Below are 64,733 nucleotides of genomic sequence, written 5' to 3' on the forward strand. Positions count from 1 at the left end.
AAAAAAAATGGGACTGGCCCAAGGCCAAAAGATCAAAGGCCCAAAATAACTTGAGCATCTTTTTGCCTATTGGATTTAAACAAAAAGCCCAAGTGAACTAAGCAGCCCAATCACGGGAGCGGCCCAAGATCTATTCACCACTACTTTGCAGCTTTCTTGGGCCTCATAGTCTATAGAATCTCTTCTGGGCATTACTGCATTTCTTTACTCATTTTGTTCTGAGATTTGGATTAAAACATGTTTTGTGGAATATAGTTTGTTTTTAGTGAAAGAAAAACTCTTTATATATCTCACTTGTTTATTTAACTATTTAAACCCTTTTATCTACAATATAAAAACTATATTGAGTTAAAAGGTAAGCTAGATTTTGTAAGTGATGGCAAAATCATGATTAGTGGAAAACCCAAAAAGGAAGGAAAAATAAATCAATAATTAAGTTTAATTGAAGAAATGGACAAGAACACACTCACAAACACAAATAAAATTGAAAAAGTTCCCTTTGAAGTGACCTTATACTCAATAAAAGATTTATATATATATTCGACTGCACTTCGGAAGATGGTAAAAAAGTCATTTTGCCTTTTTCAGTCCTTGTGCATTTTCTTGGTATATTTGATACATTTTTTTTCATTCTATATGCTTAAATTAATTTATTGTTTTTTCTTTACTTTGTAATGTACATTTATTAGGTATATATACCATGAGAGATAAAATGGGACAACAAAAAAGAGAGAGAAGTTGTAGTGTTGACCGTGAGAGAATGAGTGGATAAAGAAATGGGCAGGTTTTTCAATCGTGAGAGAGAGATCAGTGCATGCTAATTTTATAAAGGGATACTAGTAAGGACAATTTCGTAAAATAAAAGAGCATGTTGATATACTTGGGAAATTTGTAGGGATTATTAGGAAATAGTGTTATGGACCCATATTTACTATTTGATGGAGTCAAAGTCGTAAGGTTTCAAAAAAATGAAGTTGACTAAAGGAAAACTAAGCCCAATCAAAAGAAATTATACCATTCCTTTATATATATGCATATATTTGGTTTTTCTACTTGGCCTTCTGTACATTTTATATCTAATCCTCCTGTGATTAGCTTGGCTTCTATTAATTGTTATGACCTTTTCTATACATTTTATGCTAACAACCTCGATTTTTCTGATGAATGACAGTATAAAGTTATCGGTAATCAGATCGAAACTTACAAGAAGAAGGTTAGTTAATTTGAAAATGCATAATTGTTCATTTCATTTGTTGGTTTACTCTCTCATTGCAGTTCTTGATAATTTTCCCTCTTTGTTTTTTTTGATAAGTGATAATCTTCCCTTCTTCTTACTTGGTTACAGGTAAGGAATGTGGAAGAAATACACAGAAACCTCCTCCATGAATTCGTAAGCATACTGCACTTTTTACTTTATTTTTCCTTTCATTGCATTCAATAGTATCGAAACTGTACATAGGAATCAGAAATAGAAGACCATATCAGTTCAAATTTTAAATGGAGTAGTTTTGATTGATATAGGAGACAAAAGGGGAGGATCCACACTATGGATTAGTTGATAATGGAGGGGATTACGATTCTGTTCTTGGATTCACAGGTGGAGCCGCTAGCATATTAGCTTTACGTCTGCAGCCAAACATGCAGCTTGGTGGTGTTCATGTTGGAGCAGGATCAGATCTCACCACATTTGCCCTGCTTGAATAGCACCTGAAGAGGTTAATTACTGTAGCCAAACATTCAACCCTTAATTATATGTGTTATTTAGAAGTATAACTGAACTAGTTATCTCACAAGTGTGCGCTAGTTTTTATCTATCCATCACAGTTTATCTTTTACTCTACTAGCTGTTTGTATTTTTTTTTTTTTTAACTACCTTCGTTTTCATATATTCAACCGAATTTCATGTTCAATACTTGTTTGATTGCCTCTATAATTTAATCTTCTGTGTTTAGACAGATTATTTTGTGTACTTGTTGTATGTCCAATTATTTTGTTTACTTGTTGACCATACAAAAAATAATTAAACATACCAAAGCATTTTTATGACACAACTTTGGCTGTGTTCGGTTGTATGGAATTGGAGTTTTGGAATTGCAATTAGTGGAAGTGAAGAAATTTTGAAAATGTGTTCGGCTGTATAGAATTGAAGCCTTGGAATTGGTTGAATTTTTGAAAATTTTGGTTCAATTTTCTAAGTTGTGTTTTCCAATTCTACTAATTTCAATTCCATGCAACCGATCATAGCATTAGTTTGATTTTGTGAGTTGTTTTTTTGCAATTTCAATTTCATGTAGCCGAACAAAATGTTTGTGAAGTTCTAAATTAACACGTATGCTTGGTTTTGCATCGATACAAAGAAATTCGAAGAAGACATTTTTCACCCAAACAAAGATTTTATCCCTGTTCAAGGTTCGTTCGTATTGTGGTTTTGTGAAGTCTGATCACGTGAAGGTTTTCAGAGATTCAAATTTGTTGATTGGGTTTTCTACGTTGGCTACTAACATTGAACCGGTTCAACTAGAATCGTAAATTTGGACTTTGTCTATCATCAAAGTTGAACTGTTTCAGGGCCACTTGAACCGGTTCAAGTTGGCCAGTAAATTGCACTACGTAAGATAACAAAGTTGAACTAGCTGAACCGATTCAACTCTTCTAATAAGTTACGTGAATTAAATTCCTTAATATTTTTATACTCTACAAAAAGCAAGTTTTTATAAGACAAGTTGTGTTTCATTATTTGAAATTTTCAAATGACGAATTTAAAAAACAGTTAAACAAACAGGTTTTTGTAGAGTTTTCAGTCAACCAAACAGGTCCGTTAAAGTTGGCTGCCCCAACTACTCACGGAGGGAACCCCACAACATTGTCTGGACTGGGGACATTTTCAATTCTAGAACATGCATCCTCCTATAGTTCTACGTTAGACTATCAACTTTGAATTAATTTGACAACCAATGCAAATACACAGTTTATTAACTTGTTTCTTTCAAACATAGCCAGGTAGTGGGCAACATTAATACTGTAGCCAAACAACTCATCCAAGGTACACTATTATTGAAGATGTTAGAGAAACCATTTTCATAGTAGGAGATTGTTCCTCCTTACCCTTCAGTCCCACAATATTCTTATTCCCACACGGAAGTAAAATCGTTCGATATTTTGTGCGGATTTTTAATAAATAGTGTCAATAAAGACTCTTTTGCCAGATTATTTGATAAGAGAGGTGAAAAGAGTGCAAAAGTTCCGATTCTCCATTTTTCTTGATGAGACTAATATCTCTTTCTTGAAGTGTTTAATTTAACTATTGTCGCATAGTTACTTGTAAGATCGACCCACAAGTTTATATATATATATATATATATATATATATATATATTGTATTAAATAATTGAAGTGAATTACTAAATCTATTTTTTTATTTTTATTACTCAATTATGCTACAAAAAAAAAAAAAAAAAACTCTTCCCTTAATTGTATTAATATAAATAAATAATTAAAAATATAATTCACTACAAATATTTAGGTTTAAATATCACTACTAGTATTATTATTATTATTATTATTCTCATACACACATATATATATATATATACTCTCGCTAAATGAGAGAATAATTTTCTAGTCCCTACCTCGGTCAGCTATCAATATTACACTCCCAGAATATTTTTACTCTCTTCTCTCTCTCTCACACACACAAACGGCATAAATTAGAGAATAATTCGTATGTATATATATATATATTTTATGTTCCCCATCACTTCTGTGGTCAGTCCATGGACCAACCTGTCAGTCTTACTTGAATACCATCTCTATTTCAACCTCCGATAGATCTCATATCATGTGGACCTGGTGAGGTATGGGGAATATATAAAAATATAGAAATAAATAAAAAAGAGTTCGTTGTGCATTATAGAGCACACTGGTGCTATGTTTAACTGCTTGTCTATTTACCGATAAGCGAAATATTTTTACTTGTTATTAATGTGGCACAAAGTAAAATGACACATGTTTTTTTAATTTAAATAAATAAAAAATAAAAGTTTTAAAAACGTATTTAGGTTAACCCAATAACAAATTAAATCCTAATTCTCTGTTCCTCTCCCCTCTCTCTCTCTCTCTCTCTCTCTCTCTCTCTCTCTCACGCTGTTACTATATCTATCTTTCACTTGAATCCTTTTCCCATACTGTGTTGTATATCTATCTTCTCATCTCTAAGCTCTACCCATCTTTTTCTATATTCTCTGCACTCAATGGACAGAAATGTAGTTTGGACCGTGTAAGTACAGGGGGATGAAGGGCAAACTCAACAGTACACTGTCTACAACCACAGAATCTATTTTCTATGTTTTTGAAACCTATATCTTCTTCTTATCTTACTCTCTCTCTCTAAAATCAAATAAAACCATTTGAAGATTAATGACCAGTGATTGCCCATATTAGCATTAATTCAGTGTTTTAGAAAGAGACAAAATTAAATGATTGATGAAGATATTTTCAAGAGATTTTGTATGATTTGTAATGCTATTTTTCGTGATTGACACTTCTGGATTTATAACCGTGGCAAAATTGCCTGGAAATGTGGAGGTGGTCGGAAATAATAAAAGTTGGGTCTTTGGAGGTGGTTCTTTGCTAGGGCTTGGGGAGGGGGGAGACCGGAGAGAATTACGGATTTAAATTTGGATCCGGTTTGTAAGTAAGAATTTTTTATTCATTGGTGAGTAAGTAAGTATTGTCCATGTTAAATCCATTAGAGTTGTTGATTAATCGACAAAAATGTTTTCTGATCATAAAAAAAATGTTACCCACTTGACAGACTTGCCTCTGCCAAAATTTCCTTGCAATTTCACTGTTCAAACTGCGGTTCTTTGTGTCTAGGCAGTGATAAGTGGGGCTTAGGGGTGCCCCTCATTTTTTTTCTTTTTTATTTATTTCAAACATATATACATATATATATATATAATTTTAAAATTGTATAATTTCTAGAAATTTTGTATAATGTATAATTTTAAAATTTTCTCACATCTAATCTCTTACTTCCAATTTGATCTCTATTTCTTTCTCAGATCACTTTTAATCCTCTCTTTTCCTATACTAGACCGCTCTCTTTCAATTATTCTCCCTTTAATGAAGAATTGAGGACTTTCTAGGTTTGTAGATGATACATGAAAATTATAAACATACATCCGTTAGACGAGAACATATTGTAAAGCACACAAAACTCTTATTTATTTAATTAAATATATATAATTTTCAATCAATTTTTTTATTTAGAAAACTCAATGAAAATGGTTCAAAGTCTCAATACAGTGACAAATTTCATTTATTATTTTTAATTATTACAATTGAGGACTTTCTAGGTTTGTAGAATCCTAACTAATTCAACTTTAGAAAATTTCTTTTAAAACTTTGTTAAGGTTCTATGGAATTGGAGTCTTGAAATTAGAATTTACGAAATTGAAGAAAAGCAATTCAGAAAATTGAACCAAATTTTTTTTTTATTTCACTAATTCCAATTCCAAATCTCTAATTCCATACAACCAAACACACCCTAAGGGTATTCATGGTAAGGAAGAATGAGGAAACGCTTTTAGCACTTATTTAAATTTGTTTTGTTTTGTATAATTCTATTACTAAAATATACCCATGCAAATTTTTCACGTGACAATCTTGTTTTATTATAAAAATCATAGAGGACGAAATTAAATGTAATAAACAAATTAATTTCTTATATTAATGATTTTGTTCAAAATATTTTTATCTTATTATATTCTTAAATCTTCAATCATTTTCACTACTCTACAAAGTAGAATGGTGACCGTTCAAATCTCCTTAAAAAAATGAGTGTACATCAAATTAAACACCGTAACAAATGCAACACCTATACATAGTAATCGCATTCTTAATATAATGTTATTACAAAAATATTAATTTAAATAAACTAAAACATAGCAGGATGCAAATGGGTCCACAGGAAAAAGGTCATTAATTAATTAGTCACATACCAGAGAGCATATTGTACTTTTGGCTTTAGGATCTGAGGAAATTATTTTGGCTCATGGCTTGGAATATTTAAGTGTAGGTATGGCTTGAGAGTATACAAAAATCATCCAGATGAATGGAATTCGAATCAAACCATGATCAATTTCATCACTTATCCTCCATATTGTGCTGCCGACAACTCATATTTTAGTCCATCTTATCTGCATATATATATATATATTATTTACTAGGATATATTTGTTGTGCAAATCTACTAAGATTCTTCAAAAAGTGTAGTTTGTCTTCTAGTGTTAGCTGGCTTATGACTCTGACCCCCTAAACCTCAACTTGACAATTTGAATCAAAATTTTTAATTTCCTCATATATTTGAATCTCATGAATCTAATTTTTTAATTAGTCCAATTGTTTGAAAGTTTACCTAATTATGCTTTTCTTGAATGGAAAAGAGCACACCACGTACCCTCTAGAAACTCATGCATTCACGTTGTCATTATTTTATAATTGAATTGTTTTGTGTTTTTTTTTTCTCCGTCCTTTTGAAGGAAACTTTATACATTAAATGCATGTCGGCTTTGAAATTATTTTGATGAAATGTATTTTATACAGTAATAAAACTATCCATTTTGGATCTGGCTGCTAATATTTTTGTTTTGTGTTGTGAATTAAGTCGCATAAAGCGGGAGTAAATTTGAGAGTGGATTATACAGTAAATTTGTGTTGCTAAACATGTTTTGTATTACTATTGAAAACACTACACAACCAAAAAGTGATTTCTGTTTTGGATGAAAACAAAAATGGTATCCAAATGAACCCTAAATGTTTTCACACTGTGGCAAGAAAAACTCTAGGTGACCTTTTATTAACTGGCAATTTTATTTCTCAATCTTGCAACATTTTTTATTAAGCATGTTTACATTTTTTTGCTCCCAAAAATTTTGTAACAAATTTTACGTTATTAAACATACTTTCAATCATTATTGAATATACTTCACAACAAAAATGTAATTTGTATTTCGGTTGAAAAAAGAAATGGTTTCCAAATAGTCCTTAAAGAACACTCACTACTTGTTTTTCTATAAAATTTTTTTATTCTCTCCCTATCTTTCCGTACTATTCGTGAAAATAATATTAGAATGTAACCCAACTAGGCCTTAAGTTTCCTATAGAAAGTGGATATAAGTACTACTAATGTTAAACTATTAATAGAATCTTTAACTAGTGACATGTGACTCACAGATTAAAAAGTACATAATTATATAATCGAATTTGGAATGTCTTTATTTAAGAAGGATTTTTTTTTTTTTTTGGTTATCTATTTTAATAACTTAATATTGATTTAGGTGGTATGTAATTATAATGGATAGGAAATCCTTAGATGCAGGTTAATAAATTTCAAAATTAAAAACTTAAAATTTGGAAAACTGAATTTTAAGTACTAAAGTTTTAATCGATAATTATAAATTGAGAAATTGTTTACAAAGAATAAAATAAAATAAGTCGCAATCAATGAGAGGCAGATTCAGTTTTTGTAGTTGTTGATCGTTATTTTAAGATGGCTCACTTCATAACTTGCAAGAAAACTTCTAATGTTACATATGTTGCAAATCTGTTCTTCAAAGAAGTTGTTCGTTTTCATGGAGTTCCTAAGTCCATCACTTCCGATACTTCATAGGAAACTCAAATAAGTTAAACTTAAAACTTTCATTTTCTTTCAAAGATTCAATCTCTCATTTTCTTTCAAAGATTTAATCTGTATACATTAAAAAGGTCTAATGACATAATAGGTACCTTGATTGAAGTATTTTAATTCAAAGATTCAATCTTTACTCATTAAAACACTATTCGGGACGTCAAAGGGATTGAATCTTTGAAAGAAAATGAGAGTTTTCAGTTAAACTTATTCTACCAAATTCCTATCTCATTTTTGGAGAACTTTATGGAAGTGTTTTGATACATCTTTGAATTTCAGCAGCACAAGTAATCCGCAATCGAATGGTCAAACAGAGGTGGTCAATCGGACTTTGGACAATCTGATTCGTTATATTTCTAGTGAGAAACCAAAACAGTGGGATCTTGCATTATCACATGCAGAATTGTTCATTATATTTAATGATAAGTGATTAAAATTTTATCTTATTTTTTGTGATAATTTTAAAATAATATTGAAAATGTGCTATCAAACGTGTTAATTTAATACACACTTAATTTATTAAAAATAAAATAAAATAAAATATTAAATTGAGTTTCCAAAATAATAATTAAAATTATATGAAGGTGTGGTGGTCAAATTTTGAGAAGCCTGTACACTCCAAAGAGGACATTGAAGATGGATAGTTGCAGGAAACCAGCAAAAGGTCACAGTGGGGCACAAAAGGGCGAGAAAACAACATGAAATGAATTGGTTGCCCTCTATTCTTAGAAGCACAACACAAACCTCTCTCTTTCTCTCTCTATATATACATGTATATAATACACACACACATCATTAAACAAATGCTCGAACTTATAAATTTAGCACTTTTAAAAGTATCCCATGCTCCCCAATTGCAGATAAGACCGCCTTCCAACAAAATAAAATATGCTTCTTTTGTCTTTTCAAGATTTTCATCTTTTATTACTTTTTGAAATTTTTTTTTTTTTTTTTTTTTTTGAGTTTTTCTTGAAAATTATTTTTAAAAAATTAAACTAAGTATACCCTAAATTTCTGACCAAGCTTTCTATGACATTTTCTTTTGCTATAGAAGAGTGCACCTGATATTGTTTGTCTCCACCTTTTCTTTAAACCAAAAGAATTAAATTCTAATGATATATATATATATATATATATATATGGGATTGAAATCAACTAAAATGATTGAATTAGACTTATAGTGACCAAATTCGACATACTTGAACCGCCTTTCTAATAAACTAATCCCTACTTATCACCAATAATTGCGATTAGAAGCTTGACAGCAAATAGGGTTTTGATAAGATGATTATTGCTGACTAACAACCAATAGGTTTATGTAACGTGACACATAGAAACTAATGATAAAATTGACTAAAGTTGGTTTTCCATCTTATTATAATATTAATTGCAATTACTTTAATCCTTGAAGTCTCCATTTGTGTCTCCTCTGAAGGCTCTAAACGGTCCACTTTATGGGTTTTACTTGTTAGAACAGTTAGCTCCATAACTATAAAGTAACAGCTAGCCTTATAAAAGAGCATAGTGTTAGATTCTCTTTGTTTAATTGTCCCCCTCTACTAAAATTTAGGGTTTCATTTCGCATGGTACAGCAGTTGCTTCATGATTACTGCCATATTTACTGACTAGTTCAATGCGTGAGTTTCTTACCGATGATTGAATGTTGGCGACCCAATAATGATTGGAATTCAATAATTCATTACCTTAACCAATAGGATATGAATTAGAAGTAATTCAATCCAATTAACATTATATATACATATATATATATTTATTACATTTTAGTATACTACATATAAATGTTATATATATTAATTCTATACCATTTGATTACATATTTATATTATGCACCATCTTATATATATAGGGTGAAGTGCATAAAACACCTCTATACTATGTTTACAGTTTATATTACACCTCTCACGTGCACAAAACACCCTCAAAGTATTGATTTGATGCAAATAAGTCCCTCTGACACATTTAAGTTAGAATTTGCCTAAATTACCCTTTATGAGACATTTTATAAATTATTTTAAAATACATTATTTTGTAAAATTACAGAAAGGACACAAAAATGAAAACCATTGCAAAGTGAGGACTGCTCCATTAGCCCACGTGACAGCAACCTGAGTTTTTTTTTTTTTTTTTTACTGGGGCCTCCTTCTCTCTCCCCTTTCTTGCTCTCTCTAACCGACGGTGAGCGAAGAAAGCTCTGATGACGACAAATACGACGGCCAGATAATACGATGGCCAGTGAATACTCTGGCAACAGCAATGAGACAGTGAAGAAGGGGACAACAGCGCTGAAGATGGTAGGATCTAAATAGGACACGCTGAATGGGGCGAGGAATGCTTGATTGTCTTATCACAACTTGGTATTTGAAAAGTTTGGTGGAGTGAAAAATGGATCTTTGAGGATGAAGATGCAAGAAATTCATTCCCCTCTTTCTCTCTCTAGAATTCTTACACCTCAACCAAAAAGATCCCCCTCCTTTCCATTCCTTATCCTATTTATAGATATTTACAAGATATTTACAAGATATTTACTAATTGCTGGATCTGGGCCTATTCCTCCATAAGTCCTGGTCACCTTTGATGGGCTTACTCGCGTTCGGCCCATATGGCAGTGTCTTTATATGGGCCGACACAGCTGTACGGACTGAATGTAGTGTTTGCAAGTCGGATCCGGCCCATGTCGTCCGGGGCCTCCTCAACTGCCCCCATAATTGCCCCTTATTTAATAAGGGGTAATTATTGATGGCGTCTCATCATGATGTTGACGGCTCGAGATAACCACGTGGGGGAACGGACGGTCAGATCCAGAATCAATGTTCCGGGGCTCGAGGAATTTCTCGCCTTCCCGACGCTTCGGCCCTCGGGCCCCCTCGCCTTTATAATGCTTTAGAATTCCACTTCACGTCCTTTTACCGTCTCCATCATCAGTCAAGTCTCTCTCTTTCTAGAACAGTGCTAAGCTTTTTCTGGTGAAATCCTTCAAGGGTCATTCTTCCAGCGATCTTGCAGTCCTCCGAGGTTAGTTTCGTTCTTTTTTACTTTCGGCAGGCTTCCATTTACCCCCTTTTAGATTCTTCAAGCACTTCCACCATGGTTGTAGATCTGGATGTTCTTCGTATGAGACTTAGACTTCCTGACAACATCGAAGTTAGGGTTTGCCCCCAGGATGTTAACATTATGACCGGCGCCGGCCTCCTGCCCGGCGAAGTCTTATTCACGAACCTTCAATTGAATGTTGTTAGGTTCCCTCTGCACCCTTTCTTTAGTTACGTCTTCAATAGATTGGGGATATCCCCTCTGCAGGTCAACCCCAACTTCTTTAGAATCATATCTGTTATGCTCTTGTTGATGCGTGACAGAAATCTGGACCTTGACCTCATAGACCTCCTTCTGTGCTATAAGGTCAGTAAGATCCGTACTAACGAACCCTTCTACCACCTCTACCCGTTCGAGAAGATGTCCATATGTACGGACACAATAAAATCTGAGAAGGGTTGGAGGGATAGCGTCGTGGGCATTAGTGGGGCTTGGTCTTCGCCGGCTGCAGAGGATTACCCAATCCCGAGCGCCTTTGGTGTCTGTTCTGTCTCCTCCTATAAGAAATTCAAATCTCATAAACATGACTGCCCCTGCGAAACATGATTTCCTCGTTTTTGCACTTTCTTATGCCGTTCCTTAGGAATACCTTGTGATGACTTGAGCTATAGTGTTTGCAGGGATAGGAGTAACTACTTGAAGAAATACGTTCTGAACGATATTCCTTCCTGCTCAGATCTCCTCACCTCAGACAACCTCTTAGCGCTCTCATCACTCGGCTACAACATGAGCAGACTTCAGATTCCTTCTTTTGGCAGGAAGAAAAATACTCCCCCAGCCACTCCTGCTGCTGGGGCGACCTCCTCTCCAGCGTCAGCTTCTTCCTCAGCCACCATCTCTGACACTGTCCCGAGCACAGTGGCTATTAACCCTGTTGCCAGCGCCCCTGCTGCCAACCAGAGAGCGTCCCCCCAAGCTACCATAGCTCCTGCTGCTGCGGGGGGCGGTCGGGACAAAGAACGAGGCAAAAGGCCTCATCCTGATAGTGAAATCGATCCTGAGGAGGAGCCTCTCATTAGAAAGACCCAGGTCTCCTGGCCGGGTACTCTCTTGCACCGAGCGATCAGAGCTCCTGCTCCTTCTGGGCCTGCTGCAGCTGGTGGCTCCGCTTCTGCTTCAGGCCCCCCTTCTATCCCCACCTTACCGCCATGGGCCCCTCGGTACACCCGAACGGATGGGACGTTCGTGAAACCGAACGAGACCATGCTGAAGGATGGCCAGACAGCTATGGCCTACTACAGGAGCATGTGGACTCCGAAGGACCTTGAGGCGGCAAAGGGCCTTTCCCAGAAGGATGTGTTCAACCGCTTTCCCCAATCTGCTATGGAGGTGACTTTTATTTTCCAACTCATGAATTATCTCATATTATTTGGTCTTGCCTTCGCCCGACCTGACTATTGGCTTAACCGTTTTTAATGTGCACCTATGCAGACACTGTTCGGAATGATGGCTATGCAGAAGCAGGTGGAGATGGGGAACGCCAGGGCCCGTAAGTTTTCTGACAGCCTGGAGGTGGCTAATAAAGAAAATGACCTCCTCGCCATGAAGAATACCGAGGTACTGGCTCGGCTTGACAAAACCGAACAAGAGAGAGATGTCCTGAAGAAGGAGAATGATTCCCTTCAGGATGAGAAGGACGCCCTCCAGCTTGAAAAGAGTGTCTGGCAGACTGAGCGTGAATCAATTAGAGAAGAAAAGGCAGAACTCCAGCGCCTTCTGGCTGACGAACAGTCTGCTCGGATGGCTTTCGAGAAAAGAGCTCTGGAGGAGCGTACCGCTCTGATCGATGCGATCAGCAGAGTGGGTGGTGGGATGCTGGCTCTTCACGCTCGGTTCTCAAGGGTCGGTGCTCTTAGGTATGCTCAAGGATTCCGGGAAGGTTTCGCCGACCGGGTTCCGGATGAGGGACAGACCAGCTCCACTCCGGATGAGGTAGACAAGGATCTGGGGATCGAACCTCTGGGGGTCTATGTCGACCCAGAACCCACCGAAGCGGAGCGCATATTCGATGAGTGCCAGGACATTGCTTCCTCAAGGATCATCACAGCTCCTCCTACCGCTCTGCCACTGACCGCTCCTCAATCGTCAACCGTGGTTCCTTCCATAGCCACTGCTGACGCCGAGCCCCAGCCGAACGATTCAGTCATTCACCTTGATTCCCCACCTCGTGAAGGTGAGACGACTGATGGGGCCGAGGAGGCGAGTCGGCACGACCAGGATGCTGTTGGTACTGAGGCGTCTAGCTAGGGCTCCTTTGGATTCTTCCATTCCATATCTTTTTGTAATGATGGACATCTCTCTTTTGTAAACTCAATGCTCAATATTAATGAAACGACAGAACTCTTTTTCCCCATGTGTTGTGCTCTATTCAACTTATTTACAATACATACATATCTTTTCTCTCTTTTTTTTTTTTTTATATTAGCTTTGCCGTGTGTTTGTTTATGGCAAGTGCCTGGCGCTCGGCTAGAATGCCACTTGTCACTTGGCTTTAAGTTTTTAGCAAGTGCCTGGCGTTCGGCTTATAGTGCCAGCTGCCACTTATCTTGCTTAAGTGCCTGGCGCTCGGCTAGAATGCCACTTGCCACTTGGCTTTAAGTTTTTAGCAAGTGCCTGGCGTTCGGCTTATAGTGCCAGCTGCCACTTATCTTGCTTAAGTGCCTGGCGCTCGGCTAGAATGCCACTTGCCACTTGGCTTTAAGTTTTTAGCAAGTGCCTGGCGTTCGGCTTATAGTGCCAGCTGCCACTTATCTTGCTTAAGTGCCTGGCGCTCGGCTAGAATGCCACTTGCCACTTGGCTTTAAGTTTTTATAGTAGACCGTTGGAAAAGAAAGTTCTTTTTTGTAAATTTCAGTAACTTGCTCATTCATACGTATTTGATTGACAACAAACAACATCCAATTAAAGCCGGAACTTAGCTTTTATTGGTAGTACCTCTTCAGAGACGTGGCGTTCCAGGGCTTGCGAACCAACCTTCCCGCCATGGTTTCCAACGTATATGCCCCCTTGCCAATGACTTCTGCAATTCTGTATGGGCCTTCCCAGGGTGGCATCATTTTTTTGACCATCCCCACCTTTCTTTTCAGAACCAGATCGCCAGGGGCAAAATCCCTGTGTTTTACTCTCTTGTTGTGACTATTCGCCAACACTTGCTGATACGATGCTAACCTTATAGCCGCTGCGTCCCTCCTTTCGTCTATCATATCGAGGTTCAGTCTTAACATCTTGTCGTTCTGATCTCGACTCCATGCTAAGCTTCTGATAGTGGGGACTAAATGCTCAACCGGTATAACTGCCTCGGTACCATACGCCATTGCGAACGGGCTCTCCCCAGTCGGCCGCCTTGGGGTGGTTCTGTAAGCCCATAGAACGTTCGGGAGTTCATCCAACCACTTCCCCTTATGATCTTCCAGCTTCTTCTTAATGCAGGCGAAAATGGTTCTATTTGTGATTTCTGCTTGTCCGTTGGCCTGAGGATGACTTACTGCAGCCAACTTCTGGTTGATTCCATACTCCTCCAGCAGCTTTCTTACTTGCCTGCTGTCGAGGTTTGTGCCATTGTCCATGACTATTGATCTGGGAACGCCGAAACGGCAGATAATATTGTTCCAAATAAATCGTCTCACATGAGTCTGAGTCACGCTAGGATATGGTTCTGCTTCCACCCATTTAGCGAAGTAATCCGTGGCCAGTAACACATACTTGTTCTGAGCTCTTGCAGTTGGCAGAGGACCGACCACATCCATCCCCCATTGCGCGAAAGGCCATGGCGAGGCCATTACGTGCAATTCCTCAGGTGGTTGGTGGATCAATGGTCCATATCGTTGGCATTTATCGCACCTTCGAGAGAACTCCTCCGCATCTCTTGACATGTTTGGCCAGAAATACCCTTGTGTCATTGCTTTATGCGCTAACGAACGCCCTCCAGAGTGATTGCCACACACACCCTCATGAATAGCTCGCAATACCTGCTGCAACTCCGCGGGGGTGACACACTTCAAGTATGGGCCAGAGTAGGACCTTCTGTACAGCTGGTTACGCACGATGGCGTACTTTGCAGCATTCTTTTTGAGTCTCCTAGCTTCATCCCTCTGCATAGGCAAAACGCCATCTCGAATATAGGTAATGATGGGGTCAATCCAACTCGGTTCATACGGTATGGCGTTGACTTGCCAAGGGTCAGAGTCCAAGGGTTCTTCGAAAATAGATGGCTGGGTCAGTATTCCTACTGGAATCACCCTCGCCAATGTTTCACCGGAACTCAAAGCACTACATGCTAACCGGTCCGCATCTGCATTCTGTTCCCTCGGTAACTGTATGAATTCAATTTTTGCAAAGTCCTTGGCTTTATGCAGAACGGCAGAACGATATGCCCCCATCGTGTCATCCTTGGTCGCGTACTCACCATTTACCTGCCGAACAATCAACTGCGAGTCACTATACACAGTCAAACTTTTGATCTGTAGCTCTCTGGCCAACTTTAATCCATTTAGCAACGCCTCGTATTCCGCTTCATTATTGGTGGCTCGGAACTCAAGTCTGAGTGCTTGACTCAAGGAAGTACCCTCTGGGGTTTGCAGTTTGATCCCAATTCCAGCCTCCATCTGGTTAGAGGAGCCATCCACAAAAAGTTTCCAAGAGCCGCATCTAAGGTCTTCTTCCGTATCCTCTGCATCACATTCTAGCAGGAAATCGGCCACCGCTTGCCCTTTAACAGCTGTTTTCGGCTCATATATTATGTCAAATGAACTCAACTCTATGGCCCATTTTGTCATTCTGCCCGAGAGCTCTGGCTTGTGCATAAGCGTTCTGATTGGAAAAGTTGTTAGAACAGCTATGGGGTGGGATTCGAAATAATGCCTCAACTTTCTTTTTGCATTTACAAGTGCAAGTACCACCCGCTCTGCCTTTGAGTATCTTTGTTCTGCCTCTGTCAGTGTTTTGCTTACATAAAATACCGGGTATTGCACCCCTTCCTTGCAACGAATCAGAACGGCACTTGTCGCGACACCAGATACTCCAAGATATAGAAATAACTTTTCTTCCGGATCTGGGGCTGACAGGACTGGTGGATTCTGCATATATTCCTTCAAATGAGTCAATGCTTGTCGTTGCTCATCCCCCCAAACCTGCCTTCCATGGCTCCGAATCGTGTCAAAGAACGGCTTGCAGTGATCTGACAATTTTGAAATAAATCGACTTAATGCAGCTATTCGTCCTGTGAGGGCTTGCACCTCTCTGATCGTCTTTGGCTCGGCATTCTTAATCAAAGCCTCTGCTTGAGCGGGGCTAACTTCAATGCCTCTGCGGTTGACCACGTGTCCCTGAAACTGTCCAGAACTCACACCGAACGAGCACTTGGTTGGATTGAGCCTCATCCCATATCGCTTCAGTACATCAAATACATCTTGCAGATGCTTCAGATGATCATCCTTCTTCCTACTCTTTACCACCATATCATCAATATAGGCTTCCACAATCTTTCCCATTTGACTCTTAAAAATCTTGCTAACAAGTCTTTGATAAGTTGCTCCCGCATTCTTTAGTCCGAAAGGCATAACTTTGTAGCAGTATGTTCCTCGCTCGGTGACAAAAGAAGTTTTTTCTTCATCTGCGGGGTCCATAGGGATCTGATTATAGCCTGAATAAGCGTCCAGAAAGGTTAAACGCTCATACCCGGTGGTGGCATCCACCATTTGATCAATCTTAGGCAGCGGGAAGCTGTCCTTCGGACAGGCTTTGTTCAAATTGGTGAAATCAATACATACTCGCCATTTCCCATTCTTCTTCTGCACGACAACGACGTTGGACAACCAATCAGGGTAGTGCACTTCTCTGATAAATCCCGCATCAAGCAGCCTATCGACTTCTTCCGCTATGATTTGATTACGTTCTGGAGCAAATCTTCGCTGCTTCTGTTTCACTGGTTTGAAATTGGGATTGACATTCAGTGAATGACAGGATACGGAGGGACTAATTCCAGGCATGTCTAGGTGACTCCATGCAAATACGTCAGCATTGTGGGACAAGAAATCCACTAGCTCTTGCTGCTCTTCTCTGGTCAGTCTTATACCTACTCTGGTAGTTCGTTCTGGCCTGGACTGATCGATCTGCACATCCAAAAGGGGCTCCTCGGTCAAGTCGACTGACTCCTCCACCCTATTCTGCTCGAGCGGAGGTTCCTGTAATTGCTATCTGGGGCTTGCCGAACGGACGGGCGCCTTTCCTTTCCCAGCATGCTTTAGTGTGACGGAATAACACTCTTTGGCTGCAACCTGATCCCCCCGAATGTCTATCACTTTATCTCCATCGGGTCCGAGGCACCTCATGACCTGATGCAGACACCTTGGACTCTGTGAATCCATCCTCTTCCCATCAGGAGATTATACGAGGGGTGAATTTCCACAACCACAAAAGTTTCCATAAGAACTCGTTCTGCAGCTTGAACTTCCACTTCCACCATCCCGACGGGCTCCACCCTCTTCCCATCGAATCCTAACAAGGGATTTCCAGTGGGCTTGAGCCTCTCTGGTTTAATCTCGAGCCTGTCAAATGTGTCCCTCGGCATGACATTCGCACTGCTCCCAGGATCGATCAGAACTCTGCGCACCAAGCAATCTGCCACTGTCAAACTGACGACCAACGGGTCGTCATGAGGCAGTTGAACACGCTGCAGGTCTGTCCAGTCGAACTTTATCTGCATCGACGGGCTCTGCTGGTGTAGAGTATTCACACTGCTGACCCTTTTCTTCATCTGCGCCTGCCGCAGGCGCGCCCGGAGCAGCTCATCTGACTCTTCACTAGGCTCGGGTCGACCATGGATAGCATTGATTATACGAACTGGTTGTGAATTGTGGGAGCTTTGTTTATGACTCCTTTTTACTTGTTCCATCGATCGATTCTGCTCCAGCGCCGAACCTTGAACATAACTCGCGAACTCCCCTCTAGCTATCAACATCTCCACTTGCCTCCTCAGGTTCCTGCATTCGTTAGTCTGATGACCGAAATCAGAATGAAAAGCACAATGTTTAGTTTGATCCCTCTGTTCGAGGGGTTGCCTAATTGGCAATGGTGGATGAAACTTATCTTTGTTCTCCTGATACAGCCTCGCCAGAGTGACCTTCAGTGGAGTAATCAGCTCTTCCTCCCTGGACCTTTTTTCTGCCTTCCAAGAGGTCTGACGTTGCGGCTGAGCCTGCTTCTGCCTGATCTTTGCCTTGGACTTTTCCTCGGTCGACACAAGCGATGTTGTCCGAGCATTAGCTGCCTCCTCTTCTTCTAGGCGCACAAAGCCATCGGCTCTTTCATTGAGTTCATCCATAGTAGTCGGCGTGTTCACTACCAGACTGGTGTGAAACGGAGTTCCGCGTGTCATGGCTAACTTGAAGGCTTGAACTGCTGTAGAAGGGTGGCATTCGATCACCATACTCTTAGTGAGATTAAACCTGGTAAGAAAGGCCTGGAGACGTTCATCCTTGTGCTGCCTCATCGTGAATAGGCTCGAGATGTCCTTCGGCGGGCGCTTGTTCCCATAGTACTGGCTTATGAACCGATCGCACAGGTTTCTGAAACTACCAATGGAGCTCCTAGGCAAGTTTTTGAACCAGCTGAGCGCCGGTCCGGCTAGGCTTGTAGGGAAACATTTGCACATTAAAGAGTCATTTTCCGTATTCAGGGCCATTTTCAACTGGATATGATACACATGATCGATCGGATCGGTCGTTCCGTCGAACAGAATAAAGACTGGCATAGCAAACTTCCTTGGATGCGGGGCATTCAAGATCTCGTCGGTGAATGGTGAATCAACCGTCCGAGCTGCGGATCAGAGAGCTTCATTCTCTCTCTGGAGTCCAGCGGTAGCTCTGTGAGTTACGGTTCTGCCCTCCGAACCGTGATGAGTGATAGTAACCATGGAGGGCCGGTAAGACGGATCGAACGACCGTTCCTCTATGAACTCTCTTTGCCAAGGCGACGCTACTCGACGGCGATCAACCTCCATCACTTCCTCTCGGTCGAACCTTTCCCAATGTGGATCAACGTGAGTCGATCCTTCGTGATCTTCAACTCGACGAACATTTGGCGGCAAATTGTCCATCATCCTTTCATCACGGTGGTGAGCTGACTGATCGTTCTCGTCCTGTTCGCCTTGATGAGCGATATTAGATTGAACACCTCCTTCTCCGACCGGAAGTGGACGCGAAACCGCAGGTATTTGCCGATGTTGCATTCCAGCTTTCAATTCTGCATTCTCTTTTTTGAGAGCTTCAATCAAGTTCATCAACTCCTCAAGCTTTGTTTGCTGGACAGCCTCCATCGGATTGGAGCTTTCACCTATCATTATTCCCGAACGGAGTAAAGGCATTAATCTCAAGTTCGCGAGTAGATCCGAGCTTCGTGAGTAGGAATTTTTAGATCTGGCTTCTAATTCTCGGAATTATGCTCACTGTTTACGAGATCTGAATTGTCTGAACTCTAAATCCGTCAGATCCTGCCACAATCGAACAACTCGTTGTTGCGTAGATCTGAAGTCACTCCTGCCAAAGCTTCAAGAATTGTAATTCCTCCAGAGTAGGTCACAATCGCTCAGATCTGGATCCAAATCCCAAAGATCGAGTCTCGATCAACCGAATTGGTTTGAATCCACTCGATATTCCTCATTGATCAACCAAACTTTCATGCATTTCCCACAGACGGCGCCAATTGAAGATGCAAGAAATTCATTCCCCTCTTTCTCTCTCTAGAATTCTTACACCTCAACCAAAAAGATCCCCCTCCTTTCCATTCCGTATCCTATTTATAGATATTTACAAGATATTTACAAGATATTTACTAATTGCTGGATCTGGGCCTATTCCTCCATAAGTCCTGGTCACCTTTGATGGGTTTACTCGCGTTCGGCCCATATGGCAGTGTCTTTATATGGGCCGACCCAGCTGTACGGACTGAATGTAGTGTTTGCAAGTCGGATCCGGCCCATGTCGTCCGGGGCCTCCTCAGAGGAAGATTTTGTTCCCTACGGCAATGTATTGGACTTGATCGGCGACGACATGGGAAAAATGTTAGATTGAAGCCATTGTAGCGAGGTGCTTATAGTGGGAATCGAATCGGGATTGCTCAAAGACAATCTGGGTCAGTTCGTTAGTGAGTTGAGAATTGGGTTCGATATTGAGTTTGTTTCGATTCGTACCTTTGAATTCTTATCGTTCAAAGTAATCGGACTCATGGATGGTGAGAAAACAGTCTTTATTTTTTCTCCGACAATCCAATCAACTGTCGGCGCCGGAATTTTGACTGATCTCCAGCGATTTTCACCATACGTGGTGGTGTACGAGGACAACGAAGGATTAATAGATGGTGGGATGTTATGGTTCCATGAGTGAGTCATAAATAAGCTTGAGTTATGTTGGGAGTCTCTTAATGGAGGAGGCGGCGGCGACGATCTGGTTAGAAGGATTGAGACGTTTCTATTATGTCCGAAGATTTTCTCGGCGTGGAGATGGCTGTGAGAAGTAATGCGATGCCGTGGAGGGACGTGTTTATCGGCCCGAGAATAAGGCCAGTGGTGTTGGGTCAATTTCCAGCAATTATGGTCGCCGGACCTTGATGTGCGAGAGGAAGGGCTCTCTGGTTCGCAAAACAGATCCCATCTCATGTGGTGAGCCCACTTTGATCTGGGTCTGACCCAGATTGAAACGGCTAACCCATCAAGATAAAAAAAATATACACAAAACTTTTTTAGGTATTTTTGGAAAATTAAAAGGGTAAAATGGGCATTACAACATAATTTTAGGTCAGATTTTTATTTAAGGGTGTTTTCGCACAATGTTAAAAGATTAAGGGTGTTATTTGCACAGTTTTTCAAATAGGGGGTAAAAGTGCTACCCAAAATATACATTAGAGGTGTTTTCTGCACTTTGCCCTATATAGATATTAACAAATTTTCACTCTATTTAATCTTATAATTAGACATGTCAATGAATATGATTTCAATCCGAATTCGAATCCGAGCCAATTAAGATATGAATTGGAATATTTAATCCAATAACTCATTAATGATCCGAATTAGATAATCCATTAACTAAACAAATCGGATATAAATTTGACCAATTCGATCCGTTAACAGTCCAATGCAACCATAAGGTGACCTCCATGATTGTATTACAAGAATAAAATAATTAAGATAAGGAAGAAGAAAAGAAAAACTATTTGATATTTGTTTACCAAATTCAAGATAATGAATGATAATTTTTTTTATTTTTAATTTAAAATTTTGAAAAGTAAATTTTGAAAAGGCTAAGGGGTTTATCAAAATTTTTTTTTTTTTAAGTACTTCTAGTTACCTTTTGAAGTGAAATCCATTTAGTGACCATTGCATATGCTACAAAGTGCAAAGTAGCCTAGGGACCTTCTCGATTCTATCACCTTCTGTATTTACTTATTTATTTATTTATTTGTCATTGACAAGAAATTCACATACCCACTTTACTTATTTTGGGACCCGAATTCTCACTATCCATCTTGAGAGATAGAGAAGATAGGGAGAGGAAATTTATACTATGAATTGACACAACTGTTGTCCATGAAGAGTCGATCTATAATAGCAGAAATTATCTCATATGATCCTGTAACCAAATTTAGAACATTTAATAAAAGCAATGGTAATTAGGGATGGCAATTTGCCTCGCGGAGATGGGTACCCACCCCATCCCACTCAGTTTATAGCTATTTTGAAGGACCGTTTAGTTTATTTGAGTGGGGATGATTTTTATTAATGAAAATCCGAACAGGTTCGGGGCGGAGGAGGGGGAGGTCACCCTGCCCCATTTAGATTGATAAATTATTAAATTATCATTATTTTATTAGTATATACAGTTAGCTCTAGAAATTTTAGATTACATTCATTCACTTTCTCAGCCATTCTAGAGAGCGACAAAGCCCTACGAACTAAGAACGCTCATATCTTTAAATTTTATGTTAAATTATTGATTGACCATTTTTTATGAATTTTTTCAATAGTTATATAATTGTATTTGAAGAAATTTTTTTAAAAAGGATGAGAAATTGTGAAACTAAATAGGATGGACGGGGCTAGGCGAGTACCTGCAGGGTAAAAAATTTAAACGGGTAGGAAATGGTGGAAAGTCCCTCATTTGAAAGGTTTTGGGCAGGGACGGGACAAAAAATCTTAAACAATTACAGAGGTGGAAAGGGTACACCCATCCAAAACTACGCAGTTGCCATGTAATCACCGTGACTTTAATAGTGATAATATTGATTGCATAATTTTAGTAAAAACCTAATTTGAAGATAATTATAGGGTATTAAAGGCAACACAAAGAAAAAAAGGAAAAAAAGTTAAAAGTCATGTTTGATTACCGTCGTTGTTTTGTATTTTGTTGTCAGGTTGGTGAAAAAAGGAGACGAGTGCATGTTATGTTTTGTACAATCCAGCGCACCAACCTGAAAAAAAAAAAAAAAAAAAAAAAAAAAAAAAACGTTCATATTATACCATATACAAAAGTAAAAAAGAAAATCGTTTTTATTTGTAAAAGTTGTCAAAGTTGGTGAAAAACTGAAACAAGTGAATGGTGACCAAAAACACTTTTGATAACATTTATTATGTTTTGTGCAATATCACCACTCAGCCAGCTTCGAAAATGATTCATGCCCAAGAACAAACCAAAGTTATTTTCACTTGTGAAAGTCAATTTAATGTAAATACCATATATGTACACATATAACTTTTTACAAACTTCCAAATATAGAGGCAAAATATCTATATCTAACTTATGCGGTTCAAAATTCGGATCTCCTCTTGCCCATAAAGAATTATGTGCACATCATGTGCATCAAAATTACGCCATCATTTTGACGCAAACATGGTGCACAGATCCTGTCTCCTCCATCAATAATTAATAATTAGAAATGAAAATAAACAATTGAATAAAATTTATATATTTATTTTCATATTTAGTTTTTTTTTTTTCTTTTTTAAATATTAATCATGTAATAATTTGTCCAATACATGCGAGTATTTTTGGCTGTGTTACAACCGTTGACTATATACTTTCCAATCACAAATCAGTTGTGTGATAAATGATAATAGAATACAATACATCTCTATTTCCCCTTGCTTCCAAGTTTCAATGCCCCCATCCATCACCTCTCTGTGTCTCTCTCTCTAACTTCTCTTTCTCTCTCACCTCTCTAACTTCCTTTTCTCTCCCCTCTTAAACCCATTTTGCTGTTTACATAACATACAATCATTCTAGATCAAACAACCGAACAGGCCAAATGAAGATCCAGTGCGACGTGTGTAACAGAGATGAAGCCTCTGTCTTCTGCTCCGCCGACGAAGCCGCCCTCTGCGACACCTGCGACCACCGCGTCCACCACGCCAACAAGCTCGCCGGCAAACACCATCGCTTCTCCCTCCTCCGCCCTTCCCCTAAACAATTCCCTCTCTGCGACATCTGCAAGGTATTATACATCTCTCTCTCTATATACATATATGTATTTTATGAATCCGAACAGAGGGCCACTCTGTTTCTTACAATATCTATTTTTGTTAATCATGGGTTCCGTGAATACACACAGGAGAAAAGGGCGTTCTTGTTCTGTCAACAAGACAGAGCTATTCTATGCAGAGACTGTGATATCCCAATCCACAAAGCCAACGAACACACCAAGAATCACAGCAGATTTCTTCTCACCGGCGTTAAGCTCTCCGCTGTGTCTTCACTCTATTCACCAGCGTCGCCATCATCATCTTCCTCGGCCAATGCCTCTGCAACAACCACCACCACCACAACCACCATGGGAGGATGTGATTTGGTTCCGAATCTCAAGTCCGATCACAGCTTTGTCAACCAACCCATTTCTCTCCCATCCACAATCCTCAATCCACCATCAACAGTTTCACCAATCACGGACAAGATTGGGGTTGGGTCAACAAGTAGCATATCCGAGTACTTAATAGAAACCCTACCCGGATGGCATGTTGAAGACTTTCTTGATTCCTCCCCTGCCCCATTTGGTTTCTGTAAGGTTTGCATTACTCCCTATCTTTTTAGTAGCACCGAATCAGCGTCTTGAAATCAGATATCCAATAAAATTTAGTTCAAACTTTTAATTTGTGTATATCTAATTTATTTTTTTTATGTTTTATGATTGCAGACTGTTGATGATGATGTGTTGAGGTTTTGGGATACTGATTTAGAGGGCAATCTGAGTTCTTCTCTCTCCACACAGAAAATTGGGATCTGGGTGCCTCAAGCCCCACCTTCGTTTCAAAATTCTTCGTCTCAATTCAACTCCTCTTCGAATTTCGAAATTGTTGAGCAAACTGGGTTCGAGTCCAAGGAATCAACCAACACGAAATCTAGCCGAAAATGGAGAGACGAAACTTGTTTCACTGTTCCACAGATCACCACATCCTCCAAAAGATCTAGAACAGTGTTTCAGTAGCTCCAAATGAGAGCCAATTTCATATTTCTTGTTTTTTATTTCCTTTTCGTTTTTTTCTTTTTTTTTTTTTTTTTTTGGTGCTGTGATCCAAATGGGTTGTGTTTCATGATTTTGTTTTCTCTCATGTAAGAGATCTTGTGTTTGTAAATATCTTATTTTCCAAACAAATGAATGTAGCCCCAAATTGAGAGAGAATATTGAGGCCCCCATATTGAATAGAGTACGAACATTAATCATAAGCCACCTTTTCAAATGAAAGTACATTAGAGGGAAATTAATGGAAAGGAAAGGAGAGGAAAATTTTTGGGTTGGTTGGTGATTTGAAGGGAAGTGACAGATGCAAAAGCACAATTCCTTTTTCCGGACCCCCTTAGCTCTGAAAATGGAATGAGTTGTTTGTTTTTCGCGGGACTGTGACACTACGGTTAGGAAGGAGATGATTGTGATGACATGATAAATGATTAGAGATGATAAAAGGAGGGAGACATGGACTGCTGATTTGGGTTGTCCTCATTTTGACCAATTCAGAAATTTCTCAGAAGACCAGAATTCAATCATTTTCATAATCTCTGAAGCAGAGTAATTTTAGATGTTTTAGAAATGTTTTAACGTGTTTATTGTGTGTATCAAATCTGGTCAAATCAAGTAGATTTTTATCATTTGAAATCATCAATTAATAAATCAAGTGGCTAAAAATGTTTAATGGTAGTGTGGATGTAATTCTTCAATACTGGTTGTTTTCTTCAATGCAGAAATTTTAAATTTATTTCCAAGTATAGAGTGAGTTGTGCAATGATTTACGATTTTCTTTTTTCTTTTTTTCTTTTTTTTCAGTCCATCATAATTTGTGATGTGTAGACATTTTTCAATCCAGATGGTTATAAATTAGGTGAGTCCATTAAAAATTTGGGGAAAAAAAAAAACCAATTTGTTTGGTTTACTGGCCTACATTTGTCTTCAGAAAGTGTAGCAATGTTGAGTTGTTGGATGTCATAAAAAACATAATATTCATATAAAAGTTTAACTCAGAATAATAACACTACAGTGACATTTTAAAATTATAAGGTACATTTGTTTGTGTGTGTGTTTTGAGAGTGACAGAAGATAGTGAAGCACACCATGTTGTACCCATAATTTGTACACAGGAGTCACGTTTTTTCAAATATATTTATGAAAAGAAATCAAGATATTTCATATGTATATATGTTTTTAAATTGGAGTTGTAGTGTGGTGTTTGGGAGCAAAGCAATGGGACCAAGAAGTGCTTTGGCAATCAATCTCACAAGTTAAGACAAAAGAACCAATAGCCCTCAGACAGTTGTTGTCCAGTCCAGAAAGCCCTACCCACTTGCTTTGTGTAATTGGGTGGGGTGGCCTTAACTAGGGTTTGGCAGCTTACACCTGCCATGTTCAAACCACCAAAAGTGCCATCAGAGCAAACCACCAGATACAAGAAGGAAAATGATAAACGCCGCGACTCGGTATTTTTTCCGACTGGTGTCTCATTTATTCATTAAACGTATTTTTAAAGTGTGAGATTTTATTTTTATTCATCACTAATTAAGAATTATTGTTGGACACAAGTGATTGGATTGCAGAAAAAAAAAATCGATCAGCAAGTGCAGCATTACTCATACAATAATTTCGTGACCATATTATGCAGGAGTGGAGCTAGAAATTCGTTTAAGGGAGATAGTAAGGAGATTTTTTTTTTTAAGCGAATAGTGCTACAAGACAATAAGCCAAAAATAGAACTGTAATAATGGTGAAATAATAACATTTAATAATTTAAAAAATAATTATTAAAAAAAATGGAAGCATAAAATGCCGACCTTAAGAGTTGTTTTAGCAACAAATTTAATTACCAAACTTTGAAGAGAAAAAAAAAATAGTTTGAATAAAGAAATGCAACTTTTTTTTTTAAGAGAATATAAAAAAGAAGAAGAAGAGGAAGAGGAGTAAGAATGAAAAGAAAGGAAAAATTAAAGATATTTTTAAAAAATAATAATTTTAGTGGGCAATTTTGTAAAATTTTATAAAATATAGGCCTATTTGCAATAAAATTTAATTGGCCCAAGGGTAAATAAATATTTTAGGGGGTATTTTTCACTTTTTTATAAATTATTGGCCTATGTATAATAAAAATTAATTGCCTTTTTCTAGAAAAAAAAATTATCTTAGGAGGGCATTTTGAAAACTTTTATAAATCATAAGCCAATTTGTAATTAAAATTAATGAGCCAGCAAGGGCCCAGAGGGCATGTGCCCCCCAGCCTATGCTAGCTCCGCCCCTGATATTATGTATACATGCGTTTGGATGCTCTAAGAGTTAATTCGATTGAATTTATACAAGTAGAAATTGACGTTTTGTAGGACATTTGATTGAATTTATGTGAATAGAGACAGGCATGAACCTTTTTAATCTTTTTCACGGAATATAAATGAAATGTTGGGTTACAATTTTGAAGTCAAATTAATAATATTAGACTGTAAAGGTCCGTGTGCAGGGATTGCAATTTGCCCCGCACCCGCGGTTATCCGCCCCGCCCATTTTGCTTACATGGGCGAGGATGGTTTCATGTAATAAAAATCCGCGCGGGTTTGGTGCGGGAGCGGGAAAAAATCTCCTCGCACTGCCCCGCCCCGTATAGATAGGCAAATTACTTCAATACCACTTTTTCAATAGTATATATATTTACCACTATATATTAAGTACATTATATAATAATATTAAAGAAACAAATAAATTTGATTAAAAAAAAAAATTGCAATGATGAAGAATTGAAGATGAGGAAAAAAAAAAAAAAAGAGCAAATTTATTTTAACAATAAATAAATTATGATCTTAAACGGGTCGAGGCGGGTACTCGCGAGATAAAAATGTTAAATAGTTACGAGGATGGAGTAGAAAGTTTTCCCTTTTTTACAATTTTGGACGAAAACAAAGGCAGAATTTTTAAACGATTACGAAAGCAGAGAATGACACATCCGCTTAAACCCGCCCCCGTTACCATCCCCATCCTATCCGTGTGAAAGATTTAATAGTTCACGGAGTGTTTAACCTATCAAAGAAAATCTTTCAGAGTGTAGTCTCATATGTCATGGCCAATTGGTTCTTGAGCGTGACGGCCATGATAGCATTTACTATTGGATGGTGGGAGTTTTACAATGACATCCATCAATTATTCAATATTGAGTCATTTTCAACCAGGTGCACTATTTTTTCTAGTAATCCATTTAAACTTTAAATTATAATCCAAGAAAGAAAAATAATATTACGTGTCATCAAATTGTTTGATTATCTACTATCAATATTTACATTAGACATGTAAATAATTTATTTATATTTTTTCACCTTTTAAAATAGAAAATTCAACAAAAATAAAGTAAAAACAAGAGTTAGAATTACTTCTTTTTTTTTAATTATTATTATAGTATATCAAATTACTTCTCTAAACCTTAAAATAGCCTAATTATACTTTTTTACCTTTTAAAATATAGTTTAGGATTTATAGTATCAAGTTTCTAGAACATAAGGCTCCTTTGGCATCCGTTTTGTTTTAAGCGTTTTGTTTTTGACTAAAACAAAAACAGTGTTTTTGTTGTAGGGGTATTTTGAAAAAAAATTGAATACACGTTTAAGAACGATCTTTTGCTCTGAAAATGTCGACAATAGAAATATGCACAATTATGATTTTGGGTCATGAATGATTGTCAAAATAAGAAAAAATATATATATTTTTATTATTTTGGTTTTGGACCACTGATCATGAAATGTTTTAACACTATGTAAAATAAAATAAGACCGCACTAAACATACTTTGTTGTCAAAATCAACATTATAGTAACCAAAAAATAAAAACAGTAGAAATAAATCGCATGTCAAATGGGGCTAAGTGATTGTGCGGAATATATGATATTTTGAGCCATCTTAAACTTCTAATCTTGAGAGAAAAACAAAACAAAACAATATATATATATATATAATCTTAAAGCCAACTATAGAGAAAGGTCTTAAAGCCAACTATAGAGAAAGGTCATATTGCTGCTAAATGGTCAAATCATGGTTGATTTGGTCAATTTCATGATTGAATGAGAACAATGTTGTTGTATGCAAGTTGAGTCAGCCAACTCTTTCCCAATTAAATAGTAAGGCCCACCATCACACATGTAGAACAGGGAAGGACACTGAAATTTTTTTATTTCCATTTATTACCTATGATTTTGGTTAAATTATAATAATGGCTGCACAAAGTAGTAGTTAAAATTTACTATATTTAAACTCGCCCCTGTCAAGTTTTGGGTCTTCAAACTTAAATCCTCTATCACTCTCGCAATTTTACACTCTTTTTTGGCCTTCAAACCAACTATCTCTAGCCTATGGAGTATGTACGACTCTTTCTTGTAAAAATCGTAATTGTTGGCAACATAACTTTAATTTTTTAAAATTTTCCTGCCAAAAGTTGATGGCGGGTCAGATTTTGAAATGTTTTCATATTGCACAACCTGACAGGCCATTAGTACACTGGCCCAAGTTTTATGCTTGTCAGCCTATAGAGTCCACCAATAAGCCCGGTGGCCCATCCCAGTTAGATCGTTGGTGGTGATCATGGATATTTTGATTGCACAATGGATGAAACTCAAAGGAGTATAAATGAATGGACATGCAGCATTATTTAATAGTTTAAACTTTTGAATAAATGGGCAAGCGATCATCGTGATGCCACGAAAAGTCCTTGATAAAACTAAAATATAAAATTAATTTTTTTTACAAAAATAAATTATTGCCCATTTGTTGTGTTGAAGTGTTTGTGTTTCATAAAAGTCTCGAAGATTGTAAGGTAAATAGTTTGAGTCTCCCCCCAGTACATTGTGACTCTTAAGTGCCAAGAGGCCCAAGACCCTTCTAAAACACATCCGGAATATTGTACTCTAATTATTAACGAATTAGTGTCCCTTCTATGGGCCTTGCTAGGCTTCAATTGATGGGCCTCTCTGGTCTTTGTTGACCTTTGGGTCGAACTCTTTTGTTCTGTTGGGCTCTTGCCCCGGCCTACCACGCCCTTGTAAATATTTTCTTATTATACATATAAAAAAAGAAAAGAAACTCTTGTTCGAGATAATTTGACCACTCATTCTTTTTCGTAACTGAAAAAAAAAAAAACAAAACCTACCAAGTTATGTATGATTCCACTTAAATGTGTTGGTAGAATTGAAATGAGAGATATTTTGCAGATGAAGCGGTTGTGCAACTTAAGTCACACAATCTTTCTTAACATGTGTCGCTTTCATGTTTTGAATACCACTCATTCTTTTTCTTTAACTAAAAAATAAAAATAAAAATAAAATAAAAACCCTACCAAGTTATTTATGATTTCACTTGAATGTGTTGATAGAATTGAAATGAGATATATTTTGCGGATGAAGCGGTTGTGCAACTTAAGTTACACAATCTTCTCTTTCATGTTTTGAATGTATTCCTGTTCATACGTTTCAAGCGCATTTTCGTTCAAACTTTTACTATTTATGACTTAATTATGTCATCGCTCTCACTCCCGCTCTCTTTTTATGTGACTTAGTGCGTAACTAGAACCTGTATTTGTCATAAATTTCATAAGAAAATTGTTGGCACCACCCCTAGTCGTGTGTGAATGAGGATCCGATCATCATCAACTTTGCTTGTAAGCCACTGCCTTGCATACGTGCACATAATAACATGTATCTATTTATTGTATGTGTACAATATTGATAATTAAATCAGAAACCATTGTTATTATTCGTGACGCAGGCCTTTAGAGCTAGCTAACAATTGATCAAGATCGTTGTACATTTTATTTTAAAACCTTTAATTTTGTTCGACCATTGACCCGAGAACGAATAAACAAAAACTCATTAACTCCAAGTAAATCAGAGAATCATAACAACAACTTGTAAGCCATATATAATTGTTAAGTACGACAACAACCATGCAAAAAAAAAAAAAAAATGAAAGACAGATCAAACACTTGAACCAACAAATTTTAGAAGACTGCCATAATTAGTGTGCCATATATGAAGTTAAACATGCATGATAGGTAGAGTTAATTAGGGACGACGTCGTCGGCAGTGAGCTTTGCACATATGCTGACAGTCATAGAAACATGGTCCACCACAGTGAAGAGGACAGTCCAACCTCATGCCTCTACACCTCCCTCTGCCCATGCATTCTGCAAACTCTCCAATCTTATACTCTTCTTCTTTGTCGAAAACTCTCTTCCTGTGCATATGATTTTTATGAATCCTTCTCCCTCTCTCTCTATCTCTACCATGGTACTTTCTTTGTGCCCTGCATCCCCATCCCCACCAACCACCACCCCCTCCTCCTCCTCCCCACCCCCATCCACCTCCTCCACCACCCCCGCCGCCACCTCCTCCTCCTCCACCCCATCCCCACCCGTAACCACCGCCTCCACCACCACCACCTCCTCTGTGATGTTTCTTATTGGTGTTAACTACAACTTCAGTGTATGTTCTGTTTGGCTTCTCTGCTGCCATGCCAATGCTACTACTACTGTCTTCCTTTTGGTCATCATCACCTCCTAGGCCAACAATTGCTAGACAGAGAAACAAGAGGACCCATATGCTTCTTCTTGCCTTTGCCATCTTTTGGTAAGCTCAGACATACAAATGTGTGTTTTGTGTGTGTATATATAATATATCATATAGGTATTGTGACCTTGACGCTACTAACCAATCCTCACAATGGATGAATTCTTAGAGAGAGAAAGGGATGACTTGGGGTGCACTTCGTCGGTTCGTCCCCACCTACATATCCATATACGCATGCAACAAAAGTGCACTATGCCACTCACATCAGTCATCACCACAATTGTATTCTGATCCCACGCTCCACAAATTAAGAGCACTCCGTTTTGAAATCACTTAAAAAGAGATTAATGGTCAGGGTATTGCAGATTAAAACCTATTTGTCAGACAATGTGCATTTTACTAGAGTTTTGCATGTGCATTGCACTTTGTTAGCTTAGGCCTTCATTTTATTTTATTTTTTATTTCAACGTTGTTGGACATTGGCAATGGGATATAGTTGGTACTTTTTGCTGTATTTGCTTTCTTTCCTATACCTTTGTCTCTTTGGCAGTAAATCTCCCCTGTATTTTTTTTTTTCTTGCTAAGCAATTTCATATCACACACACACACATATATATACACACACACATACAAATATATAAAATAAAAAGTGCAGGGGTTGCGGAGCATATCTATGCCATCATATTTCCACATGAAATGAAATTATAGCTAGTTGAGAGTTTCAGAGAGCAATTGAATATTTCGGTGGCATGTTGTCTATATGATTGGTGCACAAACCAATAATGTTTAGCTCCTATACCATTAGTCGACTGTAAAGTCAATACCAAACAACGTCAAATACCTAAACAACGTTCAGAAATTAAAAACCACCTTGACAGTAGTTACCCAAGGCCATAATTCAGTTACATAAACAATTTGTCAAATAAGTCACCAAATAAAAACCCAGAACAAAATACGTAGTTTACTCGGTACCATAACCTCCAATCCTCGAATAGACCACTAATTTTGTGAGCTCAGTACCTGCGATGATAAGGAGGAAAACGCTCCATGAATCTACTACCCGAAGGACACTCGAATGACATGTGTCCCCTGCCACCACAGGTGTGGCAGATCACCATGGGCATGGTCATGGGAGGACCCATGCAATCTCTGCTCATGTGACCAATCTGATTACAGCTCCGGCAGACAACATCTCTAAAACTACCATAGCTTCCACTGCCACCCCTCTCTCTAAGCGAATCAGCCTTTGGGCATTGCCGAGCTACATGTCCGGATATGTTGCACAAATTGCAAACTGGTTCATTCTGACATTCGCGAGCAATGTGGCCGGTCTTCCTGCAGTTCTTGCATGCTTTGTCATTTGTACATTCATTAGCAAAATGCCCTGGTTTATAGCAATTGTTGCACAACCTCACATCACCAGCTGGCAGCTCAGAATTATGGCAATCTTTGGCACGATGACCAGACTTGCCACATGAATGGCAGATGCCTTCATTGGGACAATTGCTGGCCATGTGTCCTGATTCTCGACAATTCCAACATAGCGCCTTTGAGCTGCATTCTGATGCAATGTGCCTGGTAAGAAAAAGGATTTGCCAGCATAGATCAAAATCTGTGTGGAATGCTGAAAACAGAGGTGTGCATTTGTGCTGAGAATGTGCCGGTATGAAAGGAAGAACTTTCTTACCCAGGAAGACCGCAGTTGTTGCAAATAGCCACATTAGGGCATTCTCTTGCAAAATGTCCTGCCCGCTTGCAGTTGTTGCACAAGTTGCTTTGGCTGGATACACATCCCAGAAATTCATACATTACAAGTATAAACTAATCCAAAATAATTTACATCCAACATTATAGTTTTACATGCATTCGAAATAACATTTTATTCTCTACGTTTTCCATTCATCACCCCTTCGCTGATTCTAGGAAGGTTTCTATCAGAATTCCCTAAAAGAAAAAGAATCCATACACTTCTAAATATGGCAGGAGATTTTATCACTAACAAACCTATATAATTTAAGAAAAATATGACATTCAATTAATCTGATGGTCTCAATCACGACATGAAGCGCAGGTGTTTCAATCAAACTAAAGAGAAGCATATCAAAATCCTGTGATTAAATGCAAATAAAAATTGTTGCTCTGTTATCCAGCATTTGCAAAATCCTTTTCCCACAATGCTAATAAAAGAAACAAACTAGTTCCTAGCATCCAAAATATGGGCACCTGGTAACTTCACAGATAAACTCTTGAACATCTCATCGTAATGAATAAAACTCTTTTTCCAAGATATAAATCAAATCCCATTTCCAATTTCTATATCGTTTAACAGCAAATATAAGAAACTTGTGATGATATTGTCCATGTATAGCCATATCAAAACTCACAAGCCACAATCTCAACCATATCAATAGTTAAGTGTGCTTAGATCATCCACAATAACTGGGCTACACCTACACATCCCCAAAGCTTGACAACCCTGATCCAGAAAAATAAATAAAAAAGGAAGTTGATATTCAATGTAAAGGACTGATTTTCAAGCAGCTACTGCATAACAATCATAAAAGCAGTAAATGCTGACAATTTAAGTACACCAATGATTGAAGGGTGTGCGCATGTTTTCAATTATACGCTAGATGTAAAGATGAAAGTATAGGATTAAAAGATTCTGCAGCAAATTGACATAGAAGGACCATGATATTAAAAATCAAAACAGGCCCAGGCACGAGGAACTGTAAATGAATATGTTAAGCAGGCATTCACAATATATGAGAAAAATAAAAAAATAAGGATGCATGGTACATGTTATGCTTGTCCAAGCCCAGAAAACAAGCCCTTCTAAAAAAACAAGAGAATATAAGTTCAGCTCAGAACAACCCACATTGCTAATTCAACCTTGGGTTATATTATTTGATAATTTTGATGTGGTAGGAAAGGACTCTACGAAGCCCCAATTATGAAGCTCCTAAACCCCAAGTACAAAGAGAATTGAATAATCATGAGAAAGTCCACAACCAAAATTATCAATACAAAATTCTTTGCATCCTAAGGGACATGCTCTAATAAGATTCCAATTGAAAAATAAATCCATCAGAATTAGTTTGGCAACCTCTAAAGGGAGAGGAGTAGGGTTCAATTTCAAGTCCCAGTTCAAACATGGTGCGTCACTGATACATACATATATATATATACATACATAGATATATATCTATATATATATAGAAAAAGATAAAGAACAACAGGAAAAGCACAAGAATGTTATTTAAGTCAATATCCATATATATATGTATATAGCAATTGCCAACTATTGCCTTTGTCTTATTAAATCATTCTCCTACCATCCTTCCATGAACAATTCGATCGAAGATAAATTCAATTGGAAACCAAATTAACCTGAAACCCCGACGTGAATCCCTCCGGTAAGGAGCATCACGATATGAAGAGCGTTGAGATCGAACCCTGCGATCTCGTGGACTCCTGCTTCTGCTCCTGCTCCTGCTTCGGCTCATGCTTCTACTGCTTGAACTCATGTTCAAATCTCCTACTATTCACGCACCCACCACCGATCCACAAACACAACTCCACCAGAGTGTCTGCACCTAGCCTGTTAACATTAATCATACATCCAAAATAATCTCCATTAACCCATTACATATCTTACCTTAATCTTCAAAATGAAAACACCAAATTCTAACACATTAGTTAAATCTTAGTCCAATAAACAACCACCTCATTTACAAATCTCTACATCCCATACCAAACCATGTAAACTTTAAAATATATTTCTTCAACTAGAGCACATCCTCCATGTGAACTCACTAAGTTCTTGAGCAAGTAATGCTAGATAAATGTTGTGGGCACCAGACATAATAATATATAGTACACCACTATCCCACAATCAATCATCGCAAACAAGCAGCATAATCCATTAATCCCTGTCCCACCTTTTCATATAGCCTCTTCCAATTCACACCAAGAAGCAGTTTTTTGGTTAAGGAATTCATAAAAGAACATATAGATTTCATGTTGAGCATTAAGACAACTATAAAAGAAATTCTGCGAAGTTCTAATGTAATTCTAGCAGCACCACTTTAATTTTTTCATATATTTTTTACTGCTTTTAAATTTTAGCATTCATAAAATATATTAGACGTTTCAAACTACGCGCTACATTTGCGTTTGTAGAAGTGTTTAACAAAATCTGGAGGTCAAAAGTTTCGCTGATATCGGATATACCATTGATGCTTTATAACGCTGCCATGAGAGGTTTCTATAACCTCTCTTCGCTAGGATTCACTGAAGAGGAAAGTAGGGGTGGTTGCTTACAATCATCATAAAGTTATCGGCAAGCATGCAAAGTTGCAGGCAAAAGCAAATGTGGAGATAGATGGTAAAAACTGTCTAAAATGAGATACGATATAGTAGTTCAATATTTGGGAAAATGCTTATTTATGTTAATCCAATTGTTTTGGATCAGTAAAATTTGTGATAACCCATTATGCACCTGCGAACTTAAAGAGCTTGATAATTTTTTGGAAGATGCCAAACCACTAAAACCAAAATGCTTACTATAAGAATTAAACACTAAGAAATCTTTTGTTATGCAAGATGCACTGGGTGAGATTTAGTTTAGAAAAAATAAAAGTAACTCAACCACAAGCCAAATAAAAGGAATGAATCATGATCCCTGACACACAATATCAACAAAAAACACTAAAAGAGAAACAAAAAGATTATAAACAAAGGAGATTTTTTTTATTGGCTAAGAAAAATAATGAAAATGTATCTTCTAATCAAGCTTATTTACAAAAATATTCCATATTAGGTGATGTTACTGCTCTGGGATAGAAACTTTCCTTTTCTCACTCATGCGCTTTTATGACTTCCTCTTACAATATAAAACGACAAATAGAAATTCAAAAACATCAAATGATATTCTGAAAAGTTCAATTTAATTAGAAATTAATATTTATGAAATATGTCATAACACAAGAAATACATAAAACAGCATGCTGATTGCCAGATTCAGCACAAAAAGTAATTACAAAAATAAAATTGTGACTACTTTCATCCAAGCCCCGCAACTTTAGAAAGAAAAACAGTCTATAATTATTCAAAAATTAATAATAATACTAACTTATCCCAAAAAAAAAAAAATTAATAATAATACTAATTACTCCCCTTACTTCTTGTTCAGATTTTTTGGTTAAATTTTTTTCTTACAAGGTATTTTATTATTCCTTGCAGTTAGAGAAATATTTCCTCTACCAATGACTGAAAATAAATCTAGTAGTCATGAATTTGGATGCTTCCTACATATCCAAACCCAAGAATCTCGAAACCACAAAGGCTTCAACTCACTTCTGTTCCACAATCACTTATGTACCCACAATGGTTTTAAATCGCAATATCGGGTTACAATACAGTTACTGTCGTGGAGTAATGCGCGCTACCAGGAGTATTGAACAAGACATAACGGAAATGATTATCAATGCTATGAATTTTTTAATCAATAGCAAACCACTAAAAGTCATGAACGCACAAGGTCTTTAACCTAATTTAACACACGTTTAATCTTTTAGTTGTTTTTAGTCAATGTTATGACACCTATAAACATGTTTATTAATTGCGTTGAAGCTTATGATGGTTTCAAATCAAATTAAGACCGAAGTATTATTTATTGCGAATAATATTGCATTAACCACTGAAGTAATAACTAGAAAATGCAACTACAGCTAGATCACAAAAAATAAATAAACAAATAAAATAATAGCTAAACATTTAATAAACTAGGAGGAAAAATAAAAGCTAAACATTTAATACCTCTTAAATTTTTAACTTCACATTCATGATAATTCTAATCATCTTACAAAACAGAAATCCATGTGCCTATTTATAAAACGTTCATGCTATAATAATCAAAAGAAAAGAAAGACTAATAAATAATTCTTTGTCTGAGCCTGACAGCTTAGGTATGATCAACAAAATCTTCAATTTAACTGTTCTAGCCTCCAAATCATTAGTCCAGCCTTCAATATGAGTTTGGGAGATATTGTTCGAGCATATCAGTTGTCATGGCCATGAAGTAATGGTTGATACTGTCATGGACATTACAACTGTTACATAAAATCCATATAAATTCTTTACGTCCTGGTAAATCAAGGCGTAACCAAATCGGGTCTAGAGGACCAAAATGGGACACCTACAGACCATAAAATACTCGCTTAGGTTACGCAACAAATATTTGATACCATGGTACCTACTCCAACTTCATGGCCTATAAAGCTAAGTTAATTACTAGAATTTCCCATCAGTGATAAAGAAACTAATGTGTTTTGACTCTACTAATAGGATTTCAAATTTGGTAGTGTTCCAATAACCAAGAAGTTGTTAAAAACAACTAAAACAGGATTAAAATAGATGGTGAATCCATAGTAGTACTCTATAAGTTCACTGTATTTGTGTAGTGTGGTCTCCTTTTTAAACTTCTTATCCACTGAATATTGCAAGCATCCCTTTTATAGTTGAATCATGTGAAACAAACATGAATTTTTAGTGCCTACAATTCCTACACTGAAGTGGAATAATATAACCAAACACAACAAACACCCAAGAAAGACTTTGATCCATAAGTCACTTGCCATCAAAGCAATAGTACAATAAAATTGCTACAAATGGATTGCCGACTCAAACACCATGATGAGGAATCTGAAATTTTACTAAAAGGATCAATTTAAATAAGAAACAAAACCCAAGTGGATTTTCATAGTGTGGGCACACAACAAACCTAACTTGGAAAATACGTTTTGCATACACCACATCACAATTTTATGTTTATTGAAATGTATAAATAAGTTACTGGTCCAAAAAATAAAAACATTCAGTTGCTTCCTTCAATGTTGTCATTTATAAAATTCTCTGCCAAGCATTATTATATATAAAGAAAGGGCTTAGGCCAGTGCACGAGGCTCCAGCCATTGCGAGGTTTGGGGAGGGTCACATATACATAGTCTTACCTCCGCATGGAGAGACTGTTTTCGGTTTCGAATCCATGACCTCCAGATCACAAATATATATATGTGTGTGTGTGTGTGTGTGTGGCTCTCTTTTTTTACTTAGTAAAAAAATTATGGCTTGTTAGTCCATATTAATTATCCATTTGACAGAAGATAACCCCAACTGAATGAAGATATGAATAATAATAATTTTCGATTTTAGCCATTCTGGCATCCAAGCAGAGAATTTCATAAGAATGGTCAGCACAGCTTTATCTTGCAATACAACTCTTTACTAAGGAAAACGACAAAAAGCAAGCTTTGACGAAGCTCCTACAGAAACCAGCTTGAAACCATCCAATTTGGGTAGCAAAAGCGGAGCATTCTGTTGATCCAATAACCCCAGATCAGGCGTGGTTTATCAACTCTTAACTGACTAGATAAAATAATATTTTAGTCACAGAATTAATCTGTCAGAATTTGTCGAACAATGATAAAGTGAGACTAAAAATTCATAAAATCATATGGTATAATCCCCTCAATACTATGGTACATGACAAACAATAGCATAAGCTTTTAATGGAACTTCTCTGTATAATTTGTCCCATAATTAAACTTCTCAATTGTTTTCTTTTTTTTTTTTTGATAAGTAGAGATAGCTTCTCAAATGTTTCTATTTGGTTTGAAAGAAACTTCTCAAATGCCATACAACAAAAATTCAAGAACTGCAATTTCAAAACACTAACTTTGGCATCACATGTGATTTTGCACATAGAAATATACATTGAAACATGATACAACCACTGGCAGCATGCTGAACTCCATCTCTTCCCAACCACCATTGCTAGAATTTCCACAATATTCTTGATCTATTATGGCATAATTATAGAAAACATGAAAAATATATATATATAAATCAAATTGTGTAAAAGCAACCTAAACAAATTTGATGAAGTCAGATATGTGGAACAAACAAGTAAAACAGTTAAGTCCAAAGCATAAGGAAAAACTCCATGCGTGTGTGTGTGAGAGAGAGAGAGAGGAGGGAGGAGGGAGGTAGAGGAAGTTTTAGTTAAGTCATTGAGAATCTTAATGTCCTTAATTATGAAAACATAGAATGAAATTTGTAAAATTCAATGGGAGTATTGATGTAAAAGGAAGTAGGAAAATAATGATGACGAATAAGAAAGGCATGATTATACCACCCTTGAAAAGCCATCCATAATAACAATCTCACTTAATCGCCAGCGAAACATGTCAAATGACAATATTAGCAATATTTGTACCAAATCTCCACCTTAAACTATAACCTGATATAGCCAGGGTGTATGACCAAGAATACTTCAAGTAAGCCGAGCACCTCCACTATCACTCAAACATGAATTTTACAACACTATCAATACTATTGGAAAAAATTCGAAACAAGTTACCGAATCTGCTCCTAAATAAAGATAATTCACTTGCAGCCATAAAGTAGTTTAATGCAAACGTAACCCTGGTTATATTTGAAGATGGATGCAGAAACAGAAAAAAGAAATGCATGGATACATGCACAAGCACAGTGCGTGTAAGCACCAGCCACCATACTGCAAAGATATCTTGTTTCTTCCAATTCAGAGATAAACTTCATCCATGTATGACTAATGCGCAGTATACAGACTTGGCCAAAGCCTCTGTCGTAAAGTCCAAATCAATAATATTGTATTAATCCAATTTCTGCAAGATCCTCATTACTGTCAATTGATATACTCCACGTGACAGTAATTAGCAAGCTGCTAGTACCTTGGGCTATACCAAAGATAATTCATCAGCCCGTTTTTTATAAGACTCAGCTGGTTTATAAATCTCATGGACAACAAAACAAGCAAAATACAAATAAAAATCACATTGTTTGCTTCGCTGGGAATGTTGCACAAAAAAAAAAAAAAAAAGCACAGAGAGTGTGTGTATCCAATGCAAAATTTATAAGGATTAGCCAACAAAATATCTGAAAAATTCACAAAAAAAAAAAAAAAAGAGTAGAACAATGAATATGACACATTCTTCGCAACTTAATATCTATAATCAAGCCTTAAGCAAAAAGCACATTTTCTGCAAATTAATATATATAATTCAACAACTCTTGTGTTTCCATGACATTTCCTTATCGTTTTATTCTCTTTCCATTCTTTTTCCTAAGGACCAAACGGAAAAAGTCTCTGCTCATTCAGAAACTCGTGAAATCTTAATCCTTCAAACCTTTCCAGGAAGATAAATGCAACTGTTTAAAAGAACAAAAAAGCAAAAACAAAAAAGCGAAAAACACGAAAGATCGAATGAACCCTAGAAGTCGTGATTTCACCATAAAGATTAATGGTAATTGCGAAATGATTATACAAAATTTATATATATATACAGATTATATTATAATAGAATGAAAATATATGAATACAGACCTCGAGATTTCAGAGGCAAATCAGCTTTACGTCCTCGGAAGAGAAATTTTTGGTGCGTCTAACGAAAGATAATATTCTCTCATCTTACAGTAGTCTGAGTCTGGAGTGAACATGTGCGCACTCTATATATGTTAGATCTGATGGAGGCCCAGTCTGTACCAATGGTTTCGTGGGGCCAATTAAGATCAGTCTATCCTGGACCATCTGATTTAGACACGTCAGGGAAGAAAATTATTATATATATACGTTGAGCCGATTTTTATTGCAGTTTTGCTCTGTTAAAAACCTTTCGACAGAGTAAAAACATAGTAAAACAATTTTTGCATATTAAAAAAAAAAATTAAATCTTTTTTATGAAACTTTTTTGTTTAACTTCATATTCCCAAAATAATTTTCTTAAAACACTAAAATAAATTTTTCCAAATATTTTGTAGTTTCTATACTCATAATTGCTCTGAGATGTTTTAGAAAATGGAATTATGTTATTCTTATAATAATTTTGATATCATATATGCAATTTATCGCTACATTGTTGTAATAGTATTTTTGCTTTTAAATTTTTTATTTTTTTTTATCATTTCAAAGGCACAAAGGCCAAGCCATGAATGAAAGTACAGAGGCAAAAAACCAAGCCAGATAAAGGCATATAAATCATGAAGCAAAACAAGAAAAATGAAGAACAGACTCCAGATTTATTGAGAAAGAGACACAGTTCAACAGAACTTGAAAAATAGGGAATTACGAATGGTATATTTTCATTCATATTTTTGTCTGTCGATGTATAATCTATATAGAGAGGATGATCTCCTACAATTAGGCTATAAAATCAATCACACATTTACAGCCCATAATGAAGCACGATTTCGCAGCTAATATACTGCAAGTCAATCAATCTAAGAATGGAAAGAATCACAAACGATTATATCCTCTTAATCTCCTAGAATCTCAACACTCCCTCTCAAGTTGGTGCATAGATATCACACATGCCCAACTTGCCTAAAAACTTTAAGAATACTCGATAGGAGAATGCTTTGGTGACGATGTCGACCAGCTAATCTTCTGATTTTATTTTAGGCAACTCCACAATCTTTCCATCTAACTTTTCCTTGATGAAAAATTTGTCTACCTCGACATGCTTTGTACGATCACGTTGTACTGGATTATCAGCAATGTCAGAAGCTGCTTTATTGTCACAAAACAGTTGCATTAGTTTCCTAGACAGGTAACCCAAATCCCGTAAAAAGAGTCTTAGCTATAATGCTTCACAAAATCCCAGAGCCATACCTCTAAATTCAGCTTCTACACTTGAGCGAGCGACAACACTCTGTTTCTTACTTCTCCATGTCACAAGATTACCACCTACGAAGGTAAAGTAACCAAAGGTAGATCGCCTATCATCCACGGCACCGCCCCAATCAGCATCGGTATATACATCTATGCTTTGATAATCTGAGTTCTTAGTGAACAAGATTCCCTTTCCAGGAGCAGATTCCAAATACCTTAAAATACGCATAACTGCATTTATATATTGCTCTCCAGGATTATGCATAAACTGATTGACAATACTTAATGCATAGGCTAGATCTGGTCTTGTATGTGCTAACTACATCAATCTCCCTACAAGTCTTTGATATCTTCCTTTATCAGTTGGTACTTGGTTGGACTCAATACACAACTTTAAACCTTCCTCCACTGGTGTATCAATTGGTTGACATGCTGACATACCGGTCTCTTATAAGAGATCTAATGCATATTTTCTTTGGGATAGAAAAATTCCTTTATTGGATCGGGATACTTCAATCCTAATAAAACATTTCAAAGGGCCTAGATCTTTCATTTCAAATTCTTTAGACAAGTAATTCTGTATGGCCATCCTTTCTTCAAAATCATTCCCTGTAACCACTATGTCATCCGCATATACAATTAAGTGCAATGATCTTACCCTGCAGTTTTTTGAGGAATAGAGTATGATATAAATTGCTTTGATGATAGCCAAATGCTCTCATAGACTTCGTGAACCTTCCAAACCAAGCTTTCGGAGATTGCTTCAATCCATATAACGATTTATTTAGTCTGCACACCTTCTGACTATGCCTCTCAGGAATCATGCACCCAGGCGGGAGATCTATGTAGACTTTTTCAGATAATTCGCCATGCAGAAAAGCGTTCTTTACATTGAACTGTTGTAATGGCCAATCCAAATTCGCAGCTAAAGATAACAGAACACGAATTGTGTTGATTTTGGCTACTGGTGCAAATGTCTTTGTGTAATCGATCCCGTAGTTTGAATGTACCCCCACCAGTCTCGCTTTAAAACGTTCAGTTGTGCCATCTGCTTTGTACTTTACAGTGTAAATCCACCGACATCCAACTGTTTTCTTTCCTGGTGGGAGACCAACAAGTTCCCAAGTTTCATTCTTCTGCAGGGATTTCATCTCCTCGTTCATAGCTGCTTTCCACCTGGGGTCAACTAAGGCTCTCTGCATACAGTTAGGAATAAAAACACTGGACAATTGATTCACAAATGAAATATTTGATTTAGACAAACGATGGTTAGACACATAATGACTCATGGGATATTTGACTTTATTAGAAAGCCTGGACTCATATGTAGGTTTAGGAATACCTCTGGTGTGACGCTGTGGCAACTGTCTTCTGTGTGGCTCAGGAACATCTTCAGAAAGCGATTGGTATGGTATGTCGAATGGAATTGGAGGCGGACTTGCTTCTTGAGGTGGACTTGTTTCTTCTATTATTGGGTATTCATCACCATTTTGATCCAATGTTGTACCACTTAAATCCAATTCACCTATTTCTTGATTTGCTGGTTCAACTTGTGAGTCATCACCACTTGAATCCAGATCGCCCACATTCTGGTTAAATGACTCAGCTTCCTCAGAAGTGGGATAATCATACTCTAAAAATCATAATCCAGAGTCTGAATTCCCTTTTGGTACTCCCCATGAAGTTCAGACTCAGAAAAACACATCGAGTCTTCGTAAAAAACAACATCCATTGTAATAAACATTCGCTATGAGGGAGGATGATAACATCGGTACCCCTTTTGATGAGTGACATACCCAATAAAAACACACTGCAATGCTCGAGGAGTTAACTTGTTGCGTTGGTGTTTATGGAGGTGTACAAACACTACACAACCAAAGACACGAGGAAGTAAATTCGGTACGGTTGGGGCAACAATTGCTTCAATGAGAGCTTAGAACGATGTTTGGAAATCAATAGTGCTGGAAGGTATCCGATTGATTAGATAGGCTGCATAAGTAAGTGCTTCTCCCCAGTAGGATAACAGCATGTGAGCGTTTATTAATGAAGTGCGAATAACCTCCAATAAGTGTCAGTTTTTACGTTCCGCAATCCCATTTTGTTGAGGTGTGTTGGAACAAGTAGTTTGATGGATTGTTCCATGTGCTTCCAAATACTATTAAAGTTCAGTACTCTAATATTCTCCACCATTGTCACTGTGAAGAACCTGAATCTTGTCATTGTACTGAGTTCCAATCTGTGATAACCCTGTTGGCGGGTGTGCCGTGGGCGGGTGCGAGAAACACTGACAGGCTACCACAAACGTAGCCGTAGCTCGTCAGTGTGGTAGCCTGTCAGTATCTCTCGCACCCGCCCACGGCACACCCGCCCACAAAGTCATCACAATCCACCCCCCTTGGAGGCCCGATGCGATACCCCTCGATTCTAGAGCCACGGGTGATCAAGTACGAGCACAGATCCGAGGGATACCAAACAATTAATATGTAAACAAGCAGAAAAAAATTGAATTAAGAACAAATTAATAATACGCTGAAAGAAATCTAACATAAGAATCCTCAAACTTGAAATAAATAAATTAATATGATTTAAAACCGTACAACTCGGGAATCCACCTACTGGACCCCTAATCCCAAATCCTTGAACAAATTTACGGAATTAAAAACCAAAATTTAAAATAAAAAGGAAATCCTATGTAACCGGAAGAGTGAGTGTCTGTATCTGCATCAACACGATCCAGCTCTAAGACTGGTACTGTCGAACACCTGAAAAATAATAGAGTGGGTCAGGCCCACATGCAAGTCCTGATCTACTACGATCCAAACAGTAATCCGATACGCAGATACATCCTAGAAAGACTCAACAATATCTAGAGTAGTCCATATATGTATATATAGTACACACTATAGGACGCTCGCTAGTCCAGTAGGTCTGTCTCAGCCTGAATAGAAAGCAACATGCGAATACGCACCCGAAGGTGGACATGAGTACCTAGACCTACCAGGGAATAACACCTATGTCCAGTTATCCATCCTAGGCGATATACGCGCCCTAACCATGGTCCTGAGACTCAAGCTCATACCATAGCACATATCATAAATATATAAAGACCGTACTCCTAATACAAAATATCATCCATCTGTATAGTGGTCTAATATATGTATAACAAATCCATCCTGAAACCATAATAGGTCATTCAATTTATTTGATTGACATGACACAAGTAGGTGATGGACTTAACCTTTATGCTTAATCCATACCTTAATCCAAATTAGGTAGGACTTAGTATTTTGAACTAATCCATTCCCAATATAGGTAGGTCTTAGTGTTTTGAACTAAGCTATCCCTAATATGACACCGTCCCATACCAGTTCATATATATCCATATAAGTAGGACTTAACCTTGTTATGGTTAATCCAACTCATTCCAAATTAGGTAGGATTTAGTGCTTGAACTAATCTATACCTAGTATGTCACCGTCCCATACCGGTACATACAATCATCCAGTTAACATAGTTGACAAACAATATTAAATAATCATCAACCATTATCCATAATATGCATAAATACCATTTAATACATATAACAAGTCAACAGGAATTATTACAGAATCCAAACATCACATTTTAATCATTTAAAATGCTAATATAAGTCATAGTATTCCAGTCCTCCATAGAATCCTTAAATTGATAAAACTTATAAAACAAACATATCAATTTATTCCTAATCAAGAACAGATGATTTCAAGCACTTACTATTCTTATACTTCTGTTTAAATATAATTAAACAATAAATTATGTAATACAGAAATTCCAAACTCCAGTACATAGTTTAATGTTCAAAACAATCGATAAATCGATACAATTATAACAATTTGAGTATCCAATTTAAACCCACACTAGGTATAGTTAAATATAAGTAATTCACAATACTTATAATACTGGAATAATATTCAATTATACATATTTAGATCATATATAAAAACCTTACCAGATTTCAATAATTAAAACTAACAAGACAGTGTGCAAGCTACCAGTTTTCTCTTAGGTTCTTCTTACTCTATTTCTCAATCCAATTATGAATTTATATTTTCCCATCATAATACAAATCTTATATAGTCCTACACATCACTTTAAACCATTTAAACAGAGTACAGAATCCAGTTTAGCCCAAACAGCCTTTAAAATAAATAAAACTGTGCGTTTTAAAAGAGAGCAGGCTCTAGAAAAATTGGAGCCTGCTCTTTTCCATCTAGAGCCAGCTCTAGACTCTTTAGAGCCTGCTCTAGTACACCAAGAGCCGGCTCCACCTTCCTAGAAGCCGGCTCTAAGGAAATTGGGAGCCTGTTCTCCCTCCCCTTAGCAGCCTACGTCCGTTTCATCTTCGTCTTCTCTGATTTCTGTGAGTACCAGTCATCTGTAATACTTTTAAATCCTTGTTATAGGTTCAATCTTAGTCCTAGATAAGTTTAAACCACTGAGATCCAATCCTAACATGTGTAGGAACACAAGTATTAAAGCCACGTTTACAGAACCTCCGTTAGAAATTTTTAAGCAAATTACAACCGATTTAATTCAGATTAATTTAGTGAAATTAAATAATGTTTCAAGCACTTGTTTTAGAGTTCAAACTCAGTCCTAGAGTGATTACAAGGCATCCAAACATCCTACTGATCTCAATTAAAATAACGCTTAACCGTAAACCACAGCGAGAACAAATAGCAGAATATTAACAATTTTTGCAAAGCAGTTAATTTACGAGAGTAAACGAAATTCATACATGCATATAAAACTTGTTATAAAGTTTATTTAAGTCCATTTTATCCTTGTTTTAATCCCTGGAGTCAAACTAGGCATGCACAGAACACGAATTAACGGGAAAGAGAAGAACAGAGACTTGCCTTGGAGTTTCAGATTTGAAACTCTAATTCCACAGTTTCTGTAAGATACGTCTGTGTCCTAACAGCAAGTCTGCTCCTCTAGTGCTTTAGTTCAACCTAGACACACCCCATGCCTTCCTCTTTGAATTGCTTTAATAATCAACCAAGGATACTCTGCATTTCTCTCTAACTCCTCCCTCTGTTTCTCCCAGAAATTTATTTGTTTGCAACCCTAGGTAGAATGTACATATGTATATTAATAGACTTATAAACCCTAAACCCTAATTCTAGTTGTATTCCGAGAATAAAACATCTTAATAGGCAAAATAACAAGGCGGCTACATCTTGACACCTAAAACCCTAAGTCACGATACACCAGCCCCATAAACTGTGAATTAACTATATTAAACAATTATGTAATTACAGTAATTAATAACAGCCAATTAATACACGTAAATAAATAAATCAAATACACCAATTAACTAAAAAAAAATTAACAAATAATACAACACTTAATTCAAATAAGGAAAACAAAACAATTAAAATCATTTAAGCAACCACAATTAATCACTTTAAAAAAAAAACAAAACAACTGAGTCACATAACTAAATTAATTAATCAATGAAAAACAAAATTAAATTTCCAATTCTATCCTTTTGAAAACTAAGGGTATTACACCCGACGTCCCCGTCGGCACACTTCTGGCTGGGTCAAGCTCTGATACCATTTATAACGACCCCCTCCACCATATGGTATGATATTATCCGCTTTGGGCCTGAGCCCACAAGGTTTTACTCTTGGACTTCACCTCAAAAGGCCTCATACCAATTGGAGTGACACACCTACATATAAGCACTTCACCTTCCCTTTACCCAGGCAATGTAGGTCTGTGCATCCATAGCTCGCCAATATGGTAGCCTGTCAGTGTCTCTCGCACCCACCCATGGCACACCCGCCCACAAGGTCATCACAATCCACCCCCCTTGGAGACCCGACGTCCCCGTCGGCATACTTCTGGCTGGGTCAAGCTCTGATACCATTTGTAACGACCCACTTCATTACGGGTGCACAGTCCCACATCGCCTGGGTAAAGGGAAGGTGAAGTGCTTATATGTAGGTGTGTCACTCCAATTGCTATGAGGCCTTTTGGGGTAAAGGCCAAGAGTAAAACCGTGCGGGCTCAGACTAAAAGAGGATAATATCATACCATGTGGTGAAGTGGCGTTACATATGGTATCAGAGCCTGACCCAGCCGGACGTGTGACGGGGACTTCGGGCCTCCAAGGGGGGTAGATTATGACGACCCTGTGGGTGGGTGCGAGAGACACTAACAGGCTATCACACTAGCGAGTTACGGGTGCACAAGTCCCACATCGCCTGGATAGAGGAAAGGTGAAGTGCTTTTATATAGGTGTGTCACTCCAATTGGTATGAGGTCTTTTGGGGTGAAGTCCAAGAGCAAAACTGTGCGGACTCAGGCACAAAGCGAACAATATCATACCATGTGGTGGAGTGGGTCGTTACACAATCCTTTTATAAAACTTTTGAAATAACGAGTTCACTTCACCTTTGGATTTCATCAAGTATAAACATGTCATCCTGGTACAATCATCAATAAAAGTTACAAACCAACGTGATCCACCCAAAGTAATAACTTTAGATGGAACCAGACATCAGAATGTATAATCATGAAAGGAAGTGGACTTTTATTCAGTCGTAACGGGAACAAAGCACGATGGCTCTTTGTTTACAAACATAACACTGGAAATTAAAAACTTCAAATTTTGCAAATAAACTAGGAAACAATTTTTTTAAATATCCAAATGAAGCATGCCCCAAACGCCGATGCCACAACCAGATTTCCTTTTTCTTTTTCTCCCCCTCACATCCATTCATCTTTAATGCTTGTTGTAAGTTATGGGAACTTATTAACACCAAGTCCAAATAGTACAGCTTCCCCCTCCTAATACCACAACCAATCGTCTTCCTGGTTCGAATGTCCTTAAACATGCAAAATTCAGGCCAAAAAATTACAATACAAGATAAGCTTTTTGTTATTTGAGAAACTGACAACAGGTTATAATCTAGAGATGGAACAACTAAAATAGAATCTAAATTTAGAGTATCGCTGAGGGTTAAAGATCCTTCCCCAATAATAAGGGTTGAAGTTCCATTGGCAGTGGAAATGAATATTTGTGAGGTGGGGTTAAGCGGTGAGACCTATCTAGAATCAAATGTCATATGATCTGTAACATCATAATCAATTATCCATGTACTATTAAAAAGAGGTGCATAAATGTTTAAAGCCTTACCACCATTATCTGAAGCTATTACCAGTGCTGAGGCTTTTGCAGCTATATCATCTTCTGGCTTTGCTTCAACAACTGCTACAATGGATGTTTTATTCTGATCCTTCTTTGACCAACTATGATCCCAACAGTTCGGATATCCCACTAGCTTAAAACAACTTTTGGTATGACCAGTCCGATTGCATTAAGTGCATTTATAACTGGACGTAGTTGTTGATACTGTTGGTCGTTTTGCCATTGTTGGGTCGAGCTCAGACTTGCTAATTTTGGGGAGTCCAATTCTGGTTAGACCGATTACGGGCCACTATGGCAGAAGCTTTAAATGTTCTAGACACGCCTTTCAGGGTGGTACAACGAACAGTCTTTCATCGAATTAAAGAATAACACTCATCCAGGTTTGGAGCTGGATCACTTCGCAAAATCTCTCATCGGATTTGATCAAATTCCTCATCCAATCTAGCAAGGAATATATGAACCCGTAATTGTTCAATGGATTTGCGGTATGCTGCGGCATCGTTAGGATCCTTCACGACCACCTTATCACGATAGTCCAATTCTTATAATATTTCAGTGAGCTCCTCATAATAAACAGAGTGTTTTCCCTTGTTGTTTTGCAATGAATGCCTTTTGGTTCAAAGTGAACACTTATAATTCATCGGTTCCATCATAGAATGCTTTTGAAAGAGCATCCCAAATTTCATAAGCCACCCAAGTGTAAATAACATTTCATATTTTCAGTGACATAGACATTAATAGCCACCTTTTGATTTTTTGATTTTCAGCATACCATTTTTCATACCCTTCATCCGATTTTGCAGGTGGCTTTTTTCTGCGAATATAAGAGATCTTGTCCCTTTTAGCAATCTACATCTCTATCAACTGAGACTATGTATCATAATTGGTCTCCATGAGAATGATCCCAACATTAAAGACACCCTCAGACTGAACAATAACAGATATGAATTTGGATCCAGATGATTCATTATTTTTGTCACTCATATATATATATATATTTCTTTTTGAGATATACGATTAACAATACAATAAGGCACAAAAAACATAGAAGAAAAACAAATAAAAAACACAAACACATAGAAGAGAAATCGTGAGGCGGCATAAAGGCGGACGACTCAGGCGACTCCGGTGATGAGCAGAAGCGCGACACAGCGGTTTACCTTATCTCATCAATCGAAACAGTTTGGTGATGAATCTTCTTTGTCTCAACGTGGCGGTACTTTGGTGCGGCAATTTACCGTGATGATGATATTCTGGCAGGTAAGAAATAGGGTATTTGGGCAATTTTAAGTAGTCTGGGTAAGAATTTGATGAAGAATTTCTGGTTTTTTATGATGAATTTTTGGCTATTTGGTAATGAATTTCTGGGTATTTGAATTTTTGGGTGATGAATGATATTATGGAAAAAAGAAATTTGCAGGGATTAACCCGCTTTGATACCAACTTGAAAAATAGGTAATTACAAATGGTATATTTTCATTCATATTTTTGTCTATCAATATACAATCTATATATAGAGGATGATCTCCTATAATTAGGCTATACAATCAATCACACATTTACAGCCCATAATGAAGCACGATTTCACAGCTAATATACTGCAAGGCAATCAATCTAAGAATGGAAAGAATCACAAACGATTATATCGTCCTAATCTCTTAGAATCTCAACAACGGAAACCACCAAGGGAGAAGAGCAGCAACAGGATTGACCCAAAGGTCAGGCTATCATCACGGCAACAACTCCAAAACTACATCTACGAGGCGCCTCCAACAGGGGAAAAACCACCTAAACTCCACACAAGATAAAATCAAATCGGGGACAACAAAATCCGACATAGATCAGAGATCTAGCCGGAGAGAAAACATCAGATCCACCCAGTCTAGACGGAAGTAAGCCAAACAGGAACAGATCTAGCAAAACAAAAGTGAAAACGGTGCGAAAATCACCAACAGAGCGAATTTATTGTTACACATTGAGTTTATTTAGCTTGTGGGAGGCAAGAAACGGCACCTCCCCACTCCTATAGAGGGGAGCAGGGAGAAAAAACGGATGGGAAAGATGAAGTTGAAGGCAGAAAGGGTAGAGCTACAGAGAGAAGAGAGAGAAAAAACTAATCAATAGATTAATGCACATTTTTTGCTTTAAATGAACAAGTATCATTTTATGCTTCATTTGTGGTGGTATATATAATGTCATTATTATTATTTTTTTTTAAGGAAAAGGTTAATTACTTTAGAAAATGTTCATTTTACTTTCAAGATTATCGGATAAAATTATGTTAAAAATGCCATAAAAATGTCTGCCTAAGTGTTTGGAAAATGTCTTAAAGTTTCGGCTAAATATCCAAAATAATAAAAATTAATTTTTATTCATTGATAAGTATATAAAGTGTGGAATATTTATTCGAGGAGTGTTGGTGTCCAACGTGGACATGACACGAGTATAATTCTTTGTTGAATGTTGCGTTTGGTAGGCATGAAGGAAGAGTGGTGGAAGGAAGATGAAAAGAAAAAAAAAAAAAAAAACTTTATTTATTTGGTAAACACTAGAGAGGAGGAAAGAGAAAAGAGAATAAATGACAGAATGAGCCATCATTTATCATTCACAAATTTTTATTTTTCCAAATATGGACGGAATTATAGAAAGAAAAAAAAACAAGCCATTATAAAAGTTTTTAAATTACAAAATTTTATTTATAATCAACACTTTATATTGGTTTCTCTCTTAACAAACATATTCTCTTCCATTTAACCAAACAAAAAGAGAGAAATACATAATCTCTTTCGTGAGAATGTCTCATTCATCTCTTTTTATTTTTCTGCCATCTAATTTTCTTCTTTTTTATCAAACTAAATAAAAGTGTGCATGTTTGGTTTGTAACTTTGAAAATAGTTCGTAAAAATTCATAAAACAGAAAACAATTTTCAGAAAATAATAAAATATAATTATCTTAAAACAGATATTTTTACAACAGACCTTTTGTACAATTTTTTAAAAGCAGAAAACTGTTCTTTACAAATAAAGTAGACCCTCAGTAATTATTGGATACAAAGTTCTCTCGGTACTTTTACTTTCTGATGCTCCAGGTATTATCCTATTTTCTTCTACTTAATGGTGCAAAAATGAATCTGAGTTCACGGGCCTAGCCCAAGTCCGTCTAGTTTAGCCCGACCCAGCCTTATAAGAGGATGGGTAGTGTTTGGGCATAGGTTTCATAAAGCTTTATTTGGTTCATAAAGCTTCTACCAATCCATATATTTTTGGTATGTATAAATGGAGATAAAATTATTGTGGACAATGTGTGTAAAAAATATGTATCTAAATTAGAAATCTGAAGACCTCATAATTTACAATATATATATATAATTTTTAGTTAGTTAGCAAGAAGTTATTAAAAATATATATAGAGAGAGTGGGTCATTTCTGTTTATAATTTTTTTCCTATTTTTGTTTATATTACAACAGTTTCCAAATCCGAACCAAAGAAATTTTGCCTGGTGCCAAAAAGTATTTGGACTTGTGCACCATGTTATTTAAAAACAGAAATATAAGTGACCCAAGGCCACTTATCACCGGGCGGGCTTGGGCTGTCGGCGGGTCCGGTTATATTTTGTCACCCCCACGCACATCTGCTGCATCATTTGTTTTTTAGGGTTTTAGGGAAAATCCGGGTTTATATCGTGTATCAACAGCTTCTTCACATTCGAGCTTATCATCGCCGACTCAACCGGTCACTCTCTCCTGCTATATTTTCTCCGACAACCTTCAACGTTCATCACTTTCTTCAATGGGCAAGAAGAAATTCATCGATAAGAAAAACTCTGCAACTTTTCAGTTATTCGCGCGAGATTATTCCGATCCAAATTATGACGATGGACCCTCCGGCGACCGAGTTTTTGTGAGAGTCGACAACAACCCTTACTCAATCGACACCTCCTTTGACGAAACCAACGATGCCGTTTCAGGCGACGCCCAATTTATCGTAGCCGATGACCCCAGTTCAATATTTGCCGACGCACCTGACGACGATGACGACGCCGGTGATGTTGTTTCTGGGAATTCACAGAGAGCTCCGCTGCCGGATCATGTAAGGAGAGAAATCTTAGAGCTAGGGTTTCCTGACGATGGCTATAACTACTTAACTCATTTGAGAGAGATAAAAAACACCGGTGGTGGTTCTGCTTATTATCATAATAGTAAGGCCAATCTCGATCAGCTTTCGCAAGATGTTAAGGTGTGTTATTATTCAGTTTCTTTTACTTGGTTCCTTTACCAATTTGAACAAAATTGAAATTTCTCCATGGATTATTTGTTATGAAATGATTATATTTTTAATTTTTTCCCCAAGGCATATGATGCTTCAAGAGTAGGGATTGCTAAAACCAGTGGCGATGCCAGTGATAAGTCGATTTACAGTGTTGCATCAAAGACTGTTGGTGTGAGGGTCCAGAAAGCTGTTGATCCTGAAGTGTCTGCATTGCTGGATGACAGTGATTTGTCGCGATTTGGGTCTGATGTTGAGGACTTGGATGAGGATTTTGTGGTTAAGGCAAACCTTGCTGAAGAATCAGAGGATGAAGAATTTGCCAAGAAGTTGAGTGCCGTGGAGGATTCCAAGTTGAACTTAAAGGAAATCAATGATTCAAATACTTCTTGTTCACAAGAAAATTTAGCTGACTTTGTTGGTGTGGCTAAAGTCAGAAATCACCCACTAAAAGAGTGTGTTGATGAGAAGCTGAGAGTCCGTCGCCCCTTGGATGAGCAATTTGATTTGGTCAGTTTTTTTTTTTAGTTTTTTTTTATATGCATGTTTTATTTAAGTTCGTTGTCATTGTTTTTAAAATTTTTAGGGATGATACTGCTATATTTTTAAATACCGAAAGCTCATAATTGGTGTAGAATAAAATGTTGAGCTGATATTGCTATATTTTTAAATACCGAAAGCTCATAATTGGTGTAGAATAAAATGTTGAGCCCATAAGACTCAAGTTTCTCTCTGTCACTTTAGAATTTGCACACAAACTTTCTCAAACAAATGATACCAACTTTTAGAAGTTGACTTCAGGGTAGGTGTCACGTTTGTAAAATTTAGTCTCTTGCAGGGCACATGAAAGCAATAATCTTTTTCTTTTCTTTTTATTTATTTATTTTTCATTAACTTTTAGCATGGTGCAGTTTGGGATTTTTCATGCGTGCTTGCATCATATCAACTGAAGCATATGAAAGAGTTAATAAAGGTGGAAACTTGGGTGGTAGTCGTTCAGTTCAACCCATAGTTGATAAAATCCCGATTCGGGATCTTAGAATATTATGATTCTATGATCCCAAATTGCCAAACCGATCCGATCCCATCCAAAATCGCTGGGAAGTAGAATCTCAGTAAGATCTATAGAATCGGAAGTAGGGTTGTAGAATCGCATAGGATCGCACGATCCTACCGATTCTACTAAATCGTGTTATTTTGTTCTTCTTTTGGATTTATTTGGGCCTACAATTAATTTTAGACTAATAAATTTAATCATTTTAAATATAAAGTCCAACTCTTTAGCCTAATTGCATTGGAAAATTAAAAATTAAAAACAAAAACCAAAGAACAAATGTAGAGATGATTAAATTCTGAATTTTAAAGGTATGGTTCAAAACTTGAAATTTTTTCTCTATTTTGTTATATCATTCTTAATTTATCTTTTCTTCTTTCTTTCAGAAAAAAAAAAGAAAGTATTTTTCCACATATTCTTTGTCCATTCTAAAACAAAAACAAGGAGAGACTTCATTTGTTTTTCGTTGTTCTTTCTATCTCTGTTTTGTTCCTTTTTTAACCAAACATTAACTTTTAAACTAAATTGCTTAGACAATTAGGCAACCAAATTGTACTTTTCGCTTTCTACTTCTCTGTTCCCTTTTCTATTTGTTTAGGCTCTACTTTAATTTCTTCTTGAGATTTTGCTTAATTGTTATACTAAATTTGTATTGAAATCAAGAAATTGATTTTAAGTGTTTGCCATGTGTCTCAGTATCTTTTAATGTAATAGATTTTGCTAGTGTCTCATTTGGTTATTTAGCCTTATTGTCTACTTAGATCAAAAATATTTAATTTAGAAGGTTAGTTTGAGTTACATTTCTAATAGCTTTATAGAATCTTACGATTCTGGATCCAATCCTATGGACCCCTCATCGATCCTACGTAGAATCCCGATCCTAACAACCTTTCAGCCACTACTTTATAAGCAAAATTATCTGCCAATCTAACTTCCCCAACCTTGGGCTAACTTGACTTGGCTAATGACACTGTGATGACTTGTCATGGAGTCAATTCCTTTAGCCACCCTTTGTGGGAAACGGGAGAGTGAAAATTGTGACTTGTTCCAGCACACGGATCGGTATCGGGTGATATGCAAAGATACATTACGTATAAGGTTTTAAAAAAAATTATTCAAATTATGAAGAAATTAGAAATAATATGAATTACAAATTGGAAGAATAAATTAAATTAATAAAAAACATAACATTGTCTAAAACATTAATGAAAGCATTACTGATTAGTTTCATACAATTTATATAACGTTGCATGACATGTATTCACTTGACTCATATTGGTATCAGGTAAATATTGAGAATTGTCAAACAATATGCACCAATGAAGTGTGTAGTTTTGATAAATTATGGTACAGTATATCATGATTTGGTTGGAGGTAAAAATCATATTGGTATAAAATGATACTGCTAACTATGATTATATCTCTATATGATTTTTTTTTTTTTTTCCTGAATACCTCTATATGATTTTAGGCCATAATGGCCGATTTTTTTTTTTGGTTCACCTTAATACCACTCATAAATTCTTACATTTCATGAGTACCAAAACAGAATATCTAATTAGATCTTGAATCAAATGCGCCTATGAGTTTTTAAGTTTTTGAATTTTTTGGTTTTTGTCTCTCTCACTTGATTTAGGTTAGAGGCAATTTAAGTTTATTGTTTGGTATTAATTCTAGAGAATGTTGGTGGGCCTTGTAATTCCTTTTTTTTTTTTTCCCTTCCCCTCCCCACCATTGGTGATTTAGTACAATCTATTATGTATGTGGTATGTGACATTTTTTTTTCCTGTAAATATGTGGTATGTGACATTGAGATTAGATTGTTGCTTTAATATTTTTCTTAAATTAACTTTTATATAAAACTTGTTAAAGTCTGAAAAATTTATAACTTAACTAAATCATATTTAAAGAAAAAAAAATTAAAACTCAATTATGAGATTGTCAGATCTAAAGAATGTGCATCAGTATATTTTAGTGAGAGTTGCCGAGTTGAATTTTCAACAACTTTTACAGTTTGCATAACCCATTATGCCCTTGTTCCATCACCATGACTGTCACAATCATGGCAGCCATTACCATTACTCAGAAGCATCACATTCTTCTTCACTTTCTGCCCTTGCTCTTTTTGAACCTTATTTGTGTCTTATACTGTTGTATATTACAGCTTGAACTACATAAAAATGTTAAACCATGTTCCATGCCTTCTGTTACACCATGATTGTCATCGTCACTACGGCCATTATCATTAATCAAAACCTTGTCCACAGAGGTTATTTAATAGTTTTGTTTTCTGCCCTTGCTCTTTTCGCACTAACCTTCTTTGTCTCTTACAGCTTGAACTTAATGAATATGGTACAGAAAGTGAAGAAGAATGTAATGGTTCCTTAGCTGAAGAAAATGAATACCATGAATCCCTTGCGGAAAAGCTCAATCATGCTCTTAAGGTCCGTGCTATGGATGACTTGGAACTGGATGAAAAATACAAGGTTCCTTCAGATTCTCCTGATGTGATTCAACGGTGTATGGAATATGCAGAAAAGTATGACAATGACAATCAAGACGAGGATGTGGTGATTCTACAGGAAAGTAGTGATGAGTCAGAAATGTGGGATTGTGATACTATCATTTCTACGTATTCAAATGTTGATAACCACCCTGGGAAAATTGATGCTCCAGAAAGGAGAAAGTTGGCTGAAAAGAAAAGCCAAGTGATATCTCTTAAAGGAAAAGAAAAGCTTCCTGTGGATTTTTTGCCTCGCAGTAAAAAATCTGCTAGTGAAAAGACGAAGGAAGTGAGTAGCTTGAGGACGGAGCAGCAGAAGAGGAAGCAACAGGGTCCAGAGTCAAAGGAGGAAAAGAAAGAGCGAAAGGTATCCGCTCACTGATTGTTTCAGCTTATTTTATTCTTGCAATTTCTTGAAGTTGCAATTTTTTAGCTGTTTCCTGATAAAAAAAAACTAGAACATTCTTTTCGCTGCTCATGGTCACTCAACTTACTATAGACTGGAAAAGACAAACCTTTTGTTTAGGATTTGAAAAGTTGTGTGGCTTTATTGTTTGATTTTTTGAGAAAATATTCCTGGCATTTTCTCGCTTTATTTTCTGTTATATATGCTTTGACATTGATGTTGGAGTTTTTTGCATGCAGGCTGCTGTGAAGGAGGAACGGCGAGAGGCACGTCGTGTGAAGAAGGAAATAAAGGGGCTCTACAGGTGTGAAGCCCAGCGTGCACAGAAAGTTGCCGCATTTACTGGTCCATCTTCCATTCATCTTATGTAAGTATATTAATCATCAAATTCTCATTATGAACTGGAATTACTTCATTGTGAAATCTGTTATGTTGGTGTCAATTATAATTATGTTAATCATCAAGTGCCTTCCATCCAATAATGAGTTTGTATTACAAGCTTTTCTGTTCTATAAATTAAATTTTGTAGTTCTATCTAGTTTTCACTTTTCTCTTAGCCAAAGAAAAAAAGAAAGAAAAGGAAGAAAGAAAGGGAATGTCTATCTAGTTCTGGATTTCAATTTTTGTCAGATTGAAGACGTATCGTTGGATTAAAAAAGGGGAATTTTCTGTGACCTTTATTCTGAGATCATGTGTAATAAATAACATTTCGTAGTCATCTTATTTCAACATTTTGTTTGCCATTTCATACTCGTTGAAAATATTGTTTGCCTTGTCATATATGAGAATCTCAGGATAACCTTATGCAAATGGTGCTTAAAGTATTCATGCCTTGATCTTGTAAGTGTGGGCGTATTTGATTGTTCTCTTGACCTTCTGTAACTGGTTTGTATATGCTAACGTGTTATATTTGTACCTATTATATGCTTTTTGCTTCTTGGAACATACTTTACTCAATGATAAAAAAAAGCGCGGTACTTATTGCTTTTTTTTTTCTTTTTTTTTTTTCGGGTGGGGGGAAGGGATAAATTTCTCGTTTTCCCTTCCCCGGATGGCTGCAATGTAAGACATTGGTCAAATAATCCAGCGAAAGATTTTTATTTTATTTTTCCTTTTAATAAAGGAAAGCTCTGTTTTAAAAGTATGAGGAAGATGGGGAGGACATTCTAAGGAAAATAAAGGGAATGTACAAGACAAAGAGAGTAGATATGATACAGCTGAATCTGCATATCCATGAACAGAATTTTTAACAGCCATCATAAATGAATTTGAATTAGGTCCAAATCCCAGTTACCAGAATGCGATATTAATTTGGGAAAATTATATTTGAGTGACCAAATCTAAACAAAATTGCTCGATAGTGACCATAAAGTAAAAAAAAGATGAATAGTGACCAAATCTAAAACTTAAATGCTAATGAGTGACCATTTGATGGTTTATTACGTAAATGTCCTTATTATAATAAATTATGTTATAATTAGCCAAATTTTACCCTCCCTTTCTTTTTCATATCTGGAGCTCAAATTTGTGAAAGAGCTGAGAAAATTATGTTCATTGCCTCCGCTTCTATTGTTAGCAGATTTCAAATTAAGTCTTTTAAGTGGCCTACACTAGCAGGCATTGTTCTAGAATATTGATTGCGTGCTAGTTCTAATGAAATGAGCATAGAAGAATTGGACAGATGAGGTGTTAGAGAGAGAGAGAGAGAGAGAGAGAGAGAGAGAAACTGTCGAATTGAGGAGATGTTTGAATGGAGACTCTGAGATGGTGGTACCGATCCAGTGGTATAATTATCGCCCAAGATATATGACTTGAACCTGTTGGCTTAGTTTCCAAAATAAAAGAAAGGGTAAAAAAGAGAAACTGCGGGCAGTACTGTGAACTTGCCCTGTAAAAGAAAAACAAACCCAAGTTACCCAACAAAACCCCCGAAGAACACGAAAACTTCAAAGTCGGGGCAGGGATGTAGATGTTGAGGCATTGGCATGGGGCGGTGGTTACGGGGATTGTTGGATGTAGAAGATAAGATGAGCGCTGCGGCCCAGTGAATGTTGTGCCGCCTGAAACAGAGGAAATGCCAGTTGATGATAGGATTACTTATTATTGAAAGATAAGTATTTGTAACCCAGAGAATTAGGAGAGAGATGGAGGGTAGCTTTGTCCGCATAAATTATTTCATTATTTTAAGTGAATTGTTTGACAAAATTATCCTTGGAAGGTCACTTCCTAGCATTTAATTGTTAAATTTGGTCACTATTAATCTTTTCTTAATTTTAGAGCAATTTTATTTAGGTTATGTCACTATAATCTAACTTTCCCTATTGATTTTACCCATTGATGGAGAAGGCTAATGTATATTTGATGACTAATGAGGGTAATTGCTAAAAGTCTTTTTATGGTTTGATTTTTAAAGATATATTGAATTTCAGCATCACTTCCAAATCGAATCAGTTGCTTTACAGATGAGCATGTCGAAGTTCTAATTTTAATAACAGATGATGGAAATACCTATATTTTACATTGGTTGGAGCTTCTAAGCAAAATTGAAATAGTGAGTTTGAAACTCCCTCTCCCCCCTCCCTTCACCTGATAACCATGCATTTCGGACAGGTGCTGCTTGATATTTATTTATATTTTTTTGAAATTGAAAATGTTATGCGATCAGGTTGTATTTGAATGCTAAAATTACCTATGTATTTCATCCCTGATAAAGAGTTACTGATGATTATTTTTCTTGGTCCCCTCAAATAGGTGATTTGGTGTCAGGTTCTTCGTCAACACGAAATGAACTTTTCCATCTGGATGTTCTCGGTTCCCAATTTTGGCTGAACCGCTGCAACAGTGGCAATACGTTTTGCACTTTTGGATTGCCGTGACAATGGAGTTGCTAATGATAGCATGAGAAGGGTCCGTTTGTCAACCAATTTGCTTTCCTGTTGATGATTTAAGCTTAAACTTAAGTTGTGTTTATGTTATGTTGTTATTTATCAATAAATAGAAACATTGTTTGATAACACAAAAATGCTGAGCCTGTTTTGCAAACAAAAAAACCGAAAACATTGTCAATCTTTTAAAAGTATAATACAATAAACCAAAATGTTGTTTAATAATCTTAAAATGTTTGAAGAAATTGGAAACTGACAGCTTTCTTATATAAAGTGTTCGAAGCCTCTCTATTTTTTTGGTTTAGTTTGGCACTTTTGAGTGCTTGTGGTCATGTTATCAAATATCAGTGTTCTTCAAACCCATCAAGAAATTTTATGACTAATGGGGAGATTTAGTAACTTAAAATAGGGTTGCTGAGATTACAAGTCATACATACCTCACGAACAAAAAGACTTCATTTAAAAATAAAAAATGATTAAACATGTTATTAATGATTTACTTATTTTGAATAAAATGTCCATTTTTATAATTTTCATGAATAAACAAGTTTAAATAAAAGAAACTGAAAAATTACAATTATGCTCATTTTGTTTCTTCCTCGATGAAATTGGAATATATATATACATGGTAACATAGAATAAGGTCTTTATCAGTCCTCATAAAGCATGCTACGGTTGTTTCTCAACAGAGAAGGCCTCACACTTCTTATAACCCTCTCCATCATGTTTCACTCTACAACCAAGTTATATTATTTTGGTTGTTTTAGATACTAGTACGTGTGATGAGGATAATTATTAATCAGATAAAAGAAAATACCAATACAAGACTTACAAAAGCTAATCGTGTGGGGCTTGATAGAACAAACAGTTTGGTCGTATAATCAATCACAAAGCATGATTCAAATCCTAGAAGAAGGTCTCCAGGTGAGCAAGAGCTACAAAATTCTGTAAAACAAAACATGTGCAAACATGCAAAAGATGTTTCAAAATCATAGTGTAATCCCACCAATTTGGAGGTGGTGTGTCATGCTCACGCAAGGAGGATTTTGCACGGTGTCTGTCAATCTAAAACAATACATGAAAAAGATGTTTAAAAGCCGCAGTGTCACCCCCACCAATTTGGAGGGTGGTGTGCTATGCTCATGCAAGCGTTGGGGAGAATTTTGCAATGTCTGCAAGTCTTCCACATTTCTATAGAAAATTGTGGAGTGTATGGTAGAGAGGGATGGATGATTCTAGAACATTAGATAGTTTGTCAAAATAGATAAATTGGAGAGAACTCTAGGACAGTGGAGAGTTCTGTAATATTAGTGGAGAGTTCTAGAGTCTCGATTTCTGTCATTGATTGTAATGTATCGTAATCGTCCATTAGTAAGGAGAAGCTTATATAAAAAGTGGAGTTCGGAGTTCTGATTTATGGTCATTAAATCCTAAAACATGCCATCAGGTTAATCGCACTGCAGGAGTTTACATTTTGCAAGGAGCACCAACGACTTGCTATGAACAAAAAGGAGAACGCCATTGATTTCCGATTCAGACCTCTATCCCCAATCTAAATAGGCTTAGAATGTATTGAATAGAGTGTTTGGTTGTGAAAATTATCTTTTTACTCGCCGTGATTGCAATACGCACGATGCATTTGGTCCATTAGGGAATAGATGACTTAGAATTGAAATCGGAGAAAATTTACATTTTCTTTAAATTCAATTTCAATTTCAATTTCAAATATGCAACGAGTACCAATTCCAAGCAACGTACAATTCCACATAAAATATATCATAATTAGTTATGATTTGATTTTATAAAAATCCCAATCTCTGGATGAAAAAAAAAAAAAAAAAAAAAAAACAAACAAACAGATTGAACTAAATCATTTGTTGTAAATGATATGGTGTAATCATGAAAAATAAAAAAAAGATATATTATAGAGAGACCTATAATCATCGATCCATTTGGTTGGTGGAAAAAAAAAAAATAATAAAATAAAACTACGATTCTCAATATAAAATATATATATATAAAATACAGATGAAATAGACTAAATCTATCGATGATTGATGCCATCGGATAACCAATTGTCCCTAGCATTGCAGAGATACAAGATGCAGAGAGATGATGGTGTTTGAGATATGAAGGGTTAAAAGAAGTTGAGAGTCGAATAGATACACACACCCTACCTTCACTGATGTTCGAACTTTCTACCTTTCCTTTGGAAAGAAAGGAGTGATACCGCTGAGTTTCCAACTTTCGACCTCCCCTTTGAAAAGAAAGGGTTGATACCGCTGAGTCAATTGGTCGATAAGAGAATAAGTTGAGAGAAGAGTTGTTAGTGAAGTCACCCAATATAGATCAAGTATTGTAATAAAAATCAGTATTTTATTTAGTTGTGCAAAATAAAATAAAATAAAATATACTAGAAATTGTAAAGAATATATATATATATATATATATATAATAGGATAAAATGCAAAAAAACCCATCTGAATTATGAGAAAACTAGCAACTAACCTCCTAAACTACTAAAAATGCAAGAAACCTCCTAAACTATGCAAAAAAAGTTACAAATCACTCCATTTGACCAAAGTCCAGTGAAAATTAGCTGTTAAAATTTGTTTAATCATTTTAAAGGACTATACTCTAAGTCACATAGAGCGGGAGCGGGAGCGCGAGAGCGAGAGCGGCATATCCCAAAAAATCTTAGAGCGGGAGCGCCGCTAGAGTGCCGCATTATAAATATATAAAATATTAATTTATAATAGTAAATATATGTTTTAAATAAATTTCATGCAAATAAAAAGGCAGAATAGTGAATCAAATATGAGTCCATTACAACCAATATAACCTGGTTTATAAAAATGCATAAATTAACAAACATGACAATCAAACAAGTTGCTTTATAAAAATAAAAAACATAACAATGAATAGGGCATAACAGAAAAAGCAATGTTCAAAAGCATCGTCTTTTATACATTTAACCTGCTTTAAGTTCTTAAGATGACAATCATTGTCTTTGAAATAGCAATGTTCAAAAGCAAAAGAAAAAGACAACAATACTTTAGTTTAGAAAGACTATAAGAGTGAATTAAGAGTCAATTACTAGTGAAAGAAGTTCAAGAATCATGAACCCAACACTTAATAGCAGAGAGAAAATTGAGAAATCAGAGATTTAGAAATTCATAATCAGAATAAGAAAAGTTATTCATTCATTTATTTCTTTACTAATAAATATTGTCTAATGAAGGTAAGTTACGTAAGTATTATTAAATATTAAGTATATTGTTATATTATTTGATTTTTACCTATAAAGGACAGAGTTTACTTAATTAAATTAAATTGATTACTTTTTGACATAATTAACCTTATTTGGTCTATTTAAGTTAGGGGTAAAATCGAAATTTCTCAAGATTCATACTAAAGTGAATTTATTGTCAAAAGTCGTTGCATTCTTAAACAAAATATGCGATTTTACCTTACACAATTCCTTGAATTGAACTTTAAAAATCGGCTAATTCTTAAATTGAATTCGCGAATTCAAAAACATGAGAGCGTGAATTTTTGGCGAATTCGCTCTCAAAACGCCAATTCGCGTGCGAAGCGATAGAGCGCCAGTGGTTTGAGCAAATTATGTGACTTAGACTATATTGCCTTTAGAGTCATAGATGGACAAAAATGCCCTTAATTTCCATGGACTCAACGTGCATGACCGGTGTTCTCGTCGTCCTACACCATTAAGCTTAAAGAGTGTGCATTAAGGTGAGGGCCAAGAGTTTTACATTTATAAAAGCCACTACTACCTTTCACTATAAATATAGCTAGGGCGAGTAGGGATCGTCCCAAGGGATTGTGAGGGTCGAACAAGGTTGTGGAATTGCTATTAGGTCGAGTGATCAAACAATTGGTTGGTTGGTTAATTAGACTAGAGAGCAACTAAATTAAACTAAGTGATAACAAAAGAATGCAATTAAGAGCAAATAAGAGAGAAAAGAGTCTTGGGGTTTAGAGATCACCACCAAGCAATGCATTTCTATACCATTGACAAGTGACTAATGAGGGCAAATGGTGTGTTGCAATATTGGTGTGTGTGTGTGTTTGGTTGATTCAACAAGCAAGGATGACTAGTTAAGCATATATTGTCTAAACAACATGTGAAAGGCACAATAGATCAAAATAAGTCATTAATCCTTTCATTAAGCTCACAATCCAAATACAACACAAGGTTAAAGACATATGCTACTTGTATTCAAAAGCATGGATCATTAAACAACAAGCATGAATCGTCCTCCCATTTAACACTACACTACCACTACACTACATCTATACTACTAACATGAAATTAAATTAAGGAAGAGGCACAATCCATCAAGGAATAAGTATGAACCATCAAGAAAATCACAAGAACATTCTTTTAAGCACAATGTTTTGACAATCTCCAGATTTATAGCATTAATACACATAAACTTGCATCAATAACACAAAATCTAGAGACAAGCACATGAACATCTATTCTAACATACATAGACATATGGATAGAATGAAATGATCAATTGAAAGCATTCAACCACATAAATCATTGAACAATCAAGATCTATACATATCAAAGCGTCAAAACATTAATTACAACACTAATCCCTCAATAATACACAAGATTAAAATATAGAAAGCATGATTGGGGCTAACTCTAGTCCCAAGAGGATGTTTAGCCACTCATGGTGATGTTGCTCCAACCCTCAAGGGCTAATTTCATGGAAGAAATCTGTTCCTTGTTGATGAAGAACTCCAATGGTGTCTCTATCCTCCTCTTCTTCTTCTTCCTTCCTAAAGCTTGCCTCCTTTGAGAATAATCCCTAGAATT

General features: G+C 36.5%; 5 protein-coding genes across 6 annotated transcripts in view; 3 read left to right on the forward strand and 2 right to left on the reverse strand.

Annotated features, from left to right (window-relative positions):
- LOC132279647 (agamous-like MADS-box protein AP3) overlaps nucleotides 1-1,955 on the forward strand; it is a 5,044-nt gene extending 3,089 nt beyond the window's left edge. The window contains exons 5-7 of one of the 2 annotated variants that reach the window (XM_059781673.1): nucleotides 1,172-1,213; nucleotides 1,346-1,390; nucleotides 1,522-1,955. In XM_059781673.1, coding sequence (XP_059637656.1) covers nucleotides 1,172-1,213; nucleotides 1,346-1,390; nucleotides 1,522-1,704 — 270 coding nt within the window. In that variant the 3' untranslated portion in view covers nucleotides 1,705-1,955. The remainder of the gene's footprint in view (nucleotides 1-1,171; nucleotides 1,214-1,345; nucleotides 1,391-1,521) is intronic. The other variant, XM_059781674.1, reaches the window with a different exon arrangement.
- Nucleotides 1,956-22,906: 20,951 nt separating this feature from the next.
- On the forward strand, nucleotides 22,907-24,463 carry LOC132279620 (B-box zinc finger protein 21-like). Its single transcript, XM_059781643.1, has 3 exons — nucleotides 22,907-23,281; nucleotides 23,399-23,848; nucleotides 23,978-24,463. Exons 1-3 carry the CDS (start codon nucleotides 23,096-23,098, stop codon nucleotides 24,266-24,268), a joined length of 927 nt encoding a protein of 308 aa, XP_059637626.1. The 5' UTR covers nucleotides 22,907-23,095; the 3' UTR covers nucleotides 24,269-24,463.
- Nucleotides 24,464-30,017: 5,554 nt separating this feature from the next.
- LOC132278950 (glycine-rich cell wall structural protein-like) lies at nucleotides 30,018-30,914 on the reverse strand. Its single transcript, XM_059780860.1, has 2 exons — nucleotides 30,614-30,914; nucleotides 30,018-30,553 (listed from the first exon to the last, which is right to left on the reverse strand). Exons 1-2 carry the CDS (start codon nucleotides 30,906-30,908, stop codon nucleotides 30,351-30,353), a joined length of 498 nt encoding a protein of 165 aa, XP_059636843.1. The 5' UTR covers nucleotides 30,909-30,914; the 3' UTR covers nucleotides 30,018-30,350.
- A 666-nt stretch (nucleotides 30,915-31,580) lies between these two features.
- Nucleotides 31,581-40,404, reverse strand: LOC132276388 (zinc finger protein GIS2-like). The gene is made up of 4 exons (XM_059777796.1): nucleotides 40,282-40,404; nucleotides 34,245-34,455; nucleotides 32,542-32,634; nucleotides 31,581-32,429 (listed from the first exon to the last, which is right to left on the reverse strand). Exons 2-4 carry the CDS (start codon nucleotides 34,379-34,381, stop codon nucleotides 31,868-31,870), a joined length of 792 nt encoding a protein of 263 aa, XP_059633779.1. The 5' UTR covers nucleotides 34,382-34,455; nucleotides 40,282-40,404; the 3' UTR covers nucleotides 31,581-31,867.
- Nucleotides 40,405-52,394: 11,990 nt separating this feature from the next.
- On the forward strand, nucleotides 52,395-60,018 carry LOC132278570 (uncharacterized). Its single transcript, XM_059780391.1, has 5 exons — nucleotides 52,395-53,003; nucleotides 53,118-53,543; nucleotides 56,421-56,957; nucleotides 57,236-57,363; nucleotides 59,748-60,018. Exons 1-5 carry the CDS (start codon nucleotides 52,557-52,559, stop codon nucleotides 59,749-59,751), a joined length of 1,542 nt encoding a protein of 513 aa, XP_059636374.1. The 5' UTR covers nucleotides 52,395-52,556; the 3' UTR covers nucleotides 59,752-60,018.
- The last annotated feature ends 4,715 nt before the right edge of the window (nucleotides 60,019-64,733 follow it).

The sequence above is a fragment of the Cornus florida genome, unplaced genomic scaffold, assembly GCF_030987335.1.
Source record: "Cornus florida cultivar Cherokee Brave unplaced genomic scaffold, ASM3098733v1 CherokeeBrave_3.0.0_Hap2_Chr10, whole genome shotgun sequence".
Taxonomy (NCBI): domain Eukaryota; kingdom Viridiplantae; phylum Streptophyta; class Magnoliopsida; order Cornales; family Cornaceae; genus Cornus; species Cornus florida.

Bases quoted from the DNA above. Each gene is read 5' to 3' on its own strand.
- LOC132279620 (XM_059781643.1), top strand. From the start codon at position 23,096: ATGAAGATCCAGTGCGACGTGTGTAACAGAGATGAAGCCTCTGTCTTC. The intron at 23,282-23,398 runs GTATTATACATC...GAATACACACAG, and splicing joins CTCTCTGCGACATCTGCAAG to GAGAAAAGGGCGTTCTTGTT. The intron at 23,849-23,977 runs GTTTGCATTACT...TTATGATTGCAG, and splicing joins CCCCATTTGGTTTCTGTAAG to ACTGTTGATGATGATGTGTT.
- LOC132278950 (XM_059780860.1), bottom strand. From the start codon at position 30,908: ATGGCAAAGGCAAGAAGAAGCATATGGGTCCTCTTGTTTCTCTGTCTA. The intron at 30,554-30,613 runs GTTGGTGGGGAT...ATAGAGAGAGAG, and splicing joins AGGAGGAGGAGGGGGTGGTG to GGAGAAGGATTCATAAAAAT.
- LOC132276388 (XM_059777796.1), bottom strand. From the start codon at position 34,381: ATGAGTTCAAGCAGTAGAAGCATGAGCCGAAGCAGGAGCAGGAGCAGA. The intron at 32,635-34,244 runs GTTAATTTGGTT...ATGTGTATCCAG, and splicing joins GATTCACGTCGGGGTTTCAG to CCAAAGCAACTTGTGCAACA. The intron at 32,430-32,541 runs GTAAGAAAGTTC...TTTTCTTACCAG, and splicing joins AACAACTGCGGTCTTCCTGG to GCACATTGCATCAGAATGCA.
- LOC132278570 (XM_059780391.1), top strand. From the start codon at position 52,557: ATGGGCAAGAAGAAATTCATCGATAAGAAAAACTCTGCAACTTTTCAG. The intron at 53,004-53,117 runs GTGTGTTATTAT...TTTTTCCCCAAG, and splicing joins AGCTTTCGCAAGATGTTAAG to GCATATGATGCTTCAAGAGT. The intron at 53,544-56,420 runs GTCAGTTTTTTT...TGTCTCTTACAG, and splicing joins TGGATGAGCAATTTGATTTG to CTTGAACTTAATGAATATGG.